Source organism: Vigna angularis, chromosome 2, assembly GCF_016808095.1.
Source record: "Vigna angularis cultivar LongXiaoDou No.4 chromosome 2, ASM1680809v1, whole genome shotgun sequence".
Taxonomy (NCBI): Eukaryota; Viridiplantae; Streptophyta; class Magnoliopsida; order Fabales; family Fabaceae; genus Vigna; species Vigna angularis.
In genome coordinates this window covers 9535279-9607367 of record NC_068971.1, presented here as the reverse complement: position 1 = coordinate 9607367, position 72089 = coordinate 9535279, and the positions used below count along the sequence as shown (strand labels likewise).

At 31.7% G+C, this 72089-nt stretch overlaps 2 protein-coding genes across 3 annotated transcripts; both read right to left on the bottom strand.

Moving 5' to 3' along the window:
- Nucleotides 1-14693: 14693 nt before the first annotated feature.
- LOC108329216 (homeobox-leucine zipper protein ANTHOCYANINLESS 2) lies at nucleotides 14694-20983 on the bottom strand. Of its 2 annotated transcripts, XM_052872786.1 has the most exons (10): nucleotides 20802-20983; nucleotides 20116-20554; nucleotides 19775-19992; nucleotides 19538-19655; nucleotides 18726-19421; nucleotides 18347-18448; nucleotides 18047-18259; nucleotides 16563-16737; nucleotides 16095-16462; nucleotides 14694-15514 (listed from the first exon to the last, which is right to left on the bottom strand). In XM_052872786.1, exons 2-10 carry the CDS (start codon nucleotides 20305-20307, stop codon nucleotides 15143-15145), a joined length of 2454 nt encoding a protein of 817 aa, XP_052728746.1. In that variant the 5' UTR covers nucleotides 20308-20554; nucleotides 20802-20983; the 3' UTR covers nucleotides 14694-15142. The 2 variants fall into 2 exon arrangements, with proteins under 2 accessions (XP_052728746.1, XP_017418815.1); XM_017563326.2 differs by lacking the exon at nucleotides 20802-20983 and having other exon boundaries at nucleotides 20116-20602.
- A 9734-nt stretch (nucleotides 20984-30717) lies between these two features.
- Nucleotides 30718-31698, bottom strand: LOC108327244 (uncharacterized). The gene has a single exon (XM_017560967.1). The coding sequence runs from the start codon at nucleotides 31696-31698 to the stop codon at nucleotides 30718-30720; it is 981 nt and encodes a 326-aa protein (XP_017416456.1).
- Nucleotides 31699-72089: the final 40391 nt, after the last annotated feature.

Below are 72089 nucleotides of genomic sequence, written 5' to 3'. Positions count from 1 at the left end.
AAAAATATTAATTTACTATTTGAGAAAATAACTTGTTTTACAACAAAAAATAATTTATTAATGATAAAAAAATTATATGATTTTTGTAACATCCCAAAAATACAGCAATAAACTATATATTAGAATACTCACATTAATAATAATTCAGAATCAGTTTTACACTAGAGTCGAGCGTACGCTCATGGCCGAACGGTCTTACACAAGGAGTTACAAATTAAAGCCGTACAAGATAAGCTACCCTGACTGAACGGTTTACAAAAGAAAAAAATACCGAACGGTCATTCTTAACGACAGGGAAGGTGATCGAACGACCACCTCATTAATTAAACAAAGGACCGAACGTTCTACTATTCTATCTTTGCTTCAACTTCTTCCAACGCCTCTTCCAGCCGCTCCTTCAACAGCGCGTCTCCATCTGCTCACATCCACACGGATGATCATTGCAATGACAAGACGGACGAGACAACACAATAAAACACAGGGTAAGCTTATGTAATTTAATTCAAGAAAATAACATACGTTTATCAATTCAAACACATCAAGTACATTTCAACATATTTATACAAACAATGCCTACTACTAGACTAACCGTCCGGACTGTATGAATTCTGTGTAGCTACGACGTTCGTGCACCCGGGTGATGTAGTAACTGGAATTCTCATCAGCTGCCACCCGAGGTTAGTCCGTTCCGTCCAAAGTACCCCTAAGGACTAGGACCTCCTGCCGTTCCCACACATGATCTACCCTCCTCTACGTGAGGACGAGTACTCACGGAACATCAGGATGAACCGCCAGCCAAGCATTTCCACAGTCATACTTTACAAATTCCAATATTCATCCAAGAGTCGTTCCTCCCCGGAACGCTCGTTCAACTTCACATCATTTCATTCATATCACATTCTCTTCTTATTTCATTCTTAATCATTCTCAATTCCATCTTTCATAACCAATCACTTTAGTTTCATCTTTCATTATCCATTATTTCAATTTCCTTTTTGACCAAAAGTTTATAAAAGGCACTAAATACCGAACGTTAATCCCCACTCAGAACAAGGACGAACATTGGAGACGAAACAGATAGGTCTCCAGTTCCAGAACAAAATAAGACCGAGAGGTTTACTATCGGTTTGAGAGAGAAACCGAATGTAATAGATATAGCAAGGAACGAATGAACCGGACGTTCATTACAAAGTAAATCAATTATATGAACTGACTCTTGATAACTCTGACCGAACGCTGAAAAGACCTCGCCAAAGGCTTACGACTCTATGCTGGAACCAATCGATACAGACACTTCAAGATATTCCAATAAAAATACTTAGAAGAATTCTCATGAAGAAACCAAACGCTTATGAATATTTAACTTATTTGATTTTACATCAAGAAATCCTAATGCCAGTAAATGACCGAGCACGGTAGATAAGAAAATTCTATTGAAGTTAGACGAACGTTATTTTTCATCAAGATAGATTATATAAGGAAACGAGCACGAGCGCTTGGTGTAAGACCGAACACTTACTTAGTACGAGCGCTTGGTGTAAGACCGAGCACTACTCAGTACGAGCGCTAGGTGTAAGATCGAGCACTAATGAACTTATAATAAAAGGCTTGATAAATAGAATAAGATACTATCGAAGTAGTGTTACGAACAACGAGAATATACCATTACATATATATATATATATATATATATATATATATATATATATATATATATATATATATATATATATATATAAATTTAGTTTATCACAAGACACCCAGATACAACTGTGTTTGGCTGAACGCTCAAGCATAGTATTACCACACGAGGACGCTCGTCCTCAACTAGGATTCTCTCCAAATGAAAGAATCTCATTTCAACTATGTTTACCAGAAGAACCGAACGGTCGAAGACCGTTCAATAACGAACGTACACTTTCATATGGGAAATCATATCAGGATCATTTATATTCCAACTCATTTATTTCATATAGTTTCACAACTTTATACATTCATCTTATAATCACTTTTCATACTTCATACAATCCAAGCATATCAACCATCATGCATCATATTCATTCAGTCAACTAACGAACGTTCATACAATCCAAGCATAGAAATTCCATACATTTCATACATCAGAACATAGCACAATCATAATTCATTCTCAATCATTATGTAAACGAACGTTCATGCAGTTCAACAACATACAAATTAAATTAAATAAGCTTTCCTTACCTGGATACGCGATTGGACGTCCTAAGAGTAAGTTTTTGGTTCGCCCGACTACAATCTTTCTACCCTCAACGATCACTTAACTCTTCCAACTAAACCAAACAACATGAAAATCAAAATAACTTAGACTATACCCCTGCATGCAACCAGAACTTGATTTTGCATGTAACAAAAGACGTACGACCCCGGGCAGATACACTTACCCGCTCAAACTTGAAACTTGTTCGGTTCAAGAGGAGGCTTGGGACGCCGGGAATGCTCCTACGGTGCCTGAACGGTGATCGGAGCAGAGAAAAGGTGAGTTACAGTAGAGAGAAGGGAGAGTTTTCTAGAGAGAAGAAGGAGAAAATGAAAGATCAGATTTTTGGAAAGAGGGTGCATGCAGAGGAGAGTGAAACGGAAGTTTCTAAAACAATCATTTCCTTCCCACGTCCAAATGACCGTCCGCTCTCCTGCCGACACCTGTCTTCCACTATCTGATTTCAGAATCCTAAAAGCTTGACACCTGGCGTTCGTCATCTGAGTGTCGCACCTCCCTCTCAACACGTGAATTCCACTAAGCGAGACGTGCTTGGATTTTACTGGTTCTGACAATTTTAAAAAATATAATAATTAAAATAGTGATATTTTTTGTATTTGTTAAAATGTAATAAAAATTGTGTTTTTTAATTAATTTATATATATAAATTAGAACATTTCCACTACTAAAACAAAACAAAGATTTGTTTACATTGATTATTTTATATATTTCATATCGAATGAGAGTTATAAGAGATGAGAATAAAAAAGAACAATAATTATATTACTTCACTATCATAAAAAAAATATACATATAATTATTTAACAAACTTAACTAAGTTAATCCATCAATTTGAAGTTTTACAAGATTCTCGAGAAAAAGAACACACTACTGCAAGTTCTTGAATGAGAATAAGGTCTGGAACAACAATAATTTTTTAGTTAATATGAATACATTTATTCTAATAGGTTAAAACCAATGCAATAATTTATATGTAAAAAGTAGAGGTGTACGAGTCAAGTTAGGCTGGGTTTGAATAATCCAACATCCAACCTAATTAAAAAAATTAGGTTCGATGAGATAAAAGTTTCTACAATTTTTTCATTACATTCAATTTAATTCTTGATCAAATCGGATTAGATATAAGTTTGAAAAAGAAACATTACTTTTTAATTGTTAAATATTTTATATTATTTAATATTTAAATAATTGGATTATTTCATATTTCAAAAGTATATATTTAATTAATATAATAATCATGTAAATTAAATAATAATTATATCACTTTATTATTATTATTATTATTTGTTTGAATTGAATATGTGAGAAACAGTCATAATATGAAGGTGTAAGGAAGCAACAAAGATAATAGCTAACCACGTGAACATGTAGTTTTTAGGATTCCTATACACACAACAACATCACCGTCTTAAAAACCCATTCACGCCATTGTTCTCAAAATGGAATGAAGTCAATAGATGAATCCGTAGGCCCAGATTCGACATATTAACTCATTTTTCCAAAAACAAACTATTTTAAAATGGGATGGTTATTTTAATTTATTAATTTTGAAAATAAATTATTGTTCAAATAATATCAAAATATTTTACTAGTAAGTAATACTAACACAAACGATAAAAAATATAATAATATTAATATTTTTAGTGTTAATTAACATTCACAACCTTTTACTAAATAAGACATTCAAATTTTCAATCAGTATGATATTTTTATTCAAGTATTATTTTTAATGCTTAAGCATGATGTAAGGGTGATGTAAAAAGTGTTTTATATGTTAGATAGTTTGAGACACATGATATAAGCACTTCGTTGTGGTTGGATATAGATATTAAAGTAATGAATGCTTAAGTGATAAGATCATTACTAGAGTATGGTTGTATGTTAATGTTGAAGTAATGAATGCTCAACTGATGAGACTATCACTAAAGTACTAAAAATTTTGAAAGGATGTTGTTTAGTTGTTTTTTTCTTAAGTGATAAGTATGTTGGTTTATCGAAATGTGCGTCCTTAAAGAGGTTATTTAAACTATAAAAGTTTGTTCAAACTATAATATGTTGAAATTACCTATTAGTTAAACGATGTTGTAAATGATTATGTTATGTCGTACTTGATATTGATTACACATGTCACAAATGTTTTTTATACATATTTATGTTAATGGTTTGATATAACATGTAAGATTTAATTATATATCTAGATATAGTTAACATTGAGATGCACACAACATATTGATAATTAGTATTATCATATTTTTTATTATGTTTACTTTTATCTTTTATTCGTTGTTTTATTATTATCATTTAGATAATTAAAGTTTTAATAGATAATTTTGGAAAAGATAAGTTTTAGATTTTATTTGTTAAATATTTTGTAAATAAGTGAAAATCCTACAAAATTAAAAAATATTTCATTCAAGTACATTTTTCAGAGTCAATTTGACCCAATTCACCATATATATATATATATATATATATATATATATATATATATATATATATATATATATATATATATATATATATATATATATATATATATATTAAAAACCTAATTTCACACAAAAATTCAATGTTTTACATCTAATCTCAACAAATAGAAATAACTCGCCAAATTGAAGATATAGAAAATAGATTGAAATCCTAAAGATGAAGGCTTTTTCCCAAGTCACCTAATAGCTACTCCAAGCTTCAATCACATCTTTTCTTCACATTTCTACCTCCAATCTATAGTCCATCTTTCTCTTCAACTCTAAAAGGGAAGAAACCAGCATGGATGAAGGAAGAAACCCAAAGAGGAGAGGGAAAGTTTCTCAGCACTCCAAACAGTCTCAAGGAGTCTCTCTCTCATGCACCCTAAGCGATTATATTCAAGTAAAAGTGAGGAATGCCCAAAACCCTCATGAAAACATGATTAAATATTCATTTTCACGTATTAAGGCTGACAAACTGGTCCAACAGCTTCATTCTCGCCCAACAAGGTCTAAAAATCGATGTTCTCTAACTTTTAACTCGTTGGACGAGTCATATTTTCACTTAGCAACTTGAATACTATAGGTTTGGAGTGTCATTTTTTCCTAGTGAACATCAAGCTCACCCAAGAACTCAATATGGTGCCTAATGGTGGTTTTTTTTTATCGTCTTAGGGAGGTCCATGGTCGTATAATCCTACAAATGAGTTCTTTCTTCACGTTTATAGCACTGGGTGCAATTCTGGTACCCCCGACGTGAGTATTTGTCTAAAATTCATTCTTTCTTGTTCAATTATGCTTCCTTGAGTTCCAACTTGTTTTCCTCCACCAAATTTGCTTCCTATTGGTTTATTTCACATACTAGAAATATAGATTATAGGTAAATAAGAATAAAACAATTAAAACACAAAATAATGCAAAAACAAGATAAACTTGAGGATTAAACAAGATAATAGTTATGAAAAAATTGATTTTATTCACAAAACTTAACACAAATAAAAGGTAGAAAATAACGCTATCAAGTACTTAATGGAAATTGTATATAGGGATAGAACTTTCTTCATTAGTAATCTTAATACTCTTAAATATAATGCATAATTTCACTTGTTGACGATCCAAGGGATTGGACTTTCTTGAGTTAGCTTTGATGAGTTATCATTGGCTCAAAGTCTTTAGGGATGAGATTTGAGTATATTTATAAGTTGATTTTAACATGAAATTAAAATTAAGATATTTGTAGATGCATGAGAACGAAGTGAATCAAATCTAGTCTTGACAATTGTAAATCTCTATGTTAAATTTCTGTTGCGCAACTATTTGATAAAAATACAAAAAAATGTTTCTTTGTGCTTTTGTGAACTTTGTTATTTAATTGAGTTGTGAATGATGAGAATTGTTGAGTTTTGTACAAGTCTATTGGAAAAACGATATCTAGACTTTCCACTTTATTACTTCTGCAATTTGGTACACTTGACAATATCTTAGCATAGATTACAAGAAATTGTTATATATTGTCGACAAAATTTTACTTGTAGATAAAATTTGTCAATAAAATAGAATTTATAAGAAAATCGTACTGAAAATTTTAAAATATTAATTATCGATGGAAATAACTGTTAGTAGTGGATCTATCGATGAAATATAACAGCAAATTGGAATTCTTATTATTGAATAAAATATTCATCGATAATTGATCTATCGATAACATCTTCAATAATTTATAATGTTTAGTATCGACAAAAGGTAAATTCTAACAGTACAATGAGCTCCAAAGTTTTCTCTTTGAACTTTAACCATTTCATGGTAAAATATGTTAGTTAATATGTCGGTAATTAAATTTTTTTTTAAATTTGTTGGTAAATTCGCCAATAATAAATTTTTTTAAGCTTGCAATAAGTTCATCGATTGGTAATTGTATTTGTTTAAAATTCATTAGTGTTGGTAATTTGAGTTCCAATTTTCCCACCAAATCTGATTAATATATTTGTTATAAATTAATTAGAAGTATGTGAGTAGAAGAGAAAAAGAGCACAAGGAAGAAAAGGATGTAGTGGCGGCAACAATAGTGGAGAAAGGAGGAGGAAGAGTCAGCGACGCAACGATGGTGATGCAAACATGGCAACAACGATGACGATAGACAATACAACACTGAAGAAGGAAGAAGGGAAAAAAGGGAAGAGGAAAAATGAAAGAAAATGAGAATGAGAAGAAAGAGTAAAAAGAAGCCTAAATTACAATATTTACTAAAAAAAATTTATCATCGATAAGTCGTCGATAATTTTAATTTACCAATATATTTTGGTATTACCAACAAATTTTTCCTATCAATAGTTCTACATTTGTTTAGTGACATGCCTCAAGTTATCACTTACATTTGCTTAGTGACATGCCTCGAGTTCCCCTGCAACTGAGTGCGTGAAATTTTCAAAACTTTTCAAAATTGACACTATTTTTTTAATTATTTTACTATGGCGCTGAGTTATAGATTTCCGCAGAACCCGAAGCGATACATATGTTTTTCTTCGGTTGTGAAAAAGCTGGGGTCAGAAGGTTGACTAAAATTTTGAAAATTCTCACTCAAAGATTTAGGCTTTGGTTGTTACAAAATCGAGGCCTAAAGGTTAAACAAAATTTCAAAATTTTCATTGAGTTTAAAGGTTTAGGCTTCGGTTTTTACTGGAACAAAGACTTATTGTGGTTTATGTCAAGACCATTAAATTCAGAGAAAGTGGAATCCAGATGTATGCAGCTGGTTGGACCGATCAGTTTTTGATGGTAGTATATAAGTAAACTTTTCAAAATTTCTGACCACTTTCTGCATGTACCTCTTCTCTCCAAAATTCTGAGTTTTATTTTCTCCTCATTCTCTCTAAAATTCTCTTCCTTCTCTCTACAAATTCTCATCTTCTTTTTCTTGTGATCATCAATTTAGACCGTGCCTGAGTTTCCTGGTGGCAAGAGTTTCTCTTTTCACCAATCAAGTTGTTGTTTGGTGTTGGTAAGTTAAATTCACTCGTTCTTTGAAGTTTCTGTATTTTCTGATACATGCAAGCATTGTTCAGCTTGCATGTGTTCATCATCTACTTCTCTGAGTTTGTTTTCTGTCTTTGATTCTCTGATTAGTTCCTTTTCACCGATCAGAAAGTAGTAGGTTGCCTTAGAAGTTGTTTTTCTGGTTAGTCAACACAGTGGAAGCTTAGGAAGTGTCTAGTTTATTTGAGGTAAAGGAAGCTAGTAATTTAATTATGTTTTCTGTGTTTGGAATTTCTGTTTGAATGCTTGCATGTATGAATCATGGTATGTTTGATTGAATTGTATTGAAATTCTATGATTGGCCGAGACCTGTGAACTGGTTTGGAGTTTCCTACTGTAGAACGTTCAGTCATTTCTGGTTTGGAAAAGAGAGCATGTAAAAATGTAAGTTGGGGTCAGTGTGAAATAGGTTCAGTGGAATATGTTTAAAATAACTTAGAAATCAAGTTTGGAGGTTTAGAAATTAAGAAAAATTATCTTGTTTTGGTCTAAGAAATGTTATTCAGAATCTTGTTTTGTTGACTGTTCGGTCGTGTCCGTTCTCAGTCATTAACTGGGTTCGGTCTATTAGAGATGTTATTTATTTATGACCGTTCGATCTAATCACAGTTTTTCGATATTAAACTAGTGTTCAGTCTGGATAGAGTATCCAGCACGCTCTAAGTACTCGGTCTAGTATAAGCATTCGGCCTAAGTTTTTAAGAGTTTGGTTTGAGCTATGAGTATTCGGTTTAAGCTCTTCGGGTTTAGGCTAAGTTCCTAGTAGCTGGTTTTCTATAGTGGTCGGTCAATAATAGCGTTCGGTCATTTCTTCTGTTTTACCTCTTATGGACCATTCGGTGCTCTCGGTCATTTCTCTCTGTTTTGTCTCTTATGGACCATTCGGTGGTCTCCAACGTTCACAGGTTTTCTCTTTGTTCTATGAATGAAAATATAACTGGTGAATGAATGTTTATGTTAAATATGAGAATTTTGATGTTCAAATACTGTAGAAGAGAATTCCAAGGCGGAATGTCTCGTAGATGGTTATTGAATTGTAAAGTATGAATATGGATATGCTAAGCTGGCATTCATTCTGAAATTCTATGAGTATCATTCTCACATAGAGAGAGATATTTCATTTGTGAGAATAGCAGAAGGTCCCACCACCTCAGGGTGTCGAGGTAGGTATTATGGGATTAACCTTGGGTAGTAGCTTGATTGGTGTCAGTTGTTACACTACCACAAGTGCAAGGACGACTGTAACTACATATTCATACAATCCGAATGGTCAAGTCATAGTGTTCTATTTATAGCTTTTCTCTAAGAACGTAATTGTCTTCACTTACAACAGTTTCTTCTTTCTCCTCCAATATGAATTGCCAAATCCATCATACATTACTCAATTTTTTAGTTTACATATATTATTTATGTTTAGACTTAAATTGTTTTTCATATAAGAAGAGTCGCATCAAAAGAAAAATATTAAATCCAAAAATATTTTTCTATCTATTAATGATTCTCTTGGTGTATTATACTAGTTTCCTAACATTATAAGTGATGAATCAATGCCAGTTTTACGAAATTCAGGAAAGATAATATATCTTAGAGTTTGTATAGAAGAAAAATAAATAAATATTACCTTTATTTTAATTATTATAATGTAAATCTCTGAATTATTGTTTATATTTAATTGATTTATAAAATTACTTTTACATTCCCATGTTATAATATATATATATATATATATATATATATATATATATAAATAATTATTCTGACAAATATGATAGTAATAATTAATAATGGTGAATAATAAATATTTTGTTAACGAATGAATAATTTCATATAAAAAAAAGTGTATTATGACTTTTGTTAAAAAAATCAATTAACAATTTTAAATTTGTAATCATTAAAAAAAATTCTAAGTCAGTTCAATTATTACAATTACGTATGGATCACTTATATATATATATATATATATATATTAACAGATAAGATATACAAATTTTTATCCAATGACAATTATCACATACATTTTGATATATAGATCTTATTATGTACAGCAATTTTATTTCTTATTTCATAGTATCTATTGTAATAACACACCTCTAATTTTGAATCAAGAACTTTATGAAATCAATAATTGAATCAGTTATTTACATTAAAACTAAAAATTGGTAAAAAGATAAAAGGAGATGTTGTTTAATTGATGGAGACGAGGAAATGGTAGGATATATAGGAAAAATCTTTATGCATTAATTAATTTATTAGTTATATAGGTAGAATATTGAAGTTGGCAATAAATTGGTAAAGCTTTAAAGTTGTAGTTGTAGGACAATCCCATCAAGGTCACTTCATGCCACACTTTTGACATTTTTCTCATCTCAAAGAGAAATGGGTTGAAAATTGAAGATAGGGCGTGGCTTCCAATAACCCCTCAGATGTAGTTGTCCAATTCCATCTAATACCTCCAAACCTTCCCATCGTTGTCTTAATATATAATAATAACAATAATATTACTCCCAACCATGGAACCCACATTATGTGTCTTCCAACCAACAAAACACAACAAGCTTCAAGATCCAACTCTCGAGGATTTTCACGAACGATACAAGTAACTTCTGTACTATGTGGTAAGAAAAAAAAAAAAAAAAAAAAACAGGACCATAAGATAATGTCCTAGACTACAACAGCCAACACCCAACACCCATTCCCTCTTTCGGATGGCCTTTCATTTTCTTGACTTTATTACCTTCATCGACTCAAGTAGTATTGGGATTTGAGAGATGGATTCGATCCTGTGATCCACACTCACGTGTACTTTTGTGTGTGCATGCATGAGACTCATCGCGAAACATGCATACAAGAATTATTAGCTTCTTGAAAGAAAATACGTGCAATGCTGGGGCCAGTGTTCATTGGTTGGTTCATGGTTTTTTGTGTAGTGAATTCAAAAGTGGGACCTTCGCTTTCAATAAATGAGGATAACAAAAATGGCTTTCTACTCATTTGGAGCTTCACCATTCACACATGACACATAGAGAGTGTGAAACGAAGTGGAAAAAGCACATATTTAGGGTTTTGTTGGGAAGGGGTGGTCCACTTATGAGTAATTGGAGGTGAAGAAGAGGGTGGTGGTGAAATGTCTACAATAATATTGGCAATTTGGATCAAGTGTAAGACATTGATTGAATGATAAGTGGTAACACATGCCATCTTTTTTCAAAGGAGAATTGATTGAAGAAGAAAGTTATAAGTTGGAACCCAAAAGACCTTTTTTACCCACACATTCATATATACGATTCCCATATTTTTCTTTTTTCATATTATTTGGAAATGTGAACTGTAATTATCAGCTAAGATAGGACATCTGATTTTTTAAGCAATGGTCACTTTCCCAGTTACGAAATCACTTTATAATCTTCCAAATCTCACACTATTCTCCACAGTACCCACTTCAAATCCAATCATCGTCTTACCATTTTCATGTAAGATATATTTCCAACTTCTCTTATTATATTTCTGCTTAAACTTCCTTTAATAATATTTTTATTCCAATATTCATCATAATGAATTAATCTTTTTTTATTTCATGTCATTTTTTTCGTTAAATCTGCTTAGATCAGCGTCAATTTACATAAACTTAGATTCTTTAATAGATTTTTCTCTGTTGTTTCTCTATTATATTTTCGAATTATATTATAATGGACCTTAATTTTGATGTTTTAAAATATATTAAAAGAGTTTTAAAATATCAATATTAATGTATTTAAATCCTTAGCAGAAGAAAGCATAAAATAACTTAATAAAAAAAGCCGTGAACTCTATAAACCTCTAAAATATAAACCAACAACACCTAAACGGAAGAAACTGTGACACAGGTAAATTTTTGAGCGATTAGAGAAAAAAATGGGATTCAAATTGCTCGTTTGTATTCATACTAATGATTTATTGACACGTGTAATAATAAATTAATTTATATCGTAAAATTGTAAATTATGACAGAAAAGAGAAAAAGGTAAAATGAGAAGAAAAAAACATAAATGTTGTTATATATATATATATATATATATATATATATATATATAAGATACAGATATTTCTTTTCAGTTTCCATGTTAATAGGAGGACTTGCACTTTTTGAGACAACGATAAATGATATTCGTGGTATGTGGATTTTCTTACTATTTTACTGCTGATTGCAATTATGATTTTTTTCAGTTGATATATTTATACTCTTACCATCAATAAGAATTCCCACATAAAAAGAAAAAATAAAAAAGAGTTGTACATATGGTTTTAGATCATAAATAACGATATTTATTTATAGTTACCAATGAGAACGAGACATAGGAGAGTGACTTTTATTATTTCATTTTTATTTTTAAAGTAAAAGTTTTTTTATTTTATTTTTAGAAGATATGAAATTTTTGTTTTGTTTAAATTTCATAAAAAACATATTCATTTCTTTATCTACTAAATATTAATTAAATAATTTTTAAAAATAGAAATTACAATAAAAATAATACTATTGAGTATTTAATGTTAGAAAATATATTTTTTCTTTAGAATGTCAAATACTAATGAAGAAATTATAATTTTATAAATGTTAAATAATAATTAAATAAAAGTATACTCAAAAAAATGAAATGCAATAAGTTACAAAATTAAACAATAGAAAACAAAAATATAAGTTTGTAAAGTTACCTAATGAAAAGCTTTTTAGTAATTTGAAACCGAAACAAATATGAAAATAAAGAGAGAAGGATAAATATGTTCACTCTCAACTCTTTTTTTCGTACCAAATTTACAAAATTAAATACTACTTGTATTCATATTTTACTGAATTTTTTTATTAATAATAACTATAAATAAAAGAAAGAAATATTGATGTCTCAACTCATGTATAATACCAATAAAAACATTGAAAATGATAAATTGAAACCTTTGAATATACTAGATTTTCTTTGAATATACTAGATTTTATTAATAAAATTTTTTTGATAATAGACTATGTGTTATTATTTTATTGGTTCGTATATTTGGAACGGACCAATTACAAACTATCACGTAAGCGGTTGTAAAAAGTTGTTAAAAAATTATCAAAAAAAAATGTTGTTAAAAAATATTTTCTTTTTTTATATATATAAGAAATTATATAGTCTTCTAAAAAACATTCAATTTCTCATATATATATATATATATATATATATATATATATATATATATATATATTTATTGATAAAGTCTTGTAAAAAACATTCAAATTCTTTAATAATTCAGGTTAAATTATATAGCTGTATCACATTCAAACGTTAAGCTAAATGTTCATCCACATAATTTAATACGTTAGTTTCTTTCAATAATTATAAATCTCACTCTGTTAGAGGAATGATTAAATTAATTCAAATTTAACTATCCAAACATCGTAATATAACAAAAGACGTGGTTCACATTCTTCAGCAATTCTTTAATACATAAAGAGATACAAACCCTATTTATTAAAATATGTAAACCCTTTTATATATAATAATCCAAATCACAATGGACATACATTGCTTTCACAGTAGAATTCAGTTATGGCAGAATATTTTGCTGGCTACCAAATAGACCAAGTTTCTTTTCAAAACGAGTCACATAAACTTCCTTTTCCTCAGAAAAAAAAAACACTATTATGCATCATTAAAATGAAGAGTGAAAAACAAACATGAGTAATATTAGGTTTTATTCTTTAAGAAATATTGTCTCTTTCAGAGAAAAATGAAAGAGTGTGAGATATTTGAATTTATGTAATAAAAATATCTGATATCTGAAATTTATTTACAGTAATGAAGGTGTGGTGACGCAAGTATGTAAGTATGTAGTGCATTAATGATGGCAACGCTTCTCCCAACACCTTCTGCTCCCTCATTTAATGCAATCACACGCTCATCACCAAACACTTCCATTCTATTTTATCTTTTCAATTCTCTCAAAAATAAAAATATAAAACTTAAATCCATTTTTTTCAACAATTTAATACCTCTTGTAAAATTCAGATATTTGATTAATTAAAATTTTCAAAATCATCTTTCCACAATTATATACACAGAAGCCATATTCTTTTTTGTAATCATATTAAATACATATTTTTTACTATTTCCTTGTGATAGCATACTATTTTTCATTAAAGACCTTGAGATTATTTAATCTTCCTAATATTATTTTACAGTACGATAATTTTGCATGAAAAATTGTCTAAACTGTAGTTTTAATTTATTTCCAACATTTAGAATAATTAGTTTGGTCATTTCACTTTTTTCTAAAAATGCTCAAACTATAAGTTGTGTATAATAAAAATGTATTGGTTTTAAAGACTAAAAATCAGGTATTTTAAAAAATTAAAGATAAAATGATTATTTTGAAAAATTAAGAAAAAGAAATTAAAACATGACTAACACATTGTTTTTTTTTTCTGTAGTGATTATCTTATGTTACATCTTATCAGTATTATCATTTTGGTTAGAAATATAATTTCTGAGTTGATAGATACTTATCCACAACCAGAGTTATTTATTGTCTTGTTTATTATTAAACTCTCACTATCAGCAAACGGCGCGTGGATAACAACAACCCATCACCATTGTTTATCATTTTGAGAACACAAGTCATGTGTTCATACTTGTAGATTTTCAGTTTCTTCATTTCTCAACCAGAGGAAGAACCAACGTTAAAATGTCACTTTTTGCACACGCTAATTATTTTTTTTTTTTTAAATTATAGTAGCCAACTTAATAAATATAAAATGTTTAGATGAAAAATAAAGAAAATATATTTTAATTGACAATAAAACATTGATAACCATGTGCCACTAACTTTTGAAAGTTAGTGTCATTATTGAGAAATAAGCTTAAAAGAAGACGAGACATGGAGATACTAAAATTAAGAAAAGAAAAAGGTATAGGATCTAAAAATGTCAAAAAATGAAAACAAATTATTGATTTGATCATATGCAACAAACTACTAGATCCAATTCTAGCAAACTCTCAAGTCAATACAGATAAAAATAACCAGAAACACAATTTTGTTCCTTTTTCTCTTTTCTTTTCTTCTGCTGCTACTGCTAGTAGAGCAGACAAAGGGTCGACCCGAGTCAATACCCGAACCACCACCCCTGCCATGTGTTAAAGATCCTAACCCGACCCGAACGAGCCTCGGACCCTCGACACCTTGCAAGGAGTTTTCACACCCACGCGCGGTTCGTTCTTGACTCAACACCCCCACCCCTCGCGTCATTCACACGCGCCACTATCGCAACTTTTAGCTACAACAAATTTGAACTAATCCCCAAAACCAAACAAAATAATAGTAATGATAATAATAATAATAATAATAAACAAGTCACGTGAGGCGCCCGTGACACTCAACTCTCGCTGTGAAGCGCTGCTTTTATCTTCTGCACTGTGCACGAGATGAGGTTGTTCACGGTCTCCACCGACTCCACCGTCAGCTTCGCCGTCGGGAGGCTGTTCACGAGAATCTGGAACGCCACCGTCAGAAGACATCCACCCGTCCTCTTTTGCGACGCGCCCCCGTGTTGCTCTCCGCCAGCCGCGGATCCATCCGGGACGATGGCGAACCCCGACGGGAGAAGCGCCACGTAGGCAGAGTCGCCGCCGTTCATCACCACGTGCATTGCGGGAATGTCCACCGGCGCGTACACCACAAGCGACCCCGACGCGTCGGTGCACGTCTCCTGCAAAATCAACATGCTGCTCTGGTTCGCATTCATAGCCTGCAAGAAGAAAAATAAAAATACAATAATAAGCTGTAAAATTAATAAAGAAAAATAAAAATAAAAATAAAAATTCAACTTTAGGTGTTGTCGTTTTCGTTAAGTTCGGTGGGGGGTAGTCAAAGCCCGGTACCACCTTTTTTTCCCCCAAATTTAAAAAAATTAGGGCAAAATAATGAGGTCAGAAGAGAGGAAAATAGAAAGTTGACAAAAGTCCTGAATTTTGACTTTTTATAAAAGTTTGCTGAAACAAACGCTGCCCTATTTCTGGTGCCAATTGTCTTCATAGATACTTCCAAAATTTCCAACCCTGTCCTTCTCAATTTCACCTTTTTTATCCTTCACACTCCGCGACAATTCATCATTCACGTTTCCTCTTCTCTACCACATTTTCCTCTCACAATGGTAAAACACCACTTCCCCAACATTAAAAAACAAAACCAATCTCTCCTATTTTCTATGCATGTCTGCAGATAATATCAACTTTAACATAATAACACAAACTAATTATATTCACTCATCATAAGGGAAATCTGCATTGTATCTATCTATGTATGTATATATATATATATATACGTACACTGGCTCTGAGGAGGGAGACACAGTTAGCATGGTCTTGTCCCTTGGCAATGTGAGCCATCTCTTGCATGGGTCCACCGTTCGAGAGGATGTCCCACTCACTCCGGAGCCGCTCGTCGCGCAGGAAGTCGAAAAGTCTTTGGGGCGACACCGGCAGCCACACTGAGGTGGCTGCGCTGAGAACAATACCCGGCGGCTCGCCGGGGTCGTCCACGCTCTTCCTTGTCATCACCCTCACGTCCTCCCCCACGTTCCCCGCGTTCAGCTTGTTCCACTTGTGCACCGTGGAGGCACAAACTCCAGCACAGAAATTGTTCGTCATGCGTTGTGCTAGCTTCAGCATGCTCCTCCTTCCACCTGAGCTTATTGCTGCAACACCCAGATCATAGAAATTAGTAAATTCGTAACATACTGTGATGTCAAGATTAAAAGATTACAAATATCTAATTTTGACTATCTATGAATGTACCTGAATGTTCTCTAGAGGGAACTGCTGAGGACATTAGAATGGCTAAGCACTCGCATTGGCGTTGAAGGGTGGCAACCCAACGTTGTGCACCAAACCCCGTGCCTGAGCTCAACAAGGGTCGGTACAGCTGGTGAACTTGGCTTTCGTCGTATTCTGCATGTTCCACCCATGTCACCTGTGTGTAATTCAAACAAATGTCTGTTATATATATTATACTCTCATACCCACCATTATTTTTGTTTTATGAACCTAAAATTAACTAATTTTGTCATCATGCTACAAAGTGGACCATTTGAGGAACAAATAATAATTGTTTTGTGAACACTTGGGTTAGTTGATTAGAAAAAATGAGTTAAATCAGTGTTTTAAGTTTTTGGGGGGTTTAAAGAAGATGGTGTGCTGAATAGAAGAAGCATGTGGAAGGGAAATCATGGAATATCAAAGAGAGACAAAGTATCTGTGGAGCCTGGAGGAAGTACATAAAATATAAGGTACTAGATAGAGTGACCCGGGATATGGAGTATAGCTACTACAACGTGCAGTGTAAAGGGGCATCGAGATTTGTTACGACAGTGTGATGAACTCATCCCAAACACCCAAGAAACAGACAAAATGTTCAGTCTTTGATCTTGACTCAAAGGGTCCTCATTGAATATATTTATATAACAGACCTATGGACTATAGGGCTGGAACCAGGTCACGTATAGTCTACAAAATTAAATAATGCTTAGGGAATGACAAATGTAGCATAAAAGAGTGGAATAGAAACATCATATGAATTGTTTATGGAATAAAAAAGTAGGTGAAATATTGCAAGGCAAATTGCTCAAAGGGGGATATCTAATTAATGTGTTCGTGCTACAAAAATTTAAGTGATAGAGACTTCCATCAATAAATTAATGGGATAACCTAGATTTGTGCAACATGGTGTATTACTCAATTAGTTTATGGGATCAAAATCAGTTGTTGAAAATTAAAGATTGGAATATAATTGAGACAAAGGGAAGCATACTATCTCAGGGTGCAAATTCTTTGAGAGACTAAAAATATATATTGGAATCATCACTGACAGAGTGGTTCTATAGTGAGTAATCACTAAACAAGCCGAGTTACTTAGAACTAGGAGCCTTCTATGTAGCTTGGAAAAGCAAAAGCTCCATGATTCCTTAGCCTGGTGTTTTGCCCCCACTTTAAATAATGCACAATTAAGCTACCATGGTGCAGTTACTTGCACCCACTTGGAAAAAATACAATAAATGTGATGAAAACATGAAAGCAGGTGAGATAGTACGGTTCAGTAGGTGGCCTATATATATATATACACACACATATATATTTAGAAAAGTATTAAGACAAAAGGCTTGGCAGAATGTACTAGTAAATCATTTTTACTGTCTTCAAAAAAGAGAAAATTGGGATGCTAAAATTGCAGCGAGAACATAAAACCAGCCATTAACTAAGAAGAATATTGGTAATTTACTCACCTTAGAGTAACCATTTGGCATATCTTGCACTACGCAACCAGAAGGAAGCCTCCTACAGTTCACAAAAGTGGGTGCACCAGAAGTTTCTCGGATGGTGTCTATGGACACATCCACCACTGCCCACAAGCCCTCTGCGTGCTGCTTGCAAAAGCGTAGAAAATTGACCTCACGAACAGGAACCAAGGGCGAAAGGACTTGAAGTTCAGCATGCATCTGAGAATAAATTTTATGTCATTGAAAAATTGAAAATTTTTTGTTTTAAAAGGAAAAGTAGTTTGTAAGAAAACAATTTAGACTTACAAGCTGAAGGGCACCATTCCTAGTTCCATTTATTCCATTAGATATAACTTCAGCGGTTGAGGTTCTAGCAATCATACAAGGGAACATCTCTGACCATCGATTCTGTCACAGCAGAAAGTAAATCAGTTTCACACGCATTCAAAATTAACAGGGACTGGCATCTCTTTTCTTATATAGTACTATTTTTAATATACTATTTATGTTAGAAATGAGACCCCAAAAAGAATAATAGAGATATTCACGTTACTAACATTACTGAAGAAGAACATCAACATAAAATGAGAAAATAACAAAACCAAAGGAGCCAAGAATAATAAAAGGTATTAAATTAGAGGGAGGAAAAGTTTGAGAAAAGTGTGAAGGTAGTTGAAGGGCTTACTGAGTCCATTAATGTTTCAACAAGAGCCAAGCTGTTTATGATGACCATGCCAGTTTGTCTAGAGGCCTCGGTGACAAAACCATTGGGTCTCAAACCAATGCAAGGTGTCATTGTCCTTGTGTACTCCTCATAGTTGAGAATTTCTCTTCCCCCTTCCAAACTCCTGATCCAAAGAGGCTCCCCGGTCTGAGCCATCTTCACCAGCTCATCCATTGCAGCCAAAGCAAGTTCCAAAACAATAGACCTCTCCACTGACCTGTCAAGCCCAGCAGTCACCACAGTTGATGTTGCAGTTGGTCTAGTTGAAGGTGACATCATAGCTAAGGGGCTTGATATCCCCACCCCAAAATCAGGCAATGTTGCAGGCACAGTGCTCAAACCTCCAAAACCATTGCTCCCAACCCCAAGCTCCAAGCTTGAGTTTGGCAATGGAGGCCCAATTGAGCTTGTTAAAGAAGAAATGGGGCGACCCAAAAACTTGCCAGCGAGTGCACAAACACGGTCTAATTCATCCTTCAACCTAGCATTCTCGATCCTGAGATGCTGTTCTTCAAGTGAAATCTCACCAATCATTGCAGGACCACCACAGTTTGAGCACATAGGATTTCTCATAGCCTCCCTCATAGACATGTTCTCCGCTCTAAGCTTGTCATTCTCTTGCCTTAGCAGCGAGTTCTCGTGCCGTTCCAATTGTGTCTAAACAACACAAACGATCCATGGTTTCAGAACTCCCAAAAGAAGGAAATTGAAAGTGAAAATAAAATAACTCGAAAGAAGGAAAAGTTTTGACATAAGGGTAGTGTTGGTTTTACCTTCATTTGTGTTCTTCGATTTTGGAACCAAAACTTTACTTGCCTCGTTTCCAAATTCAGCCTTCTGCTGAGTTCAAGCCTTTGCTTCTCATCCGGGTGAGGACACTCCTTGAAAAGCCTAAAACCCAGAAAACACAAACGAAAAATCAAAAACAACACCTCCAAAAAAAAAGCAAGAACAATCAATATGAACCTTAAAAAAAAGACTATTTTTTTTAAATGAAAAATTCATCGTACGCTTCAAGCTCTTGAATTTGCTGAGGAGTGTGTCGGTGATAACGTTTTTTTCTTGGTGGGTTGTCGGCGGCATCAAAATCATCACCAGAAGCTCCATCCATGTTATCACTGCCAGATCTGCTTTCATGCTCCTCTTCCCGGCTCCTTCTCAACCCATTTTGCTCAAAATTCTCGGGCATTAATCTGTTCATATCCCCTTGTCCGTCGACATCACTTTGCTGTGTTTTTTTTGCCAAACAAAACAAGAAAACCAAAGTAAGAAGAAAAAAAAAAGAACCACCCAAAACAAAAACCCTTATGAACAAGAAGAAGAGAAGTAAAAGGGTAGGGATGATTCTCACAAGCGCAAGAGAAAGGCCAGGAGAGTTAAACATGGATTTGGCCAACGTAGGACTGGCTAAACGAGGCTGCGAGATTGCACCAGAGGGCATTATATCGTTGCTGTGGTTGGAACCGTTGCTGTAAGGAATATCTGATACGATCCTACCCCCTCCACCACTTTGTTTGACCTCAAGAAACCCCCCAAAACTCATCAAAGTAGCCACTTTTGCTTTTCTTTTTCTCTTTCTCTTCTTCCTTTCGCCAATCAAACAAGCACACCCCCCACAGAAACTGCTACTACTCAAAGCCCCTCTGAAAAACTCAAGCTGCCACTAATGACTCAGCCTTGTCGCAGAAACTTTTAATCCTCGCGTCGATTGATTCGTCCAACCCCAGAATTTCCCAGCCATGTAGCACCACAAAAGATGAAATGGGTCTCTCAGAATCTGCCTTATATACCTGAGAGCGCAATCAAAAAAGAACCTTTTGAAACCAGGGAAAATATAAATAAATAATAATACAGAGAGAGAAAGATAAGTAGACAAAAGGATAAAGCCCAAAACATAAACAAATAAATGCTGTCTTTATTTTTATTTTGTTTCACACTCTTATTATTTAGAAAGTTAAAAAAAAAACAAATATTATTACCAGTTACTCATCAGTAATAACAACATAAGAAGAAAAAAAAAGTTCTTAACTTTGGCACCTTTTCCTTATAAATGAAACGATGGCATAGAACCCTAGTGTTTCAGTTCAGTGTGTGCTGTCTTGTTCCCTGCATGATAACCGCTATGCTTGACTATGGTAAAGCGTGAAAGAGAAGGAAAAGAAAATGAATATTTAAACTAAAAGGTTGTAGATTTGTGCAGAGACAAGAGAAAAGAGAGAGAAGGGGAAAGAGTTGGAGAAGAAAGCAGAGATAAAAGGTAACATGTGGACACTTGAAAGCCTTACAAACACATGCATCCAAAAAGGGTTTGGTTGACTCTTCACACTGTGATCACACACAAAGTCTCTCTCTCTCTATATCTCTATATCTCTTTCCACTTTAACCCTTTTAAAGTCTGTGAATAGCTGTGAAATTTGCAATATACCTTTTGAATAACTTTTTGAGGATATGAAGGAAAATGAAAAGTTTAGTTATGATGGTGTTGCTAAGATGCACGGCCACCCTCTTCTCAGTGTTTCCTATAAACTGATCTTGGGACTCTCAATAATTTGACTAATTTAGCTTAATTCACTCATATGGCAACAAAATCATCACGGAAGTTTACACTTTTAAAAATGTGAATATCAGAAACTTGGGTCCATTTTCCTTTGTCCTTTTCTTCATACATTATGAGCCTATAAGGTCTACTACCAAAATGTATGCACCACTCAGTGAATTCATTTTCTTTTACTACTCAATTCATCTTTCATAAACTTCATTTTTCTTCCATTTTGATGCTCTCATTTCAATTAACCTGATTATCAAAATAATCACAAGAGGAAAGCTTTTTAATTCTCTATGATTTTTCTCTCCCTCCTTCCATTCCTGGTTTTATAGTACACAATATTCATTGAATGCCTTTAATTTTTAATATGTTAATTAAGCTACAATTGAGTAGGTGGATTAGAAGGAAAATATATATATTAATTGTTTTTCTCCTAAGCTGATAACTTAACTAAAATGGTCAAAATAATTAACTCTTTAGTTTAATATATGTCAAAAAAGAAAAGGAAATTTCACATAAAACGAAAACAATTAATAATCTTTTAATTTTTTGTGAGGCACTGTTTTTCGTGTATTTTAGAGTAATTGTGTAAAAAGTAGAAAAAATATATTAAATCACATTAATTATAGGAGAATATAATTACTCCTAACTATAATAATATTTTAACTTTCTTTAAGCATGTTAGAAAATCAAAATAAGATAATAATCACCTCAAAATATGGTTTTAATAATTGAATAAATTTAAAATTTATATAAGAATGTCATACCATTAAAGTTTATTTAAGCTATTTTGTAGTTATTAGCCACCTTAACATATTCTTTTTTAAATACTGTAATTTAATAAGTTAGTTTAACCATTTGGATCTTTCAATTATTGACTATTAATAACTAACTAGTTTTCTATGTTATATTTGAAAAATAAATTAAAAGCTAGATGAAAAGAACAACTGATTAGAAGTCAAAACCTTACCTAGTAGCTAAAATTTATGAAATTAAGTTATTCAATTATAAGTAGTTGCTGAACGTTAAATGATAATATATGATATTTTATATTATATTAATTTAATTATATAAAATATACTTTTTTGTAAAAATATAAGCCCTTTTTTATTCAATTTTATATTAATTTTAATTAAATTAATTATTTTAACTGTCCTTTTTAGTTTGAATAATTTGGGACCATAACAAGATATTTATATGTTTTCTTATTCCCATAATTATGAAATATGTGTCTCTTATATATATATATATATATATATATATATATGTGTGTGTTTTCTTATATTTTGAAATATTTTTTACTAAGTTTTAAATAAATAAAAATAATATGATAAGTGCAGTATTTTTTATTGTGCTGATTACAGTACATGATAATAAAACCACATATTACTAAACAGGATAAACATTAATTTCAATAAAGAGGTTAAGATAAAACTATATAAAATATAGAAAGTTAATTTTTTGAAATTAATTACACACTGAAAAATATTATAATTAAAAGTAAGAGAATAAAGAAATTGATAGATATCAATAAAAATTATATATAAGAGTAATCAAAAACGATAACGAAATACTTCAGTATAAATATTTTTACCTGTAAAATAAAAATTATATACAAATATCTTATAAACATGTTTTGGTCTATCCACACAAATTAGTGCAAGCAAAATGCAAGCATCTCTCTTTCTCTTTGAATGTGTCTTTCCCTATTCAACCAATATTTTATAATTTTTAATTTCTTTCCACGTAAAACAAATTAAATGCTATCATTTAAAAGAACCAGATCCTGAAAATATTCAAAAGAAGAAATATTTCACATTGTATATTTATTATTCTCAACATTTCTCTGACTAGTTTTAATATAGACAATTACTGAATGAACTTAATTTTAAAATTTGTTATTTAACTATATGTGGATTGGTGTAATTTTTTTTTGTTTACATGGATAAGTGGATTTTAATAGAGGTAAAAAAAAATGCTATCTTTTTTAGACATTGATAGAATTGTACAATATTATAAGAAATTGCATCAATTACCTTTTATTGTATAAAATAAGTAATTATGAGTTAATTTAAATGGTTATGATAATTTACCAATTTTTATTCTATAATTATTTATCAAATAAGGAATATTTTACTCAAAAACAAAAGATAATAAATAATTCTTTCCGAACACCTCTTATAAATATATTAGATATTAAATGGCATTATTTATTTGAGAATATACTTACAACTACCAACATTAATATTTTACTTCAATATCTAAGTAAGTGAACATTTCACCTTTCATTTAACAAATAAAAGAACTATTTATTACTGTTAATTAAATTGTTTCAATTCTTTAAAAAATTGTATTAAATTTTATTTTATAATATAACACTAATTATTCAATGATTTCATTATTCTTTTTTAAATAAAGCATGCTTTTAAAAAAATTGTTAACTTCTAGTTGTTTTTATTAATTAGAAAGTTCTTTTAATCATATAAGAGCTTTTGATATAAAATTACTTTTTTAATAATATGTAATGTTTTCAAATATTGCTTTAGATAGCTTTTTTTTTTCAAAATATCTTCAAACATATATCTCTTTTTTTTCTTTTGCCTTAAATATTTATAAATTACTCTTTTTATCATGAGAGAGAATTTTATTGATTTTTTCATTAGAATTTTTCCATTTATTTATTGACTCACATGATTGGCTCAATTCTTTCACATATTCCTTTATTTATTTTAAATTTTCTATTTTTACATATTTATATATATTTTTAATATGATAATGTTAATTTTTACATATTTTGTGTGTTTATTTTTGTAAATAAAATAAACTCTTCTATAAATTTTATCTTGTGTATTATAAATTTTTGTATTGTTTGATGTTTTAAATATTTTATGTTGTTTTATCACATATATTACTTTAAATGTGTGAAATAAGTGAATAAAATATAATTGTGATAAAGGAAAATAAGTTAGAACTCCAAGAAACATAATTGAATAACATGGATTTTAAGGTTACCTAGGAAACATGACTGGATAACAAAAGATAGATTTTAAGACTACCTACATGGAATGACAAAAGAATCACTCTCATTCTTACAAAGTCATAAAACAAACACAGTTGCAAGGCTGCAACTCACTGGGTGAAACAACATAGGAGTTGGGCACCACCACTCTCGTTGGGCGAGAGGAGAAACTGAATGGACAATCCAAGCTAGGATAACCAGTGACGGGCAATGTCAGCACCAAGCGGTGATAAAATGGCACCAAGCGACTCAAAGTCATCGAGCTCATTTTCTTATTTTAACATAGGTTAAACCCCTTTAGTTGTCCCTATTTTTGTGAGTTTTTCCCAATTCAATCCCCGTTTTATTAAAATTCCCAATTTATTCCTAAAAAGTGCTAATTTGAATCAATTGGACCCTGCAGTTAAATTGGGTTAACGGGGTTAAGTTTTTAATGAGGTGAGAGATTAACGTGGCAAGTTTTTTAAACGTAGCATGCTGAAACCTTTATACGTGGCATTTCTTAAAAGATTAGATTTTAATAATAGGGTTTCTGAAATGGGATTTAATAATAGAATTTTCAGTAAGTCGATTTTGCCCTCGCTGTTGCTTCTTCTTCCGGTGAATCACCACTTCCAACAGATCCTCCACGCGCCAATCACATTGCGGCTTGGTGCGATCTGGTGAAGACCCTCACTCTCTAGGGATGCGATCTGGTGCGGCCAGGCGTAGATAATGGGTCTGGTACTCCAGATTAAGTGGAAGGGTCCCAAACTCACGCTTAGCTCGTTGCGTAGAAATGCCATAGCCAAGAACTTCACTAGAGAGGCGCAACCTCAACCTGACGACGTCGTTTTCTGGGACGAGGAGTTTCACACGCTCTGCACCCTCTCTGCCTACAAAGACAATGCCTTTCACCCCTGGGAAATCGCTTTCTCTATCTTCAATGTATGTCTCTCTTTCTCTCCCTCCCTCTCTATTTCGTGTTTTTTTCTCTGCTACAATTTTAGAATTTTAGATTAATTTTGTTTTGAGTTTTTTTTTTCATATCTCGTAAATTGATTTTTTATTTTATTTTAAAGAAGTAATTTTGGGGGTTGATTGGAAAAGGGGTGTTTTTCTTTTTCCTTTTCTTGTTTTTGTGAATTATTATATAATTATAATAATAATTGTTGTTGTTCCTTTAAATTTGATTTTAATTGGTTGGTTCTGTGTTGCAAGGTTTGAATCAAAGGTCAAAGACTAAGATTCTCGTGGTCGGAATTGCGACTTTGAATCTGGCTGAATTTGCATATGTGATTGATCAAAAGGATTTTGATTTAAACATTCCTATTACAGTTTCTGGTGGTGTTGCGGAGTCCTCTCCTTTACTTAGTGTATGTTTATCATCCACGATGTTTTAGTTGATTCTGTCGAGAGACTGATGATTGTTTTCTTAATCAACATTGCGCCTTTGTGTTTGTTGCTTTTGTGTTCATAGTGGTAGCTTTTGGTTGTTGCTTGCAGATATCGATTAGTTTGGAAGAGAGCATAGAAATAGTTCATAAATCAATAGTGCTCGTGCCTTCTTCACCCGTGGTTCAGCCAGGAGAAACTACCTTGGTTGAGAAAGATGAGCTTTCGACCTGCAACCGGAGGCACCGTCGGTCAGAAGCGTCGCTGGCCCGTTTCCTTCCTCTTCCAAAACGGGTTCACCAAATCGCGAGAAACGCCGAACCGTGCATCTACCACTAGCACTCCAACCACCATTTCCACTCTTCTTTACCCATTGCTTCCTTCTCTCTCTATTGTTTCTCAGGCTGGGAAGAAGATTTCTGGGTAGGATTTCTGGGTGGTGCTTGTAATGGAGGATGATTCTTTTTTATCTTTTAATCAAATATTTTTCACGTTAAACTTAGGAAATTACACGTAACATCCTGCTTATGCCACGTTTAAAAAACATGCCACGTCAACATCCCAACTCATCAAAAATTTAGCTTCGTTAGCCCAATTTAACGACAGGGGTCCAATTGACTCAAATTAGCACTTTTTAGGACTAAATTGGAGATTCTAATAAAACGGGGATTTAACTGAGAAAAACTCACGAAAATAGGAACAACTAAAGGAGTTTAACCTTTAACATATGGTGTCGAACATTTCTAAGGTGGCGTCAAGAGGTATCAATGCTAAGTTTTTAAAATTGGGTATTTAGTCATGTTCTTAGCAAAGGTTTTTTGGGATATTCCTTATTTTACGTGAAGAAAAACACCTTGTGTGCTTGGGAGAAGCTCTTTGATGTTATTCAGGGTGCTGAGAAATTTTGTCTTCTCCTTTTTCGGTCTCATTATTCACCCAACGAGGTTTTTCTCTTTTTATATTTGAGAGGAGAATGAACTATGAATGAAAAATGGAGATGCAAAAAGGAGAGACGCAATTGGAGTGTGGAGTAGATGCTAAGAACCATGGGAAAAAGCTTTCAACTTTTGTATGGTTTCAATTTCTTTTCTATCTCTTTAATTTATAAACTCTGAGTTCTTCATCATGGAGAGATAACCCTATTATTTATATTAGATGTAATAAGTTCAATTCTTATGTATTTTGTGATGTTAATATAATATATATATATATATATATTTAAAAACACTAGCCCACAATAGGAACAGTAGAGGCCCACAAGCCTTTAGTCCAAAGACGAGAAATTAAAGTTTCACTAGAAACTTCTTCCCATGAGAACACTGATGAGGCTTAACGTTGTGCGACATTCGATAGCGAAAGGGACGCGTGTTCTTCCAATGTGCTACTCCGGCGAGGTAGACAACGACACCGCTTGGTCAAAAAAGAATGGCAGAGTCCAGGGAGAGAAGACACGACGATAAAAGGTAAGAGAAAAACTGTATTTTTTTCATAATCACCATAGTGTTTGTCTCGAAGCTGTCTTTTTCTTACAAAAGAAAATACTGAAACCCTAGTTATATAGGGTTCCGGTGAGTACAATAAAAGCACCAGGATAATTAATTATCCCTAATAGAAAAATAGAAACACTAAATAGAAAACCCTAAAACATAAAAATATGCTCTAAGGAGCAACAATGACAAAACAAAAACATTAATAGCCTCCCTTCAAGCTGGATGGTGGATATTCACTAATCCAAGCTTGGGGATGATAGATCTAAAATGAGTACGATGAGGGAACTTGGTGAAGACATCGGCAAGTTGCTCCTCTGAACAAATGGGTAGAAGACGCAAAAAGTTGGCTTGAATCTTCTAACGCATGACGTGACAATCCAACTCAATGTGCTTGGTCCGCTCATGAAAACTTTGGTTATGAGTAATGTGCCTGGCAGTGTTGTTGTCACAGTAGAGAACAACAGTAGTAATAGGTTGAACTTGAAGGTCTTGAAGAAGGTAGTGCATCCATTGCATCTCACAAACGGTGGTAGCAAGGGCACGATACTCTGCTTCAGTAGAGGATCTCGAGACAGTGCTTTGTTTCTTTGACCTCCAAGAAACAAAGGAGGACCCTAGGAAAACTCAGTAACCAGTGGTAGATCTTCTGGTGTTAGGTCATGTGGCCCAATCCGAATCACTAAACCCTTTAATTTGTATTTTTGAATCAGCAACAAAGAAGAGCCCTTCTGAAGGGTTGGATTTAACATATCTTAGGATATGTTGTAAGGCCTGATAGTGATAGTTAGTAGGTTCCTGCATGAATTGGCTTAACAGATTAACAGTAAAACATAAGTCAGGTCTAGTATTAGTGAGGTAGAAAAGCCTCCTTATTAATCTGCGATAGATACTGGGATTATCCATATAATTCTCTGTCTTGTACAAAGAGTTAGTGTTGCTCAAAAAGAGGGTAAAGCATGGCTTGCTTCCCAGCATTCCTGTTTCTTCCAAGATGTCAAGAGCGTACTTTCTTTGACAAAGGTGTATCTCCTTTTTCGACCTAGCAACCTCAAATCCCTTGAAATATTTGAGTTCTCCCAGATCCTTTATCTGGAACTGGTGATGCAGAAGAGTCTTCATGTAGGTGATCTCACTCAAAGAGTTTCTTGTTGAAACAACATCATCTACATACACAAGTAAAGCCGTGAAATTTGTGGGGGTTTTCTTGATAAAAAGGGAATGATCAAACTTGGATTGAACATAAGTTAGCATAAATAAAGTGGATAGTTTCTCAAACCATTGTCTGCTAGCCTGTTTTAAGCCATATAGAGATTTAGTTAGCTTGCAGACTAGTCTCTTTGTGTTAATGTCTAAACTAGGGGGAGGATCCATGTAAACATCCTCATTTAGGTCTCCACGAAAAAAGGCATTGTCCACATCTAGTTGATATAGAAACCAACCTTTTGAGGCAGCAAGAGCAAGTAAATGTTTGACAGAAGTGAGTTTAGAAATGGGAGAAAAAGTATCTAAAAAATTTATTCCCTCTTGTTGGGTGTAACCTTTAGCAGCCAATCGGGCTTTATACCTTTCCACAGTACCATCAACTTTGTGTTTTACCTTGTAAACTCATCTACATCCAATGGGTTTCTTTCTAGGAGGAAGTTGGGTTAAATACCAAGTATCATTATCTTGTAGGGCTTTGATTTCCTTCTTCATAGCTTCAGTCCATTCAGGACTATTTTTAGCCTCATCATAGGAGTTGGGTTCCTTGCTAGCAGTTATGGCAACGGTGTACCTTAAATGTTTATCTGACAAAGAATCATAGGATAAAGTATTAGTGATAGGGTAAGGAGTTTCCAAACCATTTTTTACATATAAAGAGGCAGATGAGGACTGATCAGTCTGATGTATATAGTCCTTTAAGTACTTAAGGGTTCTCGTTATTTTGCTAGACCTTCTCTGATTATTTTCTTGTTCTTCTTCAACAAGATTAGTGCTTTCGGCACTGATATCAGTGCTTTCAGTAGGGTTTTGGTCATTCTTTCTATATTCTCAACAAAGTTCTTCTCATGGCTGCAGGACAAATTATTAACAAACAATATATTGTTTTCACTGTCATTGCAGTTATCTTCATTACCCGGCTTATTCTTATAGGAAAAAATGTCTTCATAAAAGATGACATTTCTACTAATGAAAATTTCCCTAATATTGATGTCAAGAACAATGTATCCCTTCACTCCATTTTTGTACCCTAGAAATATTCCCTTTCTAGCTCTAGAATCTAGCTTGTTTCTGTTACTTTCGTGAGTTGAAGCAAAACATAAGCAACCAAAAACTTTTGGATCAAGATAGTTGGGGGATTATTCTGCAGTACATCATAAGGGATTTTACCTTTAATAATAGTAGAGGGAAGTCTATTTATCAAATATATGGCACGGGACAAGGCTAAAACCAATAAGCATAGGGAATGCTAGACTGAAAAATCAGATTGCGAGTAACATTCAGTATGTGTTGGTGTTTACGCTCCACAACAGAATTTTGTTGTGGAGTTTCAACACAGCTTCTTTGATGCTCAATGCCATAAGAATCATATATGTTGGAACAATTAAACTCAGGACCATTGTAAGTCCTAATGATTTTAACAGTTTTATCAAATTGGGTCTTAATTTTTATGATAAAAGCTTGCAAAAGCTCTCTAGTCTGGCTTTTATTATGCATAAGAAAAGTTCAAGTGTGTCTACTACAGTCATCAACAATAGTGAGAAAGTATTTATGTCCATGAACAGAAGCAATGGAAATGGGACCCCATATATCACAATGTATGATATCAAAACAATTAGCAGACAAAGAATTATTATTAGGAAATGGCAATTTGTGTTGCTTAGCATAATGGCAAATGTCACAAGTATCACTAGAAACAGTTTGAACATAAGGAAAAGTCTTGCATATTCTTTCAATAGTTTTGTTCCCAGGATGGCCTAGCCTATAATGCCACAGATTTATATTTACATGCTCATAGGAGAAAACATAACTAGGTGACAAATTCCTTCCAAAAGATTGCAGGTAGTAAAGCCTTGTGTACACATTAGCACATCCAATCATCCTCAATGTAGAGATGTCCTGAATTTGACACATCTTAGAGGAAAAAGTTAGTGTGCAGTTTATATCTCTAGTTAGGCTTTGGATAGATATAAGGTTAAAAGAAAAATCAGGTATGTACAGAACATTAAAAAATATGAAATCTTTAGAAAACTGTACAGTTCCTGCACAATGGGCTGTTACAATTGAATTATTTGACAGTTTAACAGATATAGGTTTGATTTTACTGAATGTCATGAATTGATTCTTGTCATGGGTCACATGATTTGTGGCCCCTGTGTCTATAATCCAAGATAATATACCTTTTCTGTCTTTTGTAGTATCTTTGTGTATTTGGCTCATGACATGAGAAGAACTGTCAGCCTTTTGAAGCATTTGCAGAATTTTCTACATCTGTTCAGGAGTGAAAGAGCTTTGAATAGAATTAACATTGTTTTGTTGATCGGTTTATGTCACAGTGGTGGCAGAGCAAGCATTTGAAGAACCCCATACATTCTGTCCCATATCATTTTGAGTATTATTATCGTTCTTCTTGTACCATGATGGATATCCATGATTAGAATAGCATTCATCAACAGTGTGATTCATTTTGTGGCAAACACTGCTTCCCATAGTTGGGGTTTCTTCCTCTTCCTTGATTCCGAGGGGAAAATCCACATCCATGGCTCTTCCAATTCTGGTTATTCCTCCATTGACTCTGTTTTCACTAGTGCTTGCAAGAACCTTGATGTCATTTTGATTGGTGAGACCGAAGTCATCTTTCTCCTGTCTTTCTTGCTGAATAATGAGAGAAAACACACGGTTAAAGCTAGGTACAGGTTCCATTAATAATATCTGTGTTCTCACAGTATTATAGCATTCATTTAAGCCTTTTAAGAAGCAGATAACATGTTCCATTTTCTTATATTTGTGTGAGACCTTGGATAAATCACAGCTGCAAGGGATCTTGCAGCTACAGCACGGGATGGGTCTAAGAAATTCCAATTCCTCCCACAAAATTTTCATATCAGTAAAATACTGGCTCACACTCCTTTCACCCTGCTTAATAGAATGAATTTCTTGAAGCAAGTCAGAAAATTTAAAATAATCTCTCTTGGAAAACCTTTCTCTCAATTCTTCCCATAGTTCTTGAGCATCTTCAACATATATGACATTTTCTGCTATCTGAGATGAAAGAGTTTTTATGATCCAAGACAACACCATCATATTGCTCTTCTCCCAAGAATCAAAAAGGGGATCATCTCTTTGAGGTTTCTTGATTCCTCCGTCTATAAACTTCAACTTGTTTTTGGAAAGAAGAGCCTTTCTCATATTTCTGCTCCAAGAAGTGTAATTGGACTCATTAAGAACCTGAGAAATGAGGGAGATGCTTGGGTTTTCTCCTAGGTGAAGATAAAAGGGGCTGGAAGGATTATTGAGTTGATCCATATTTTCCATAATGACAAGAAAATCTAAAAGAAAAGGTTAGCACCAAGAAATCAAGAAAAATAAGTGCAGCGGAAGCAGAGGCAGAACAGGTACAGGACCTGCTCTGGTACCATATTAAAAACACTGGCCCATAGTAGGAACAATAGATGCCCAAAAGCCTTAATTAGTCCAGAGATGAGAAAGTAAAGTTTCACTATAAACTTCTTCCCATCAGAACACTGATGAGGCTAACATTGTGCGACATGCGATAGCGAAAGGGACACGTGTTCTTCCAAGGTGCTACTCCGGCGAGGAAGACAGCGGCACCGCTTGGTCAAAAAAGAATGGCAGAGTCCAGGGAGAGAAGACACAACGATAAAAGGTAAGAGAAAAACTGTATATTTTTCATAATCACCATAGTGTTTGTTTCGAAGCTGTCTTTTTCTTACAAAAGAAAATATTAGAACCCTAGTTATATAGGGTTCCGGTGAGTACAATAAAAGCACTGGGATAATTAATTATCCATAACAGAAAAACAGAAACACTAAACAAAAAATCCTAAAACATAAAAAGATGGTCTAAGGAGCAATAATGACAAAACAGAAACATTAATAATATATATATATATATATATATATATATATATAATATTATTAGTTTATATATAATATATGTATATAAGTATGTATGTATGAATATGTGTGTGTGTTTTCATTTCTATGTTAGTATTTGATTTCTAATTATTGTGATATGATCACCCCTAGCTTGATTTTTGGTACTTTAGGTATTGAAAAGTATCTTTTGAACCTAGAACTGAAATTTAGTACCTAATTGAGCTTATATATAGGCATAAAACATGATTATTAAAACTTTTTGGGCTCTTAAACCTAATGCATGATATAACTTGTCGAGGATTCAAGGAATTAGAGCTTAATGAATTATTATAGGGTCAAAGTCACCAAGGATATGATTTGAGTAAACTTATGAGTTAATTTTGACATGAAATTGGAATTGAGATGATTGTGAATGCATGTGAATGAAGTAGATGAAATATAATCTTGATAATTGTAAATAAACTATCTGAATATCTTCTTAGTTAGCTTGATAAAATATCAAAAAAGATTTTTTTGTGTCTTTTTGTAAGAGTTATTGAATGTAAGAGTTGTCATGTATTGCATAAATCCATTTGAAAATAATGATAAATACTTATTACTTACTACGTTGCAACCGATATCGTTTCATTATAACAAAATAGTATACACTTAACATTATTTTTTCTATTATTATAACATTATATAAATACTATAAGGATAAAATAAAGGCTTTAATACTAATTTGGTCCCTGTGTTCGTTGAGTTTTTTCAATGATATCCTAGTTTTTTTGTTCAATCAAGTTTCAATTTTCGTTAATTTTGTTCAATTTAGCCTTTTTTTTTACTAACATTGTTTAAATAGGTAACGATACGTGAACATGGTATATCACGTGTCAGTATGCGGTTTTTTTTACTTTTTTTTATTTTATTTTTTTAGTTTTTTCTTAATTTTAAAAAGTTGGTCCACGTTTCAAGTTAGTATCTTGCCACATGAGAGTAGTAGTGCCACGTGACAATGTCAATATCATGTGTCAGGGCCAGTATCATGTGTCTTAACGAATATCACGTGTCAATGTCTTATATTTAATTCAGTCTCATTTTTTGTTAATATTTAAAATGAATCAATTTTCTCCCTTTCCAACTTAAAACCAAATTTAATTGTTATATAAATGTTATACTGAAATTTTGATTAAAATTCACATTTTTATGAAATATTTTTTTCATTATTTTTAAATCAACTCAAACTATATTATTATAATATAATTGTGAGATTTATGTTTGATTATTTATATATGCAAAGAATAGGATTAGAACTGGTTTACAAATAAAAAGAATTTTTCTTCTAATTTTAAACTAACTATAACCATATTTTTTAATTAAGTCTAACCTTAATTAAACTAACTCTAATCTTATTTTTCATTGATAGCTAAAGTCAAACACAAATATAATAATTATATTCTAATTATATAATTAGAGTTGGTTTAAAAATAATTCTAAAATTATATAATAAAAATATGAATTTTAATAAAAATATCAACATAAAATTTATATAAAAATTAAATTTGGACTTAATTTGGAGAGGAATAAAATTATTCTATTTATAAAAAAATTGGGACAAAATTGAATATAAGACATTGACACATAAAATTAATCCTGACACGTGGTAGTGTTATTTATGTTGACTAGACACGTGGACCATTATTTTAAAGTTAAGAAAAAAAATTAAAAACTAAAACAAAAAAATCACAAAGTAACACGTGACATACTCTCACATGTCTTTAACTATTTAAATGGTGTTAGAAAAAAAGAACAAATTAAACAAAATTAATAAAAGTTACAACTTGATCGAACAAAAAGAACTAGGACTAAATTAAATAAATTCAATAAAACCGAGATCAAATTAATATTTAAGTCTACAGTAAAAATATAATATTTATTTAGTTAGGTTTTATGTTATGTAAAGGAAGATTAAATACAAAATGAACAATATGAAATATACAATAAGTAGTTTATAGAATTATTGAAAAAGAAAATATTATAATTATCTCAATTATTTTAATATTAAATGATTTTAATATAAATAGTTTCGTCATAAATGAGTTTCGTTATTTTAAAACACATCATCTCTCTAGAAACCATTTTTCTAGAGTTCTCTGATTTCTCTCCTAGCATTCTTCCTCTCTACTCGTCTGATTGAAGAACCAAGACCTTAGGATTAATCCTTGTGACAAGCTCTTCAATATAGACTGATCAGTTTCTCTAGTTGAGTAAGTTGAGTTTTCAACCATTTTTCTTGGTCTTTTCTTGTACCCATTGCATGTAGTCCCTACTTAGTTTGCATACGTCCTTTGAGTTTCCAGTTTGAGTCTTTATTGATTAGTGGTTCTAATGATGTATCCTGATCATGTTTATGTTATTCGTAGGAGCAGATAGAGCTTCCTTGGCTTTTGGAGCTCTTTTAGGACCCTTTGTTTGGTCATCTATCAAGTAAGGAAAGCTAGTTTATTTGATTTGGATTGGTAGATATGTTATATTTGATGTTTGTATGATGATGTGATGATGGATTTGTGAAATTGAATTGAATTGTGAAATTTGGTATATTGAGTTGCTTGAAAAAGTGATTAAAAACTTATGAATGTTGGTGTGTGGTTGGTTTACTGATGTGAAAGTTGTTTATCGATGAATTTGGGAATGTAATTTTATTAAATTTGAGTTGATGAATTGTTATAGAACTTTGATTTGGAATAAATTAGAAAAAAGGTGAGTTTTAGGCATAAAATGAGGGTTTTGAATGGTCAAATTCTAAAAACATGGTTTTGGAGAAATTATGCAGTTTTGGGAACTGTCTTTGGGCCATTTAAGACTTAGTTCACTTATTTTGCTGAAATCTAGTAATGAGCGTCTGGTGGTAAGCGTTTGATGGTGAGCGTCCGATAGTGAGCATATGGTAATGAGTGTTTAGTGGTGAGTGTTTAGTGGTGAGCGTCTTGTGATAAGTGTATGGTGGAGAGTGTCTGGTGGTGAGCCTCTAGTGGTGAACGTCTAGTGGTGAGCGTCTAATAATGAGTGTTTAATGGTAAGCGTCTAGTGGTAAGTGTCTAGTGGTAAGCGTGTAATGGTTAAAGTTTGATGGTAAATGTCTGGTGGTAAGCGTCTAATGGAGTGCGTCTGGTGGTGAGCGTTTGGTGGTAAGGGTATGGTGGAGAGTGTTTGGTTGTGAGCGTCTAGTTGTGTGCATCTGGTGGTGAACATCTGATAGTGAGTGTTTAGTGGTGAGCATGGTAAGCATCTGGTGGTAAGCGTCTGGTGGAGACCGTCTGGTGAATCTGGATTGTCTGGCAATAACTAAGTTTTCCTATACCTCTTGTAATGTGTTCAATGAATGTCTTGTGTGAATTGGTTTACGGTGCATATGTTTTGATAATTGTTGATGCTTTTTGAATGGTTTGAGTATGTAGTGAGAATGAAAGATGTGTGTTGTGAGAAGAATCTCAAGGAGAGATTCTATATTCAAATAAGTTGTGGTGAATGCTTGATAGAGAGACTTTAGTAAGTATGTATCATAATATTCTACCAACCATTTAACTCATGTAGAGCTGAATGGGGTGGCGGAGAGAATGGCAGGAGGTCTTTACGCTAGCCCTTTGGGTTGTAGGAGTGGAAGATTAAGCTTAGAATTGAGATGTTACAAAATTAATAAAATAAAAATTAAATTTAAATTTAAATTTATATAAAATATCAAACTTTATTATTATCATTTTAATTTATGGTTATTAATTATTACAACAAATAATTTTACTAAATAATTAAAATAATTTTACCAAATAATTAAATTATCATTTTAATCTTTAAAATTGTATGTCATTGTTATAAATATACACCCTAAAAGTTACAATATCAACTTTACTATAAATCTATCAAAGTTTAATACAAAATTCATATCACTACAAAATGCAATCTAGATTTACACAAAAATATATAAATATAAATATTTATATAATATTATTCAAAATAAAAATTTTAATTCTCATTCAATAATTCATTATGCACTTATTGTATCTATATCTATTTGCGAACATAATATAGTCATATTAGATCACACCATAATAACATATCTAAGAATAAGCTATTGAAATAATTTTTTTAACTCAAGAAAATATGTATAAATGTAATATTGTAATTAGATAACAAAAAATAATTCAATTTCATCAATACACCAATATTCATAAGTCGAATTTTATTCATAAAAGATATTCAAAAAAACGAAATTTCGACTCACAAAAAGTCATTAAGTGTGTCTTATTAGCGACTAATATATGATCTAATTCTTGACTTGCAAGAGAATCCATAAATCATGAAATTATGGTAAGTTCATTAGAAACTAAGTTGCACATCTACACATGTCACAACGTATGACCCATAATTATTCTTAATTCATTTGTTATAGTAAGACTTACAAAAAAAAAAGTAAACACTTGATACAACTCATTAAGCTAAAACCATAAAATCAATCATAATTTGCTTAAGTATCAGTCTTTACTCATTTCAAAGCAATCTTAGTCATTTAACTCAAAGTATGAAAGTTTAAGCTCATATCAATTTCATAAACTATCATAAGAAAATATATAGAGATTTTGCTTTACTTGTCTAAATTATATTCAAAACTCAATTCACAAAAGTTCTATGATTGACATTCATAATCTATTTGTGAGATTTACATATCAAAACTATTATTCAATTCAAAACATGTTAAACAATCATTTATATAAGAGAATAACATTTGAGTTCAAACATTTAAACTTTTTCTCAACCAACCACAACCATACCTTGCATACAAACCCAAAATCAAATCACCAAGTCACCTTCACATAGAGGTATTTTATTCTATGATTTTATGAAAAATTTAAATAGATTCCCTTACTTGAAATGCTCAACATCAAAGTAATTTCCAAAATGGAACAGTAAAATTATTCCAAAGTCTAGGAACCTAAAATAAAGTATAAAAACATAACTAAATTTTAATATGATAAAACAATTGAAGAGGATCACATTTTTTCAACTAATCCTACTGAGATTGATAGCATGAAAAAAAAAATAAGAACAGATAATATCTACAATAAATAGAAACTTATTCTATTTGAAAATTTATTCTAACGCTTTAATTACTACGAGATGTGATCAAATTTGTGAAAGAAATGAAATATGGAAAATAATTTTTTAGAAAAAATTGAAGAGAGAATATTTTAAGAGAGGAAAAGAAAAGGAAACAAAAGAAAGAAGGAATAGGGACACGAATTTTACAATAAAATATTTTAAAATTAATAAAATTTCAGTTAAATAATAGAGTGAAACTATTATCATTTTAGTTCCAAAAATTAAAGTTTATTAGCTTTATAATTCCAATGAAATTTGTGACCACTGCCTAAATCCTAAATCCCAAACATTAATAGTGCAACTAATTTTTCTTTTAATGTTGATCATCAGGGATTAAAATGATAATGAATGTAATTAGTTATTTATTTTTTCATTAATATTTTTTTATAATAAGTTAGCTTATAATAAGTTTTAACCTAAACTTATACTTTTACCTACTTTTATTTTTTTTAGTATTAATTACAGTATAAATTAGTTAAGTTATTGATAAAACTATTCTAGTCCAAGTGACTAAATAGGAGATTTGTTTTAAACAAACAAATAAGCTTAAATAGGAGAGTGAATTTCATTATTTTAAGAGGTGAACTTAAACTATACAATTTTAACATTAATGTATTAGTCTTTATTATTTAATTCACGATGAAGATTTTATTAGTCTTTATTGTTTACATATTAACTAGGAAAATATGTAAATATTTTGATAGAACATTAAATCTAATTCTGATTTTTTAGTAGTTAATAAGATATGATTTATGTACTAAATTATAAGTATAATTTTATATATCTAGACTCAATTATAACTTAAATTGCCGAGACTTCTACTATGCCTAACTAAGTTAGTTAATATCATTTAACTTTGCTAATTACGTATAAAAAACACTTTTAGGTGTCTTTTATTAGAACTTGATATTAAGAACAATAAAAAGTAATTTGAAATAAAAACTTAATATCATTAATGAATTAAACGTAGTTAAATATTACTCGTATTTTGGTTTGAAAAATGTTTTACTTGTTTCTTGAAATTTGTTTTTTAGTATATAGACAAAAATGGGTGGGACTTAAGTATATAGGTAAAAAAAAATTAATTACACATTTAGACAAGTTGTGAGGAGTTCAAACGACTTCGTATGAGGAAGTCGTGCCCTCTTTGCACAACTTCACCCTAACACAATAGTCATAGGTGAAGTCGTGCACTCCTAAAATGTTTTTAGGTTCTGATAATCGATTACACAGTGCTAACATTGTGAGGGGGCACAAGTTCACCTGTAATTGATTACACTCCTTCTGTATTTGATTACAGGAAGTATAAATGGACATGAACTCTCTTGTAATAGTTCACAAAGGCTGTGTAATAGCAAGAATGACTCTGGTAATCGATTACAGACCTCATAATCGATTACCGAAAGGTTTAAGTGTTCAAACAATGCATTTTTTTAGTTGTTGACCATGTATGTTGTTTATGGTTATTGATTACATTGAGAAACTTACTCACTGTATCAATTAATTACTATCAATTATAATTAAAAACATAATTAATATTATCAGTTATAATTAAAAACTTAATTAATATTATCAAATATATTTATTTCATTATATTTAAAAACATATTATCAAGAATAATTTTAATAATAGAATTTTAATAATTATTGTGTATAATTAATTAATTCAAAAAATTAGAAAAAAAAATATAATTTAATTAGAAATATAATTAATACTATATATTATAATTAGAAACAAAATTAATACTATCAAATATATTTATTTAATTATATTTAAAAACATATAACCAAGAGTAATTTTAATAACAGAATTTTAATAATTATTGTGCATAATTAATTAATTGACAAAATTAGAAAACAAATATAATTTAATTAGAAACATAATTAATACTATCAATTATAATTAAACACATAATTAATACTATGAATTATAATTAGAAACATAATTAATACTATCAATTATAATTAGAAACATAATTAATACTATCAATTATAATTAGAAACATAACTAATACTATCAAATATATTTATTTCATTTTGTTAAAAAAATATAATGAAGGATAATTTTAATAATTGTTGTGTATAATTAATTAATTGACAAAAATTAGAAAACAAATCTAATTTAATTAGAAACATAACTAATATTATCAATTATAATGAGAAACATAATTAATACTATCAATTATAATTAGAAACATAATTAATACTATCAAATATATTTATTTCATTATATTTAAAAACATATAATCAAGAATAATTTTAATAACAAAATTTCAATAATTATTGTGTATAGATAATTATTTGAAAAAATTAGAAAAAATATAATTTAATTAGAAACATAATTAATACTATCAAATATATTTATTTCATTATATTTAAAAACATATAATCAAGAATAATAAGATAGATATAGTGAATAAGTTTCTAAATGTAATCAAGAACCATAAAAAATATACATAGTCAACCGCTAAAAAACTCATTGTTTCAACACTCAGTCTCTCGTAATCGACTAATCGATTACCAAAGTCATTTTTGGTATTACACAGTTTTGGTAAGCGACTACTAGACCATTTACACTTCCTGTAATCGATTATAGAAAGAGTGTAATCGATTACAGGTGAACTTGTGTCCCTTGCACGACTTTAGCATTGTGTAATCGATTACAAGGCTGGATAATCAATTAAGAGGGCCTAAAAACGTTTTGGGATTGCACGACTTCGCCTGTAATTATTGTGTTAGGGTGAAGTTGTGCAGAAGACACAACTTTCTCATACAAAGTTGTCTAGATCCCTCACGACTTGCCTAAATGTGTAATTTAATTATATATATATATATATATAAATTTCATTCCATTTTTGCCTATATACATAAATAAAATCCCGAAATTTAGTAGGACCAATAGCTTGTATGTTAAAAACAAATCCTTGAAAGGGAATTTAATCACTTATTTTCTTTTTCTGCTAGAAATATGATTGGGCAATGCCTTCTTGTATTGATTTAAAAAGTTATTCAAGTTTCACCTTTTTTATCATGAAATTAAATTATTCTTTATTAAAATACATTTTATTTTATTAAAACAACTATTTTACTCATTGTTAATATTAACCAATATAAATTAAATTAAAAGAAAATATACCATGTTTTCTTCAACGCACTGTCAGACAATTAATCTTCTTTATCATTCCAAGCTCTATGACTGTAAATTTGATTTCAATTTGGTCCTTTTGATGTGGACACCACGTGGAAGAACATTCAAGACATTTCCAAAGGACACCTTACATAGAGTTTCGGAAAAAGAAAATTGTGATATCCATAATACTTTTAGTGGTTTCCATAATATCACATCATTGTTAAGAAATACATACTTGATTCAACAATTTTTTTATATTAAAATAGTGCTGTCAAAATGGGTTGTAACTCGCGAATCAATTTAGCTCACTCACGAGTTTGAATTGGGTTGGGCTTGAAAAAAATGTAATTTTTTATGTGGGCTAATATTCAACCCGATTCACTTAGAACCCGGTTCATCGAGTTAAACCCGTGGTGAGCCGGATTGACTCACCAACCCACCTCATTTAATTTAATTATTTATTATTTTGTATTTTAATATTATTAGATAACATTTCTTTATTATATTGTAGATAGTGATAAAAAAGATGTTTCAAGAGAAAAAAATATTATAGATTTGCCTTTTGTACATGTTTTTGAATTACGCTTGGATTGTATGATACTTTTTTTTTTTTTGAATTGTCTTTAGAGTTTAACATCGTTTTAGAGTGATATTTATTTAGATTTGAATTAAAAAAAATAATTTATTTATTTAAAAAAAACTTATAATTAAATGAGTCAGCCAACCCGCTTAACCCACCAACCCGTGGTGGGTCAAGCCGGATTCAAATTTTTTCATCTCGCTAATAAGTGAACCGGGTTGGATTGACTCACTAAGTGACCAATTCGTGGTGGGCCGGGTTTTGACAGCTCTAAAATCCTCCAAAAAATACTTAAAAATTTGAATATATTCTTTTTTATTTAGTTTTGTTTCAAATATATTTTAAATTAATTTTAATGTGAGTATTTTTCATTGAGATTATATCATTAGTTGCATATAGTGAGTGTCTTATATTGTCATCTTTACTTATCTCTCCATATTAAAAATTTAATATTTTGGTAATTAATATAAAATAATATTACAAATGTAATATTTTGGTAATTAACATAAAATAATATTACAGATAATGTAAATCAACAATACAAATCAATACTATAGTTAAAGACTAATTTTTGTAATCAAAATCTAAATAACTAATTTAGAGACAATTCATATATTAATTATAATTTTTTATTCATAATAAAAATAATTTTAGTTATCAATAAATTTTAGTTTATAAATTAGTATCTAAATTAGTCATTATAATGATTAATTATTTTTTGTCATTCAAATTTGTCATTATTTAAAAAAATATAGTGAATTTTTGTTCACTCAAAATTTATGTATCTAAATATTATCACTAATACAATATAAATGAATATATAATTTAGTATAGTATTAACTATAAAATAAATTATACATATAATGGATTGTTCTTTTTTCTTCATATTCTTGAATTCATCTACAATTGAATCATAATTAAAATTTATAGCTATTTCTTTTTCAATATAAATAATTATATTGTCAGTAATAAATTCATCTTTTATTTTATTTCGTAATTTTTTTAATAATTTTCATTGCAAGAAACTATCTTTCTGTTATAGCTATAAAAACAAGTTAAAATAAGATGAATTGAATTATTATAATTAAGTAAAATGTCTTTGATTTTCTCTTTTATCACTTTAAATAGTGAATCTATTTTTTTTTTATTAGTCAATATACTTATATTTAAGAAAACTTAAGACTAAAAAATAATTTATCATAATCTAATAAAAAATTGAGAAATGTAATATTAATAAAAAAGAAATATACAAAACACTGAAATAAAAACAATGTTAACTATTAAACTAATATTTCTTTATCAAATGAGAGAAAAGAATTACTTATTTTCTTCAAATGGAAGACAGCATATGATAAATAAAAATAATAATAATAAATCTATGTTTAATTTTCTTTATTTCTTCATAAACAAAAAAAAAACACATAAGTGTGGAAGATGAGTATAATATATGAGAAACTCAAAAGATAATGCTAAATAAAAAAATATCTTAATAATTTTTGTGTTTATTATATTTAATTTTATGTTTTATTATTTATTAGCATTAAATGTTATAATTTAAAAAGAAATAAAAAGATACATAATTTAATAATCATCAATTCTGAATATATTTATTCTTATAAAAAAATCAAAACATCAAATTTCCATATACTATATATAATTTATCAAATTTCCATATACTATATATAATTTAACAAATGTTTCTTTAATTATCCATCACTAAATAATAAAAGCCATTTATCTTTCCATTAATAATAATATTATTTTATATTAATCACAAAAACTTAACATTTATTAACATAAACAGATAAGAATAAAAAACAACGTGACAAGATAACTTATCACCTACTTAATGAAAAAATTAGACAACAATTACTTAACTGAAAAAATAATAAAAAATTAAATAATCAATATAATAAAGGAAATCAATTAAAAATATTTAAATTTATAAAATATTTAAAATTTAATTAAGTTTAAATGTTACTTAAAAATTTGTTAGCTTTATTTAGGAATTCACGATTTTACCTTTAAAATTGTTTATTATACAGAGAAACGTTGAAGAAAATACTTTTTCTCTTAAAAATGTAGTTTCTTTTAAGTCAAGAAAATCATTAAGAAACAATAGATGCTTTAAGAAGTATATAAACATCAACTGTAACACTTAATTTGAATATCACTCATTCATTAATTAAATTACAAACAAAAGATAACAAAAGAATAAACTTATATGACCAAATAAATTGGCATGAGAGTAATTGTGAATGCTCGTTCCATGAATCATCAAGGAACCTTGCATTCTTCATTAAAATAAATCGCTTCCTAAATAGTTTTCAGCTTATTCATGACATATATGATGTAGTTTTAGGACCTTCTCACCAAATTTCTATCAACTTATTTAGTATTTTCTCAATTAATATGTTAGTTTAACAAAACCAAATGAAAGATTGTATTAGGTTAAGAGATGAAATTTAAGTCTAACTCAATTTACCAAAATCAATTTATAAAGTGAGGTTTGTATCTACTTATATGGTTATTATTTTATTTTTAATCGATGTAAACATACTTTTTCACGTCAAGGTATATACATCTCAAACGTAAATACTAATAAGTGGTCTAATAACGCCTAAAAACAGGTGAAACAATATGTTCAACAAACAACAAATATCTCGATAGCGGGTAACACAATAAGTTAAACAAACAATAAAACTCGTTAGCATAGACTCTAATACTATGTTAAATAATAAACTTTAAGCTTAACTTAACTCTACAAAATTACTTTGTAAAATGAGATTTGTACTCATTTAATATACTTTGAACTAACTTTATCTTTTATTTAATGTAAGACTTTGAACTTTTTGTATAGAAACTTTTGAAGAAAAACTTAAATCTTCCAAAAGAAATTCTTTTTAGACCAAGTCACCACACAATAAAAAAAAGTTTTAGAAAGAAAGAGAGTGAATAAAAGAATAACACAAAATGATGAGAAAAAAAAAATAACTGGAGACTTTGTTTTTAAAGTTCACTATTCATTAAGTGATACTATTTGATAAGTCAAATAGAGATTGTATTTAACTTTTTGTTTTTCTTTTGAGTTGTTACTAAGTGACGAGAAACTTTGATTGATTGAAAAACTCCAAACTTAAAACCTTACATTCAATATTTATCCCATTCAAACAAAAAGTATGCAAAATCAACAACTCTAACTTACAAATTTGATTAACTTACCAATAATACTATTTTACTATACTATATAATTATAAAGATCTATTCAAAACAATATTTATTCAAATCACAATTGTTAATTTTAACATCTATAATTTTAAATCATAATTGAAAACAAAGAATCAATATAAAGCCATTAGTCATTGAACCGAAACTATTATTTTTGGTCAAATTCCTACACATTCATAAATCCTACATTAAACCTTTTTCCCTCAATCAACATTATATGTACACATACATTAACAGAAACATAATTGTGTTATAATTAAAAACATCAGTCAGCTAATAATAAATCAATCAATTGAACCTTTTGCTAGCAAACAAACAAATAAAAATAAATAGGCCTTCTTAAAATAAAGAGTACTTCAATCATTGGCGTGAAATGAATGCATTTAATTTGTAGTTTGTGATAGTCTTCAATGTATATTATATATATATTATGGCTTGTATGATCTACTGAAATATGGCATGTATGAATTGTGCTTTTCAAAGTACCCAACATTAGAATTTTCATTCACATGATGAAGAAGGATTTTTAATAGCGTGCTAAATAATCAATGATTGATCCTTTTTTCCGTGAAAGTACGGGGTGCATACTATATCTCTATAGTTTCATATTTGAGGTTCATTTAATTTGGTTCATGCATATTATGCATATACATAATTTCATTAACTAATTTCTAAGTTCTTCCACCCCTAACATTTTTTAATAATAATAAAAAATGAAAGGTCAAAGAAGTGAAAGAAGAAACACTAGTTTGTTTGCATCAATGTCCAATACATAGTAATTTATATGGATAGAGGAGTTTCCAAACAACAAACATCTTAGATATTTATAAATGGATAATGTTGCACCTTGCACATAAATGATGTTCACACATGAACTTAGGGGAAATATATATATATATATATATATATATATATATATATATATATATATATATAAATGATATTTCTCAATAAGATCGTAATATTCTTAATTTTTTTAAATAACTCCCTATTATTTTTATTTTCATTTATGATAAATGAGTAAAATAATTGAGTATTAAAAATGTTAAAGTGTAATAAAAACAGGAAAAACAGTTATTCTCATATATATAAAACTCTGTAAATTCAGTTTCATATGGTTAATAATACAAGAGGAGGTTATTCAGAATTACCTGGTTGTCCTAGCAAACTGTTGTTTTTTTCATCTGGAGCTGTGAGAGTGGTGGTGCACTGCCGTGTGCGGTGGTGATCGTGGAAGGAGGGTTTGTGCCCTAGCAGAGAGTCGTGTGACTCTTTCTCTCTGATCCTCATCTCTCTTTTCTTTCTCTTACTAAAACGTACGTATTACGTTTTATGTAAAGATAATATCTGGGAGGGGGGTTTTACGTTTTTACCCTTATTCTAATATGGTATCAAGAGCATAGGTTCGTGTTGTTGCTTTCCTGGTGAGTGATCTGGAATTGTGTGTATCCAGAGGAGAAGAAAGAAGGTTTCTTTGAGTGGTTAAAGATCAAAGAAGTTTCAAGAACTCAGCAAGAAGTGATGGCAGGGTTAGGTGGAATACAGGGGCCACTACCAGTGTTTGATGGGAAGCAGTTTGAAGACTGGCGCATTAAAATGCAAGCCATTTTTGGCTTCCAGGATGTTTCAGAGGTGATAGAAGATGGGTTGCCTGAGGTGAGTGACAGGGCCACTGAAGAAGAGAAAAAGAGTTATAAGTGGCAAGTAAAACTGGATAGCAAGGCAAGGTTTCTGCTATACCAGTGTGTCAGCCCAAAGATCTTCAACAAGATCTCCAAGGCTGCTACTGCTAAGGAGGTATGGGACATCTTAGTTAAGACTTATGGTGATGGAGACAGAAACACAAAAGTGAAACTGCAAGCACTGAGAAGACAATTTGAAATTCTTGTCATGGAGGAGAATGAAACCGTGGCTGAGTACTTTGATAAAGTACAAGAATTAGTGAATAAGATGAGGGCTTGCAAGGATGGAATATCTGATGAGTATATAGTTGACAAGATCCTGAGAACATTATCATCCATATTTGATAATGTTGTGGTTGCTATAGAGGAAACCAGAAGAAAGGAAACCATGGAGATAGAGGAGTTGTTGAACTCATTGGAGGCTCATGAATTTCGTATTAATGAGCGCAGACAATGCCAGGAGCAGGCCCTGCAGGCCAGATCTCAGTGGAAAGGCAAAAAGGTGTTCAAGAAAGGAGGAAGAGGTAGCAAGAAGGACAAAGACTCACTAGACCAGCAAGGAGAAGAGTCCAGTGAGTCAGGCAAAGCGAAAAATCAGAAGAGTGGTGAATGGAAATTTGATAAAAAGAAGGCCAAGTGCTATAATTGTCAGAAACCTGGCCATTATGCCAGGGATTGCTGGAGTGGTGAAGGTGCTAAAAACAAGCCAAAAAAGAGGGCTAATTTGGCCCAGGAGGAGGAATCTGACTCAGAACCAGTGATGTTGATGGCTAAAACTGAGGAGAATTCATCAGAAAAAGATGTTTGGTATCTAGATTCTGGGTGCTCTACCCATATGACAGGTAGAAAAGATTGGTTTGTGGGAATTAAGGATGCTGCACAAGGAAAAATCAGGTTTGCTGATGACAGAAGCTTGATGGCAGAGGGCACAGGCAGAGTGGTTCTAAGGGATGCAGAAGGAAAGGAAGTCACAATTGAAGAGGTACTGTATGTACCAGGATTGAAATCAAACCTGCTAAGCTTGGGGCAGCTACTGCAGAAAGGTTATGTGATGAAAATGGAGGACAACAGCCTCAGAATTTTTAATCAACAGAAGAGAATGATTGTGCAAGCTCAGCTGTCACACAATCGGACGTTCAGGGTTGTGATGAGTGCAGTAAAACACCAGTGCTTCACTACCTCAGAGAGTAAGGAGGAATGGCTATGGCACTTGCGGTTTGGACATTTGAATTTCAGAGATCTGTCTCTGTTAGGACAGAAAAGAATGGTGAATGGACTGCCTAAGGTTGAGATTCCTGACACAGTGTGCAGTGAGTGTGTGCAGTGTAAGCAAACAAGGGGCAGTTTAGAGATCTACAGAAAGACTAGGAGTAGTCTATTCTGATGTGTGTGGGCCAATACAGGTTGAAACACCAGGAGGTAGTAGGTACTTTCTATTGTTTATTGATGACTACACCAGGAAGTGTTGGGTGTACTTAATCAAGAGGAAAGGGGAGGTACTGCAGGTGTTTCAGAAATTTAAAAGGATGGTGGAGAAGCAATGTGAGCAGAAGATTAAAGTCTTGAGAACAGATGGAGGTGGAGAATACATTTCCACTGAATTCAAGGTGTTTTGTGAAAATGAGGGGATTGCGCATGAGGTTACTCCACCATATACACCACAACATAATGGTGCAGCTGAAAGGAAGAACAGGACTCTACTGAACATGGTGAGATGTATGCTAAAAAGCAAGGGGTTGCCTAATATTTTATGGGGAGAGGCTGTTGTGACAGCCACTTATATACTGAATTTGTCTCCAACAAAGAGACTGGAGGGTCTGACACCTGAAGAGGCGTGGACAGGTGTGAAACCAGATGTTAAACATCTGAGAATCTTTGGATCTATATGCTATAAGCATATACCAGATCAACTAAGGAGGAAGCTGGATGACAAAGGTGTGCCACTGATTCTTGTGGGCTATAACCCTACTGGAGGTTACAAGTTGTATGACCCTATATCAGGGACAACATGTATCAGCAGGGATGTTGTTGTTGATGAAAGTGGGGCTTGGCAGTGGAAAGCAGCTGAGCAGGAATCTCCAACCATCTCTTTGGAAGATATCACTGCTGCAGTTGAAACAGAAGAGGACAGTGGGAATGGCAGACAGAGAAGATCATCCAGAACTCCACAACTGCCAGTACACTTGAGAGACTATGACTTGTCCTATGAAGCTACCCTAACAGCAGATGGACAGTGTGTTCATTATGCTCTAATTGCAGAGGCTGAACCAGTAGAATTTGAAGAAGCAGTTAAAGATGAGAAATGGCATAAAGCCATGGAGGAGGAGATTGACTCCATAGAAAGGAACCAGACCTGGGAGCTGGTGGAATTACCCTCTGGGAAGAAACCCATAGCTTTAAAGTGGGTTTACAAGTCAAAAATAAATCCACAAGGCATTGTTGTGAGGTATAAGGCAAGGCTGGTGGCTAAGGGATTCTTACAGAAGGCTGGAGTTGATTATGGTGAGGTTTTTGCTCCTGTGGCAAGGGTGGAAACTATCAGGTTAGTGGTATCTTTGGCCACTAAATTTTGCTGGTCTTTACACCAGCTTGATGTGAAGTCAGCCTTCCTAAATGGAAGACTGGAGGAGGAGGTTTATGTAGTGCAGCCACAGGGTTTTGAAGTCAAAGGACAACTGGACAAAGTGTATAGGCTGAGGAAAGCTCTCTATGGGCTTAAGCAGGCTCCAAGAGCCTGGAACCAGCGTATTGATGGTTTCATGGGCAGTCTTGGGTTTGAAAAGTGTGTTTCAGAACACGGTGTGTATGTGCAAAGCTGTCAGCACAAAGGCAGAACAGAGAAGTTGATTGTGTGTCTCTATGTAGATGACTTGTTAGTCACTGGAAGCTGTGAAGAATTAATTTCAGCTTTCAAAACTGAAATGCAAAATGAGTTTGAAATGAGTGATCTTGGAAGACTCAGTTACTTTCTTGGCATTGAGTTTACCAAGATGGAAGGTGGAACAGTGATGCACCAATCAAGGTATGCTTTAGATCTGCTGAAAAAATATGAGATGAGTGACTGTAATGCTGCAAGTACCCCTGCAGAAGTAGGATTGAGACTGGAAAAGGAGCCAGAAGAGGAAGCTGTTGATCCAACAGCTTACAGGAGGATAGTTGGAAGTCTTAGGTATCTCTGCAACACCAGACCAGATTTGAGCTATAGTGTTGGAGTGATAAGCAGATACATGGAGTGTCCTAGAGTATCACACTTGATTGCTGTCAAACGGATACTGAGATATTTGAAGGGAACACACTCATATGGGATTCTGTTAAGAAAAGGAGAGGCTGGAGAAGAAGTACAAATTACTTCTTACTCAGATGCAGACTGGTGTGGAGACAAGACTGACAGAAAAAGCACAGCAGGGTACATTTTCTTCATGGAAGGGTCTCCTATTTCCTGGAGCTCTAGAAAGGAACCAGTAGTTGCTTTGTCATCATGTGAGGCAGAGTACATAGCTGCCTGTGAAGCTACGTGTCAAGCAACCTGGCTGAGATCATTGGTAGAAGGATTGAAGATTAAGCTATCTGAGAAGAGGGTGAGACTAATGGTTGACAACAAATCAGTCATAGATCTTGCTAAACATCCTACATCACACGGTAGGAGTAAACACATTGAGACCAGATTCCACTATATCAGGGAACAGGTCAGCAATGAGAGACTAGAAATTGTACACTGCAGATCCGAAGATCAACTTGTAGATATACTGACTAAAGCCCTTAAAGGTGAACACTTTCTGAAACTCAGAAAGCAAATCGGGATGGTGCAAGCTGAGACTTTGAAAAATTAGGGTTTCCTTCACAGAGAAGGAGATTGGACAAGGAGGTGTTTTTTTCCCGGTTTTAATCGGTGAAAAACATGTGCGTGCTTGAAGAAAGGTGGTTTTACCGATTTTAATCGGTAGAAGTTGCTGGAAATCAAGGAGGAGAAGATTTTCACTGATTCAATCGGTGAAAAAGAGGGATTTCAACATTTAATCGTTGTTTTTCAAAGTTTTTCTTAGGAGGAGTGTTAAAGTGTAATAAAAACAGGAAAAACAGTTATTTTCATATATATAAAACTCTGTAAATTCAGTTTCATATGGTTAATAATACAAGAGGAGGTTATTCAGAATTACCTGGTTGTCCTAGCAAACTGTTGTTTTTTTCATCTGGAGCTGTGAGAGTGGTGGTGCACTGCCGTGTGCGGTGGTGATCGTGGAAGGAGGGTTTGTGCCCTAGCAGAGAGTCGTGTGACTCTTTCTCTCTGATCCTCATCTCTCTTTTCTTTCTCTTACTAAAACGTGCGTATTACGTTTTATGTAAAGATAATATCTGGGAGGGGGGTTTTACGTTTTTACCCTTATTCTAATAAAAAAGTCCATGCTTATAGATAAAATAATTAGTATTATTTTTAGATTTAAATGAATAGAAAAGTAAATAGATTAAGATTTTGAAGTTTTTAAATGAAGGAAGTAGACTGAATAGTTTGGTTCGAAATAAAATTAGCTATTATTTCTTAATATTATATGTTTATATTGGTATATGTCAAGAAAATGGTAACCAGTGATAACAAGTACATTAAAAAATCAAGGAAATAAAAGAAAAAATTGTTAGGTAAGAAAACCAGAATTTTATTTAAATATAAACAAATTTTATTTTTATTAAAAAAATTTGCTCAAAAATATTTTTAAAATAAACGAGATTTTTTTTCCAACAACACTTTTATTCATTCTAGATATAAGTTTCAACGAAAATTGCTTTTAAAAAAAATAAAATACAAGGGAAAAATTAATCTAAAAATAATTTAAGGCTTTGGTTGTTAACAAAAGAAAAAAGTTATAGTAAAGATTAAAGTAATTGTTATTATTATCACTAGATATTAATAAGTTAGTTATTAGAAGATATCAAAATCATTGACTAATTTATCTTTTTTTTTTTTTAATTTGATAGAGTTCTGAGTTATAAAAATATATGATTTTTATATTATTATGTGATTTATGATAATTATCTTCATGATTTATTGTTTATATTTTTATTTTTATTTAATGCGATGTGAATATTCGTCCGTAAACTAAATATTAGAACAAATCCCTTATTTTGTTATAGTGATGTAGGGGTATGATTTTATTATTACACCTCACATTATTACATAAAAACCATATATCCCAAATGCCAAAATCAGTAACTAAGATGTTTCTATAAGAATTCAGAAGGAAAGAGTAGAGGACATACCCATCAGATTTTCCTCGTATCCAAACAGTAGTGAAGCTTAGAAGGCTTATAGGACCTTAGTCCCTTAATTTTGTATATTTATTTTGATACTTCCAAAATATTTATTTATATATATGGCTAGACATTTAATTGTGACATTGAATAAAAATAAATATCTAAGATGATATCAATATCAAAACGAAAGAATATTTGTTACTTACTATGTTTCTTTTTATATCTCTAATTTGAATTTCTTTTATTAATTTTATGCACTTTTGAGCTTTTTTAATTTATTTCAAAATATTTATTTTTTAAAAATTAAAAATATTAATTTATCATAATATTATTTGTTGATATTTCACCTAAACACTCAAATGAATTCAAAACTATATTTAACATTAGTAATATATTTTGTCAAAGAAATTCGTTATCATAATAAATTATATAATTAATAAAATAAAATGAGAGACAGGGAGTAACACCGACATTAAAAGACGTAATTAATAATATTGTCATTTACAGAAAAATGTTTGTAATTATTTAATACGACTTATTCTTATTCTTTTTCATTGATAAGTCATCAAAGATATGAATTTGAAAGAAATAAGGGCTTCGCTGAAAAATTATTATTATTAACTGTATATAAGGAAAATGTTAATAATAATTAGTATCTTAACACACTGAGAACAGCTATAGAAGTGCGAATTTTATAAGTTATTAATAAAGTACTTGTAAAATTTAAATTAAATAAAAAATGAAAATGTTATTTTAAAGATTACAAATGGAGTTGAATTAATATATTTTTCATTTATTATAAAATTGAGAAAGATGAATACTTGGGACGGTAGTTTTACCGAATTGTGATAGTTAGATTAAGTAAAGAAACCCTTTATAAAATGAAGTATTATAGCTTTACTGAAAAATTATATAGATTCAAATATCAAATGCTAATAAATTACGTAATGTTCTTACATATAGACTATATATATATATATATATATATATATATATGAGAAAATAAAGTCTTAGGAAGATATCTGAAATAACCACTGTACATTGAACATTATTGATGGTTGTTTAAATCTATGGTCTTTTTGGTTATTTTGTTGATTTGACTGTCTTTAAAAAGTTGGAAAGCGGCAATGATTTCAGCGCTGTTAGACCTCGGCCTGTAGTATGTCAGCCTTTACCACTCAAAGTACTCTTGGACTTCGGCATGAAGTATATTGACTTTTACAATCTTGACAGGATCTCAATTCGTAGGAGCTCGGTTTGGAGATGTCGACTTCAGGAGGTTGGTTTAGAGGATATCAATTTGTAAGAGGTCCGTATGTTAGAACTTGGTCTAACTCGATCTGAGAGCATGATCCGAAAGAAGTTGCTATTGAGAACTCGACTTGGAAGAGATCCGCACAATAGAGCTCGACATGTAGGACCTTGATTTGGATAGCTTGGTTTGAAAGAAGTGAGTCTGAATAGCTCGATTTGGAAAAGTTTGTAGGAACTCGACCTGAAGAGTTTAACATGTAGAACATGATTTAGAGGAGATAGACTTGGAGGAGGCTGACTTATATGAAATCACCCTAGAGGAATTCAATGTTTAGGAGTTCGATGTCAAAGAAGTTCACATGAATTGTGGAGATCGGTTTTTAAGAGGTCGACTTGTTATAGGTCGATCTATAAGAGTTTAACCTGGAGAAGCGCGATCTTAAGGGATTTGACCTAAAAGAAGTCATTCTATAGACATCAATTTAGAAAATGTTTACCTTTATGATACATTGACATGCGGGAGGTCAGTTTGTCGGAGCTCGATCTTAAGGAGATCATTCTAGAAAGCTTGATTAGAGGAAGTCTACCCGAAGGAGGTTGACATGTTAGATCTTGACATGTTGAACCACGATACATGGTTGACACCTATTCCAAACAAGGCTATTTTAGTCATTTATATTGTACTAATTTGACAATTAACCATGTCCATTACATTCATTTGATTGGTCCAAACACACCACCTTTATGTTGAGCTAGGCTTGGAGGGAGAGATCAGCCTGGAGGGAGGAGATGGCCTCGAGAGATCGACTTATAAGAGCTCAGTCTGGAAAAGCTCAACATGCAGAGCTCAACCTATAGAGCTCGCCATGGAGAACTCGGCTTGGAGAGCTCTACTTAAAGAGCTTGGACTCGAGAGCTCAACCTAGTTGAGTTCAACCTAAGGGAGCTTGGCCTATGTAAGTTCGAACGGGTGGAGTTTGGCCTAGGTGAGCTTGTTTTAAAAGAGCTCGACCTAGAAAGCTCATCTTAGGGGGCTTGGAAAAGGATTTCAGCCTAGGAAAGCTCAGCTTGGAGGGGCTCAACCTCGGGGAACTCAAGCTAGGGGAGCTTGGCTTGGAGGAACTCAATCTAAGAGAGCTAGAACATGTTGGTCTAGAAGAGCTCGACCAAAATAGTTCAGTCTATAGAGCTCAGTCTGAACCACTCCTTTTAAATGAGCTCGACCAAAAGGATCTCGATCAAAAGGATCTCGATCAAAAGGATCTCGACCAAAGAGAGCTCGACTTAGAAGAACTCAGATTAAAGAAACTCAAACTATAAAAAATCCGCTTGAAAAATTCGTCCCAAAGAACTCAACCTATTAAACTCAAACTATAAAAAATCCGTTTGAAAAATTCGTCCCAAAGAACTCAACCTATTAAAGCTCGGTTTATAAAAACTGAACTTATAAAAACACAATTTCACATAAAATAACTTAACTTAAAAAATTTAATCTAAAGAAACTCAATAAAAAAAATTTCAACCAAAAAACTCAAACTCAAACAAACATACAATATAATTAACTTAATAATAATAATTACAAAAGTACAACTTAATTTTTATAATAAGTCGTTACATAATAATTTCGTTACTTTATTATTTTTAGAGAAAACAATTATTAACAAATAAAAAAAAACAACCCGTGCACTCTACTAGTTGTTATTACATAGAGAACTACGCTGATATAGAAAACTGGTGTGGGATAGTACAAACATTTATGGTGATGAGTTCTATGTTAGGTTTTCTTTTTTGTTTAAACATACTTATGACTTTGTAGAAAATATTAAGTTAAAACAAATTACCTTGATATCATATAATGTATACAATTAATCTTTTTTAATTATGAGTAAATGATATATATATATATATGAACAAAAGTATTTCTCAATTATTAATTGTAAGTAAATGTAAGATTTTCTTATATAAGCGAATGTTAAGTGGGTTTACTATGAGTCTCCGCTAGACGATCATTATTCATTGAAACAATCTCATTAGTTTGATGAAATAGAAAGAAAGTTGCTAAAATTGTTTATTTTAGATGATAATCATATGGAAATTATTACAGAAAATATAGTGCAATTTGTAGCGTATGATTAGCATCTGGAAGCAACCAATTAAGTGTAATGTTTCAATGGATGAAAAAGAAAAACAAAGGGGTAAGTTGTTTCTTTAATGGCAAGTTAAACCATTGACCTTCATCGAGAAATAATAAGCACATAACACTTCTACTTAACCATATGGATAATGATTTCTAGATTGCCATCTTAAGCCACCTCACTTTTATAAAACAAACATATAACTCTTATTTTTAAATAATAACTAACTTTTACGTTAATTAATAAATTCAATTAATATCATTTAAACCTATTAATTATATTTAAATATTTTTTCCCTACAATTTCTTTTGATTATAAATTGTTATATGATGTATATAATGAGGTCATTAAATACAGAATATATATCAATAACTGATAAGATGATACCATTAAATAGAAAGAAAGTGGTTAAATTTTGTTTATATTTAAGTTCCCTAATTTTCTTTGTAGCTTATAACCGAACCACTAATTTAAGTTCATTACTTTCACTAAAATAAAATCACAGCTAAATAAAAGAAAAACATTTTAAAAATATACTTTTTAAATGAAGAAAACCTAATTGAGATTTACCTATATATTTTGAACCAATATTCAAAACATTAGTTTTTATAGATTGAAAAAGACCCAAAAAAGTATAATAAATGTGTTTTTATCATGTTTACTAGTCTTACAGAAGTTGAGATCAAAAATAGTTTAAATATTCATTTTTTTTATTTTTTAAGATATTTTTAAAGATAAAATCGTGACAAAAAAACAAACTTCAAAACATACAATATCTAATAATTTTTCTTAGATTTCGATTGAGATTTATATTTCTATCATGTCCAATACTTTATTTTGTTTGATTATCTCATATTCTTTTTAAAAATAAAACCGTGATAAAATATTTTTCTATTAATTCTCAAGTCATCTTAAATTTAAAAGTGAAAGCTTTATATCTATAATAATGCTTCCAAAGCATGTTATGGTGGCACATTTGGTGTATATGATTCAATTGAAGGAGAAGAAGGGACTTTAAATGGCGTGTAAATGTAACATGTTTATTTAACATAAATGTAACACATGGGTGAAAAGAAGAAAAAATAAGCCATAATTGAAGTGAATAACGAATTTAGACAGAGATTATTACTCAGCAAATTATCCTATTTGCTTAGACCCAAATTGTTCATCACTAAGTTCGTTCAGCCTTATACGGTATGCAGCTGCAACTTGCATTAAAAATTGCACATGGTGTGCTTGGTTTCTGGCAGATGAATAAGAACTATATTTATAACCATATCTAGTTAAAGGAACATGTATACACAACATTCCTTGGTGGGTATATTCTTCTTCATTATTGCAAATAATCAACATGTTTGGTTTGTTTTTGTTTTCCTTTTAGTTCTTCCTATACAAAATAATTATAACAGCAGTTGTAGTCTTTCACTGATAAAATATAAATCAACATTAAAAGCTGATACATACTACATTAAAAGTCTAATTTTTTATAGTATAGTCTGCATTTAAACATGAGCATAAGTGGTAGTTCATGATTTTTGTGTGTTGTTTCAGTGTTTCAGACAAGATGCAAATTAATGCTGCGTATTGTGTTTTGAATATTTATTTGTCTTTAAAAAAACCTGCAACAGTTGGTGCTCTGAATCTTTCAAAAGCAAAAGTGCATTTACTATTCTCTCTGAAGAATAAGCAAATGGTAGAGGAAGAAAAGTCATTGGCCATGTTGAAATTCTACTTCTGGCATGAAATATATATATATCATAGGTTGCAGCAAACGGACATAACTGCAACTGTGACATCTCATAAATAACTACGTGCTTTTATTAATCACTTCATGAAAAATAATTTCTCCCAATTGAAAATCTTGCCTCTTATACTTACGTAAGCATTAGAAAACCATCAAAACAAAACATTCAACAACCTTAGCCATATACAAGCTCCGACAACATTTTTTTTATCGGGAATATAATATTTTATAATTATAATATTAGAATATCGACCTGTTTATAAACTATTTTAAAAATGATAGATAGAAATGAAAGTATTCACTTTTTACAAAAAAAATAAATTAAACATTTAAATATTATTAAATAATGTTCCTGCCTTTAAAAAAATAAATTATCAATTTACTTAATTAGAAATAATTAATACTTATAATAAAAAAATTATGAAAAAATAATAAAAGATTGTTATTTGTAAATTAAGAGTGAAAATCCATCTTTCCTTAGCGTAATTCAGTTTAACTTATAAATTATGTGAATTAGATTCAATTCAAAAAATTGATTTTTTTTTAAATTCAAGTTCAATAAACTTGTGTATTTGAATCGATTTGACATTTTAGATAAACTATTTAAGTGATTAAAGAACCAATTTTTATAAAAAAAACTTAGTATATAACAAATAAAAATATTTCAATATTTTCTTGCGAACAATAATATGTTAATATATATTCTTTTTATAACATTTTAATACAGTACATATGTCATTTTCTTTATTAAATTTAGAATATATTAAAACAATAACAAATAAATAATGAACTAATAAAAAATTGACACATATACTGTCTCAAAATATTGTCAAAAAATCTGTGTCAATATATATATATATATATATATATATATATATATATATATGTGTGTGTATATTTTTAATAAAACCATGCTCAAGATTATACCACGTTGTGTAATTAATTTCTATTAATATGCCATTTTTTAGAGCTACTAGACGATATATCAAAATTACTAATCATTTTTGCGTTTAAGAGTTCGGAAAGGAAAATTTTATAGGAAGAATGAGATAAAATAACAATTAATAGCGTGTAGAATTTTTTCTTTTGTATGAATGTAACGTGTAGAGTTGTTGAATTGAATACGAATTAGGAAAAGGAAATAGATTTCAATTTATTATCACATTGGAAAAATTTGGATAGGTTATTAGTACAAAAAATATGTACAAATTTTTAACTATGAGCCGCATTAACTAATACGAAAAGTTTACGTTAAAGAAAACAAATAAATGGGAAGAGTTTTAAAAATCATTCAACCCCTTTATTATAAGTGAAAAGAAAAATATAATAGACAAATTTTGCTGAAGTGTTTGATTAAAATATCATTACTCTTATTTTAATGCTTCTTCCTTTGATATAAGACAATTTTTTAGGTGACATAATCATATACAATGATATTAATGTATCTTGAAGCCAACTTTTGATCCATTTCACCTATTGACCCACAAAAAACACAATAAATCGATTCGGTTTATTGTTTAAAAACGGATTAAAAATCTAAATCTATTATGTTAAAAAGTGGATTAACAAGCTAACCTATCAATTTTTTTTAATTTTAAAATTTGTTTATATATATAGATTAACAAATTAAAACTTCAAATTCAGTCCGTCAATTTTTGGTGGGATCGATAGATGAAATCGTTAATCATTATACTTATTTATATTAAGGGGTTTGTTAACGCGCGTATGCCTGTTTTTCAGTTGATATATTTTAGTAATGTGTACCGGGTTTTAGTAGACAAAAATACGTTTATATATCATGGATTCTAAGTTTTAAGGTCAGAGGTATTTTAATAATTTTCATTCTCAAAACTAAAAAAAAAAAAACCCCAAACCCTTACTCACCTTCCTCATTCCTCTCAACCCTTTCCAGAACTGGGAGCGTCCTTTCCGGCATTTGCTCTTCCATGACTATAGTTGTAAAGGGATGAAGTGCCCTGGCCCGAGCGGCATGAACCGGATGGGCAGGACTCCTCCGGGAACTATTTTCCCCCTGATCAGTGCCTTCCTGATCAGAGTCTGGGAATTCCACTATGGGCGTCCGAGTGGGTGCAGGCGACCTTTGACTGGGCGGGGCCCTCCGTCCCGCGTCACGGTCCCTAGGTGCTGCATCCCGCTCAGCCCTTAGAGTTTCAATTTCATCCTGCATGGCTTCCATCCTCCTTTGCATCTCCTGCATAAACGCCACTAGGTCTTGAGCTCCTTTGTGGATAGCTTATTTGCTCGGCCACCTTTAACCATGGGAGAAGTGCAAGAGAGGGTCGTTGAGTTCATTTGAATCAGGGAGTTGCGGGCTATCCAAAAAAGGTAGCACGAAGAGAATGATTCACCCTCGGTAGGCCGGGAGCGAAAGGAGGGCAAGCGAGTGTGCATGCAGGACCGAATGGCATAGTCATGGCAAGAATAGAGATAAGCTTTCTACTTGCTTTTTTCCAGTTTAAAAAAGTGTGATGTAATTTGCAAATCTAATATTAGTATCAAATGATTTCCATCGAAATTTTGAGCAAGTTATGTCAACCGTTCGACCAAAGAAAAAAGTTCTAAAAAGAACTCCAATGAACCGTCCGACTCAAAGAAAGGGTTCTAAAAAGAACTAGGTTCTAAAGAGAACTCTTATCAACCGCTCACATTGGCATCTTCGACCTTGGGAACGCTCCAAGTGAACTCCTAGTGTCGACCAAACAGTGAGGAACGTTCTTCGTGAACTCTCACCTTGATCTTAGGGCACGCTCCAAGTGAACTCCTAAGATCTAAATCGAACGGTGAGGAACAATCTTCGTGAACTCTCACCTTGATCTTAGGGAACGTTCCAAGTGAACTCCTAGATTCTAAACCGAATGGTGAGGAACGCTCTTCGTGAATTCTCACCTTGATCTTAGGGAATGCTCCAAGTGAACTCCTAAGATCTAAACCAAATGGTGAGGAACGTTGTTCGTGAACTCTCACCTTGATCTTATGGAATGCTCCAAGTGAACTCCTAAGATCTAAACCGAACGGTGAGGAACGCTCTTCGAGAACTCTCACCTTGATCTTAGGGAATGCTCCAAGTGGACTCCTAGTGTAAAAACCGCTCGGTCGGTAAGGAACACATGCTATTGTATGAATCGTCATGACCCTTGAAAACTCGGGTAAAATCCTGTGCCGATCGGTATAACTTGACAAACCCAACGCAATATCAAAGATTTTGCTAGGGCTTGGGGGGCTTATGTTACTATGGGCTCATTGCCAACCGAACGATAAAAGTGCAGGAGAGCCTCTACGTTACTTTGGGCTCATACACTATCGATCGGTTAAGATGACCGAACGATAAAAATATGAATACTGATGTAAAATATAAGAAGAAATTAAGAAGAAGTAATTCAAATAAAGAGTAGTAGAGACGAAGAAAAGAGTACTTAAGAACAAATTTAAAATAAGTGTACATGAGAAATTCCTGAATTCATAATATTTTAATGTGAAGTTCATATGCATATATGGACTCAACTTAACTTTTATGGGTACCTTCCAGTAGGGTCCTCAAATTGCAGGTTTTAACTATTTGTTAATTGAATGAGTTAGCACAAAGGATATTGTGTTGATTTTACTATTCTTGAGTTACGAGGATACTCATGTTAAATTTATGAACATTTATTATTAGATTAAAAGTTATAATTTATAGTTAGAGTACAATTCTTTGTATTTAATAGTTCATAATTTTCATTCTAAAAATTGATTGTTAGATGGAATTCATATCACTTATAAAAAAGTTATACTTTATAGTCAAAACACAATTTCTTATATTTAAGACTATTGTAATTTAAACATTATAACAATTCAAATGTGACTTTCTAATAACAATTCAATTCAATTGCGACTTTCTAATAACAATTCAATTGTGACTTGAACTATCTACCATACATTATAATATAATTATACAAATATCAATTGTAACTTTTTTATTAATTTCTCTTAAGGACATTGTTTGTTAATTTTACTCATACTATCATAATTCCAACATTAACACAAAAAGAAGATAAATAAGTATGTATTTGACATTTCTTAATTATATTTTCTAATTATTAATCTTCAATTATCATTTTATCTAAATTGTTGTCCAGTACAATTTTGTTAAGAAAAACTAATTTTCTAATTTAATTCAATTATTATACCGTATAATGGGTTCGATTTTTATAAATATCTATACTGATAATTAAGATTGTGATTGCTTATCATATGGATGCAAGAAAAATCGGAAATTTTGATAAGCAACTAATATAACTTTTATCATCGTTTCACAATTTAGGTATTTACTTGACAAAATTATATTCACAATTTAATTTATTTTAGGTTTAAGATATTAGAGAAAAGAAATTATTGACACTAGATAAATAACGATATCTTCAAAAATTAAGAATGAATAAAACATGCAAAACCTCTTTCAAAGTTTCAATAATATAATTACTTATGTGTATTATAATGTTTATTTAGAAGCGTTTCAAATTTTAAATTATATTACTATCTCATTATTTAATTGTACATGTTAGAAATTATTCTAAAAAAAATAATATATTAAAAATTATCATATTTTATTTATCAGATGTAATAGTGTAAACACGCGTATCAATTATAGAATAAATTAAATATATAACATCGATTATGGACATAATTAAAATTAAATGTGATGTATGTAATTCATGTTGAAAGTAAACGGGTTAATATGTGATGTTAAATAAAACTTTGACCTAAAAATCTCTTTCAATTATAACTTTGATCAAGTTTCACAGACCACTCCACTATTTAATAAAAGTCTAAAACAATTAATATATATTATTTATTTTAAATGCCTATACAAATATTCACTAATTCTATTACTCACTAATTTTCATAATTGAATTGACGGATTGTTTTTAACTAAGTCTCTCTATTTAATTATTATAATCTTATTTGGAAAGTGTAATTAATTGAGGAAATATATATGTTCTTAGTATGAACTAAAAAATTTAAAAGAACTTAACACATATCTTAAGTAATATAAAATTGAGATAGTTATTATTTTTTTTTATATTTGATACACACAAGCATTGAATATGAGAAGGCAGAAAGTTTAACGTAGAATAATGAATTAAAAATGATATACAGTAGAGTTTTGAAAGTGAAGATGAAAAGGGCATAAAGATGGAAGATGCATGCATATTAAGAATGGTATGAAACATGAAGATATGGGTGAGTGAACAGGTGAAAGGTAGAATAATGAGGCTATGAGAAGCAGTGGCGGTTGTGAAATTCAAAGCCAAAATTAAGAATGAGTCACTGTCAGGATGGCACTGAAATATAGGAACATATATATAAAAAGTTGGATAGAATTGGAAGACCCACATGACCTTTCACACTCAAAATTCAGCCCTAGATGAGGACACCTTCTTCACCCTTATGTCTTCACTTTCTTTGGACTAGAGAGAGAAAGAGAGAGAGAGAGAGAGAGAGAGAGAGAGAGAGAGAGAGAGAGAGAGAGAGAGAGAGAGAGAGAGAGAGAGAGAGAGAGAGAGAGAGAGAGAGAGAGAGAGAGAGAGAGAGAGAGAGAGAGAGAGAGAGAGAGAGATTAGGTACAGGAGAGGGAAGGACCACTAAGGTGGTGTGGGTTAGGTGTGGCTATTTGTTTGCATTTATGAATGGCAATTTCGTGTTCCAGCACATCTACAACTGTTGTGGTCTGGCTTTGTGTTCAAGGAACCCTTTGCCCAACCACACTACTCATGTTTTTCACTACTACATACAGGACAACCACTCCTTCATTCTATACATACTACCTACCAATAGGGTATTGCTAAAATCTAATTTCTAAATCAATTTTTTAACTTTTAGTTTTTTTTTTTTAAAAAAAATCAACAAGAGAACCAGATAGGAAATTAAAACACTCTAAAAAAAGTAGTAGGTGTAAACAATCAAACTATTAAAATTAAGTTAAACATGAAAAACTTATTTATATTTAAAAGTTCTTTTACAACTTTTTATTTGGAAATTTTGTGTTTTCTAAACACAATGTTATTTTTTAATAGTATTTGATAGATTTGTTGACTATAATAATAACGATAACGATTAAAAGAGTTATAAAAGATGTTTCTCTTTGAATGATAATATATATTTTTTAAACTACAGTGCATGGTTATTAAATTACAGTGCATGCTTATTTTTTTTTGGGTTAAATATGTTTTTAGTCCTAAACTATTGGTCGTTTCTGGTTTTCGTCCCTCTTTCAAAATAAGATACAATTTGGTCCTCATTCTTTTCGAAACTTTGTTTTTAGTCCTCGAAAACTAACACCGTTAAAAATGTGCTGACGTGGCTAACGGTTGACTGACACACGATTTTTTTTTTGAAGTGTTTCTTACTTTTTCTCCCCTTCTCTCTCTTCCTTCCATCTTCCACCCAACTTCATCCCTGGTTACATCTTCCACCCAACTTTGTTAGCAAAATAATGAAGATGAAGTTTTGATGATGTCCAAATCAAGTCAAGAACAACCATGACTCATGAAGAATGATCTTTGAAGACTTGTAATCTTTTGTAATAATTGTATGAACATAGGAAAATTAGTAGTTTCATGTAAGCATTCAAAAGTGATGTAAAAAATAAACCAGAAGCAAAAACTGTGCAGTGCTAATCGATTAACAAGAGGTGTTAATCGATTAGCGTTAATCGATTAACAAAGGGTGTTAATCGATTTTTCCAGAGAGCCATGGAGAAGCCCAGCAGTGCAGTGCTAATCGATTAACAGAGAGTGTTAATCGATTAGCGTTAATCGATTAACAAGGGCTGTTAATCGATTAACATAGTGAACGTTTGAAAAACTAGCCGTTTTTAGAGCCGTTGAAGTATCCGTTGGGTTGTTAATCGATTAACCACTGTAGCTAATCGATTAACACTGTCAGAAAAGTTGAAAACGAAAAATGGAGGAGCCTTTGGATGAGTCTATACATAGACTCTCATTTTCTCTCAAGGATAACCTACTACTCTTCCCTTGTGCTCAAATACTTAGAAACTCTTGAGAATTGTGTACTCTTGCTCAGCTAAGGAAACTCTGTCTGTAGAGTTGGTGAAATACTGCTACAGTGATAGAGGAATAGCTGGTTCATCCTTGGTGCATCTAAGGAAGTGTTTGGAAGAGGAATTCATCCTTCGTGAAGTATTCGGAGGAAGTGTTTCATCCTTTGTGAAGATTCAAAGGAGGTGTTGTTTCATCTCTTGTGGCATCAAGAGAGGTGTTTTTCTAAACTCTTACAAATTGTATCTGTGTGATTGTAGTTTGTAATAGTTTTGTGATTAGTGAAGTGTTTATCTTGTTTTGAGATAAGCGACTGGACGTAGGATTGGTAAGATCCGAACCAGGATAAAATCATCTGTGCAAATTTCTCTCAACCTTACTCTATTTTATTGTCTTTATTATCTGCTAAGTAAGTTTAATTGAGTAGAAATTTTTAAGGCACACGTTTTTAGTAAGAACCAATTCACCCCCTCTTGGTTTGTTATTCCACGCTAACCATTCCGCTGCAGCCGCTGATGAGAGGGTCGCACCTCACACAAAAGTTGATTGCAAAATTAATGCAGTATAAACTAGGACGTGACTCCTAGGTCGTCTCTCAAGGACCAAATGTGGGTTCAGTCTCAGATCAAACATGAAGTGGGGGGGTTTGAAAGTGTTTTTGTGATTAGAAATGAACTACATTAACACTAGAAATTAAATACAACCAAACATAATTGAAAACATTGAAATAAATGAACAAAGTAGGAAGACCGAACGGTCCTAAAAACTAAATTATAGTTTGAGCGGTAATTAAGTATGCACACATCCTAGCTAAGAAAAGGAAACAGGATCAAACATGATCAATAAAGCACAGTGCAGGTTATTGATTGCAACTAGTGAGCTAATAAATGAAAGGGACGTGAACCAACGGAAGCATGAATAAAGCTTGGAAGAAAATGCATTTAACGTTATTAAAATGGAACGAGCAAATTGCAATAAGCATCGGAGAAAAGCAGCTAAATGAAACTTCAAATAAACGCGCTTGTGGCATGCTTGTGAACTTTGGAGATTAAATAAAAACGCAACCCACATCTCCTTGATGATTAGCATTGAAAATCGTGAAAGATAAAGCAGCGAAAATAAATTATATGCATTTAACATGTAGACTATAGAAATAACTACCGATTCATGCGTGAAGAAGAAAAAATATAGAACACCTCTTAAATAAATCCCGCATGTGCATAGTGCAAATTTTGATGTCCGCGTGTGCCCTCTTAAAATCAATCACCATTTTTCTCTTAAATGAAAATTCAAGCTAAATGTGATTAAAAGAGATCCCACTGTAACAACCAATGCTGAAAGTGAGTTGTGTGCTTCTAAAAAGAAAATGATAAGGAAATTAAAAACAGCGTGCAGAGCTTCAAAAATTAAAAATGTTTCCCATCATGAATCACCGTTTCATTGCTTCTTCCAGCCCCCACCGTGAACTACATTGCTTGCTACTGTGGCCGAGAATCAAAACCAAAATGAAGCACCTCTCTCCCTCCTTTCCCAAGTGGCGGCTGGACCTAGTGCCCCAGCCCTCACCCGTATGAAAGTGCTCCTACCAAGCAAGACGTGTTCAACTTGCTTCTCTCCAGCATGTGCGAAAATGAAATTGCTTATTCAAAAATGCGTGACAGTAAAAAGAGAATAACTACCAGCTTGCAATCAAACATTCAGTAAACAATGCAAAAGTGAACTTCCGTGATGATGAGCATTGAAAGACGCCAATGAAGAATTAGCAAAGATCAATTAAAAAGTGCTTCTTTCATTCTAAAAGTTGTAACAACGTGAATATCTCCCAAGTTCTTACATTCCCGAAAACTTCAAGGCACAAGCCTAAGAAAACGAGAGAGTAAAGTGGCCCCCTCAAGTGGCGGCTGGGCTCCCTCCCTTAAGGCCGTGTGTCCTCTTTTTTAGGGTAGGGTCCACACAATAAAACCCTAGGGTGCCAAGTCACTAATTTCTAATTTTGGGTTTAATCTAATTTATCAAAAATTGACCCAAAATATAAGAGTTGATTCAAAAATTCTAAACTACTGAATTACAATTTAATTAATTCAAAAATGTCTGTGTGGAGAGTCTTGAATTTATTTGGCATTCTTCCTGATGTCCCAAAATGTATTTCCGTAATTTTCCTGCACTTCAAAAATGCACTTAATCAGCTCAGAAAACCCAAATTAGCACAATTACTAATTTCTGACCAAATTAAGCAGAATTCGGAAAACGGGGAAATAACAAACAATTAAACACAATTCCCTGGTTTATTTAAGTGCATTAAACTAAATATAATTCAAGAAATAACGACTCATCAGCCGCTCTGACAATTGGTATCAGAGCTTGCTTTGATAGTCATTCAAATGGCAGGATCACATCAAACCTTTGCAGAGGGTGCTTCTATCAATAGACCCCCACTATTCACTGGTGAGAACTATGCATTCTGGAAGGTAAGAATGCAAATATTTATGGAATCTATTGATATAGATATTTGGGATGCTGTTGTATCTGGTCCTTTTGTTCCAATTAACAATATGCAGGAACCAAAGCCCCGTGACCAATGGACTGCTGAAGATAAGAGAAAATTTGGTAATGATGTAAAAGCTCGTAATATTATTTCATCTGCTTTAACTGTTGACGAGTTTTACAGGATTTCTATTTGTAAGACTGCACAAGAAATGTGGGAAGTACTTAGAGTAACCCATGAAGGTACATATGATGTTAAGAGAGCTAGAAAGAATACCTTAATCCAGGAATACGAAATGTTCAGGATGAAGCAAGGCGAAACAATAGTAGATGTTCAGAAACGCTTCACCAACATCGTAAATCATCTTATTGGATTAGGTAAGTCTTTCGATACTGATGAACTTAATATAAAAATTTTGAAATCTTTAGACAGGTCTTGGCAACCAAAAGTGACTGCAATTTCTGAGTCACAAAATCTCAACACAATGACAATGACTGCATTATTTGGAAAGTTGAGAGAGCATGAACTTGATCTCGGAAGACTAAATGAAGAAGAAGCAAAAACTAAGAAAAAGACTCTAGCCTTCAAATCTGAGATAGAAAAGAACAAAAGCAAAATGGAAGATGAAGACTCAGAAGAAGATGAAAATTTGAGTCTACTAATCAAAAGGTTCAATAGGTTCATGAAATCAAAAGGCAAAGGAAGATTCAGAAATGAAAAGAGAGAAAATCAAGGATCTTCCTCAAACTATAGATGCTATGGTTGCGGAGAAAAGGGACACTTAAAAGCAGACTGCCCAAATCAAAAGAAGGGTGAAGAAAAGAAAGAAAAGAAGTTCTTCAAGAAAAAGAAAGCATACATCGCATGGGACGATGACAACGAATCAATTTCTGACTCGAGCAGTTCTGATGAAGAAGCAAACATATGTCTAATGGCGGATGACGATGACTCTGGAAGCCAAGTAAGTACATCTAACGATTCAGATAATTCTAGTCAATATGATAGTGAAACTGAATTGCATGATACTTATGCTACTTTATTAGTAGAATCCGAAAAATTAGATATAGCTCATAAGAAATTGAAAAAGGATTTCAAAGAGTTAAAATTAAATTTTGAAAATATTCTTGAAGAAAATAATAATTTGAAAATTACTTCTGAAAATTTCTCTAAAATTAATGATAATTTGAAAACTGAATTTATAAATTTATCTGAAGAAAACAGAAGTTTGAAAAATAAATTTTTATATCAAGCGGAAGAAATTAGAAATCTAAAAAGTAAAGTTTTATACTATGAAAAAGAAAAATATATTGCTAGTAATGAATGTGAATCTTGTATAAAATTCAAATATTTTTCTGAAAATACAACCACTGGAGAATGTAGTAAAAATAATGAAAATAAGGTTGTTAAAAATAAGTATGTTCCTAAAAATAAACATAATCATAGAACCCGTAGAACTTGGGTAGAAAAAGGAACAACTTATAGGAACACAAATGTTGCATCATGCTTTTATTGTATGAAAAAGGGTCATACATCTAATAAATGTAAAATTAAGCATTATGGTGTTCCAAGTGGTAGATATGCTTGGGTTGTAAAATGATTTTAATCTTTTTAAATCTAACCCAAAGGACCCATACAAAGTAGTTGGGTACCTAAATAGCTTGTTCTTTTTATGTTGTAGGAATTATCAAAACCAAGGAAGTATATGTGGTGTCTTGACAGTGGATGTTCAAAACACATGACCGGAGATAAAAAGAAATTTACAAGCTTCCGGAAAAAGGAACGAGGCTTTGTCACCTATGGTGATAACAACAAAGGAAAAATCCTTGGAATTGGAGATATTGGAAGTGAAGATACCTTGATGATCAAAGACGTGCTATATGTGGAAGGATTAAAGCATAACTTAATTAGCATTAGTCAATTATGCGATAAAGGATTCAAGGTAACCTTCGAACAAAATTCTTGCACTATTTATAAAAATGATTCTTCTGAAATTGCTTTGAAAGGAATTAGGCATAACAATATTTATTTGATTGATTTAGAAAATGCATCAAATAGGAATATTTCATGTTTAGTAGTAAAAGAAGAAAATCCATGGTTATGGCATAAAAGAGCTGCACATATTCATATGCAACAATTGAATAAACTCATTTCTAAAGACTTAGTAATTGGTTTACCAAAACTAAAATATGTGAAAAATAAATTGTGTGATGCATGTCAAAAGGGAAAACAAGTGAAATCATCTTTTCATTCGAAAAATGTTGTTTCTAGTTTAAAACCCTTAGAACTTTTGCACATGGATTTATTTGGTCCATCTAGGATAAAAAGTTTTGGAGGAAATTATTATGCTTTAGTTATTGTAGATGATTATTCAAGATACACTTGGACTTTCTTTCTTACTCTTAAAAGTGAAGCTTTCAAAGAATTTAAAAAGTTTGCAAATTTAGTTCAAAATGAAAAAGATTTGAAAATAAAGGCTATTAGAAGTGACCATGGAGGTGAATTTCAAAATGAATCTTTTGAAACTTTTTGTGAAGAATATGGCATTTCTCATAATTTTTCTGCACCTAGAACTCCTCAACAAAATGGAGTTGTAGAAAGAAAGAATAGATCCTTAGAGGAACTTGCTAGAACTATGTTAAATGAATATAGTGTTCCTAAACAATTTTGGGCTGATGTTGTGAGTACTGCATGTTATGTATTGAATAGAATGCTTATTAGGCCTATTTTGAAATGTACTCCTTATGAACTTTTTAAAGGAAGAAAACCAAATGTTTCACATTTAAGAATTTTTGGATGCAAATGTTTTGTCTTAAATAATGGAAAACAAAATTTAGGAAAATTTGATTCCAAATCCGATGAAGCTATTTTTCTAGGATATTCTCTAACTAGCAAAGCTTATAGAGTTTTTAATCGGAAAACACTTGAAATAGAAGAATCTGTGCATGTTGTCTTTGATGAAATTGTGGACCTTGAGGTAAAACCTCTTGAGTCAGATGAATTAGATGCAGGTGAAAATGAAGACTTGCAAAAGACAACAAATGAAGAGAAAATGAATAGTCCTCAAGATGATGAAGATCTAAACAAAATATGGCAACAACCTAGAGGATTATCATTGGACAACATCATTGGCGACATATCAAAAGGGAAACAAACTGGATGAAGATGGAAACATCACCAAGAATAAAGCTAGGCTTGTGGCTCAAGGATATAGTCAAGAAGAAGGTATAGATTATGATGAGACATATGCTCCAGTTGCCAGGTTAGAGACAATACGTCTACTTCTTGCTTATGCATCTATAATGAAATTTAAATTATTTCAAATGGATGTTAAAAGTGCATTTCTAAATGGTTTTATAAAAGAAGATGTGTATGTTGAACAACCACCCGGTTTTGAAGATTTTAAATTTCCAAATCACATCTATAAGTTAAAGAAAGCACTTTATGGTTTAAAACAAGCACCTAGATCTTGGTATGAAAGACTTAGCAATTTTCTTTTAGAAAATGATTTTAATAGAGGAAAAGTTGACTCCACTTTGTTTATTAAAAGAGTCGGAAAACATATTTTGATTATTCAAGTATATGTTGATGATATTATTTTTGGATCAACTAATAAATCTCTTTGTGAAGAATTTGCTAAGACTATGCAGGGTGAATTTGAAATGTCTATGATGGGAGAATTAACATTCTTCCTCGGTCTTCAAATTAAGCAAATGAAAGAAGGTACGTTCATTTCTCAAACTAAGTATTGTAGATAAATTCTTAAGAAGTTTGAAATGGACAAAGCAAAGGAAGCATCTACACCTATGGGAACCTCTTGCTATCTTGACAAAGATGAGTCAGGTAAAGAGGTAAATCAAACTAAATATAGATGTATGATAGGTTCTTTGCTATATCTCACTGCTAGTAGACCAGATATTATGCAGAGTGTTTGTGTGTGTGCTAGGTATCAATCTAGTCCTAGAGAATCTCACCTTACAGTAGTTAAAAGAATATTGAAATATCTTAATGGAACTGCATCCTTTGGTTTATGGTATCCATCTGGAACGGAACCTAGTCTTGTAGGATTTTCCGATGCAGATTATGGAGGTTGTAAGATAGATAGAAAAAGCACTAGTGGAACATGTCATCTTCTAGGTAGTTCCTTAGTTTCTTGGCATTCTAAGAAACAAGCCTGTGTAGCTTTATCTACCACTAAGGCTGAATATATTGCTGCGGGAAATTGCTGTGCACAAATTTTATGGATGAAACAACAATTAGAAGATTATGACATTCATTTAGATCATATACCACTTAAGTGTGATAATACAAGTGCAATAAACCTTACAAAGAATCCCATAATGCACTCTAGAACCAAGCACATTGAGATTAGGCATCACTTTCTTAGAGATCATGTGCAAAAAGGAGATTGTGAAATAGAATATATTGATACCCAACATCAATTAGCTGATATTTTCACCAAAGCATTGCCCAAAGATAGATTCTATGAGCTTAGAAGAGACTTAGGGATATTGAAAACATGTTAAAAATTGAAAATAAGAACAATTTGCTGATTTTCGGAAATCAGCGTCAGTTAATCGATTAACAGAGGGTGTTAATCGATTAACGTTAATCGATTAACAGGTCCTGTTAATCGATTAGCATACGTTACAGGCAGTAAATTCTGCCAAAAATAGCCGTTGTAACGGCTATAAACGGTCACTTTTTAAATTTGAACGTTAGGGGGGTCATTTTCTGCCTATTTAAACCCATACCATCCCTCATTTTTACCCACTCACTTTACCCATCCCTCTACAACTCAAATTCATTTCATTTTTCACTCAAACTTCCATCATCTTGCTGTCCAAAATTCCTTTCATACTCTCATGGCTGAACCATCAAGAAGAAGAAGAAGAAGAAGCTATGGATCGGAAAGCACACCTCTTGCACGCGGTCCAAATATTCATGGGTGGATTTCCGATGATGGAAAGCATGAAGAATATCTACAAATGTGGAAAGAACGCAAGATTCTTCATCAAAAATTTGTAGATCTCAATTGGTTTACCACACATCAATTTCAATTTTCTCAGCAATTGATTGAGCAAGGTGTCCAGCATCTACTGCAACTTCAAGGGAGTTACTATCCAGATTTGGTAAGAGTATTCTACTACAATCTAAAATCCCAAAATGGTATTATTTACACTCGTGTAAAAGGGATAGATATCATTCTGGATAATGACATTTGGACAAATGTTGCTCATCTTCCCATCTTAGAAAATACCATGCATGTGCCAAATGACTTTGGTGATTTTAACAAAATTTTGGCATATCGCTCTTTCATGCGCAACCCTCAACAACCTCTACCAAATAGGAGATATCTTCTAGTAGGAAATCTTAGAATGGAGGAAAGGGTTCTTCATTATCTTATTGTATGGTTGCTTTGTCCAAGAGGCTCAAACTTAGCACAATGCTTTGAAATCGATCTCATGATCATGTCTGCCATTACTCAAAATATCAAAATCAATTGGGCAGATCTCATCTCCGACACTATTGTCCGGGCAAAGAGGTATGATAGAGGTCATCTTCCATATCCCCTCCTTATTTCCTTAATCTGTGTTTATAAAGGAGTTGATGTTACGGGAGAGAAATCTCTCACCGTCTTAAGAAATCATGAAATTGAGGAATCAGCATTGCATCAAATGGGGTTTATACGACAAGGAAATATGTTTGTCCGTGCTGAAGATGATATTGCACAAGAAGAGGACGCATCAGCTGAAGAAGATGAAGATATTCCTATGCCTCATCCAACAAATGTTGCTGGCCCATCCCATCCTCCACAAGAATATAGTCTAGAAAGTATATCTAGACAAATTGAAGAAATGACCTCTATGAAACAAAGAAGGATGGATGATATGATGGCTTATCACACTCTTCGCTATGATGAAATTAATAATCATCTTAAGGAGATTGATGACAAACTTGCAAAACTCTATGTTCCCGATAGTGATGATGAGTCTTAGGAACCTTATGTTTTTATGTTTTTCTTAGTGTGTGCCCTTTATATTCCTTGTAAGCTTGCCTCTTTGAATTCAATAAAAAGTATGTTGTTTTTCTTATTATTTCTATGCATATATGCTTTTATTAAGG

What these genes read in the sequence shown, in the direction of transcription:
- LOC108329216 (XM_052872786.1), bottom strand. Translation starts at nt 20,307, where the DNA reads ATGAGTTTTGGGGGGTTTCTTGAGGTCAAACAAAGTGGTGGAGGGGGT. An exon ending in CTGGCCTTTCTCTTGCGCTT is followed by an intron (nt 19,993 to 20,115) that starts GTGAGAATCATC and finishes AAAAAAACACAG; the next exon opens with CAAAGTGATGTCGACGGACA. An exon ending in TTGAAACATTAATGGACTCA is followed by an intron (nt 18,449 to 18,725) that starts GTAAGCCCTTCA and finishes CTGCTGTGACAG; the next exon opens with AATCGATGGTCAGAGATGTT.
- LOC108327244 (XM_017560967.1), bottom strand. Translation starts at nt 31,698, where the DNA reads ATGGATCAACTCAATAATCCTTCCAGCCCCTTTTATCTTCACCTAGGA.